Below are 72,089 nucleotides of genomic sequence, written 5' to 3'. Positions count from 1 at the left end.
TAATGGTAATATACCCCCGATAAAGCTAAAAAAAATATGTTTTTATATTACCTAGGAGGTTATTTTTCTAAAGAAAAACGTACACGCTATAGGTCCACTTTAAGAACTGCAGGCCCCCAAACTGTTTTAATTTCTCGGAGCCTTGACGTGAATCTTGGCAAGCAATGGATATAAGAACATGTGGCCAGTGGACTGGTGGAGTTTGGATGCATTTTTGAAAATCCTGTCCTGGTTTGTCATTTTCCAAAGTAAGAGTTTTCTTGAACCAGTGTTATTCCTTATTTCATTCTTTAATATATGAATGCTTTATTGTACTCGGAAATGGAATTCAATAAATCCCTAGAAACAACTTAGCTGGAACAAATACAAAGATCTTTCTTGTATAAAATGTGGAAAAACAATAATCCATGTATTATGTTCCCCATAAACATTTACTGTACCAAGTGAGGTCCGTTGGCATGGACCATAGAGTCAGTACATGGACTGAAACTGGCTACAAGGACGAGTTCAAAGGGTAGTGATAAATGGGGAGTACTTGGAATGGTCAGGGGTGGGTAGTGGGGTCCCCCAGGGTTCTGTGCTGGGACCAATACTATTTAATTTGTTCATAAACGACCTGGAGGATGGGATAAACAGTTCACTCTCTGTATTTGCTGACTATACTAAGCTAAGCAGGGCAATAAGTTCTCCGCAGAATGTGGAAACCTTGCAAGTAGATCTGAACAAATTAATGGGGTGGGCAACTACATGGCAAATTAGGTTTAATGTGGAAAAATGTAAAATAATGCATTTGCGTGGCAAAAATATGAATGCAATCTACTCACTGGGGTGGGAACCTCTGGGGGAATCTAGGATGGAAATTGACCTGGGGGTCCTAGTAGATGATAGGCTCAGCAATGGCATGCAATGCCAAGCTGCTGCTAACAAAGCAAACAGCATATTGGCATGTATTAAAAAGGGAATTAACTCAAGAGATAAAGCGATAATTCTCCCACTCTACAAGACTCTGGTCCGGCCTCACCTCACCTGGAGTATGCTGTCCAGTTTTGGGCACCAGTCCTCAAGAAGGATGTTCTGGAAATGGAGAAAGTACAGAGCAGCAAAATGAAAAAAGGGACTGGAGGGCGTTAGTTATGAGGAAAGGTTGCAAGCACTGAACTTATTCTCTCTGAAGAAGAGACGCTTGAAAGGGGATATGATTTTAATGTACAAATACCATACTGGTGACCCCACAATAGGGATAAAACTTTTCCACAAAAGGGAATTTAATAAGACACGCGCCCATTCACTAAAATTTGAAGAAAAGCGGTTTAACCTTAAACTGCATAGAGGGTTCTTTACTGTAAGAGCGGCAAGGATGTGGAATTCCCTTCCACAGGCGGTGGGCGGTGGTTTCAGTATCAATAGTCTCAAAAAAGTATTAGATAAGCACCTGAAGACCACAACATACAGGGTTATACAATGTAATACTGACATAAAAATCACACATATAGGTTGGGCTTGATGGACTTGTGTCTTTTTTTTTAACCTCACCTACCTACTATGTAACTATGTTTTTACAATATATGCAAACAGTTTTCACACCTCCCAACCTTAAGAGATAGGGAAAGTGATACCAAATGTGTAGCATAGGGCCCCCCCCCCCCCCCCCCAGTTTTTTTAAAATCAGCTTTTGTTAAAGAATAAAGAGTCACATTGTACAGCCAATGCACGTATGATTACAAATCAGGACCATTCTGATAAACTGTAAATGTAGAAAGCATTAATACAACATTGTGGTTCTACATATCACACTTTGATTCAAAGCACAGTTCAAGGATTACATTTTTTTCCCATTACATTTGCTACTATTTAAAATAAGAAATGCAATAAATTATATATTGAATGAAAGGTTGCAGCAGTACCACACTTTTGATAGTGTATAGCTTAACCACTTCAGCCCCGGAAGGATTTACCTCCTTCCTGACCAGAGCACTTTTTACTATTCGGCACTGCGTAGCTTTAACTGACAATTGTGCGATGTGGCTCCCAAACAAAATTGACATCCTTTTTTTCCCATAAATAGAGCGTTCTTTTGGGGGTATTTTATCACCCCTGCGGTTATTTTTTGCGCTATAAACAAAAAAGCGCCAATTTTGAAAAAAACTCAAGTTTAGGCCGATCCAAAATTGGCCCTAGTATATGAATGTGCATTGGGGACCTTGGATTGTGGGGACCAATGAGAGTGTGTGTGGTGTGCTGGGTAAATTGACTGTTGTGCAGGGTTAGTGGACACGCACCCACACTCACTCAGGATGGACTGGTGTCTTTATTCAACCTTACTAACTATGTAACTGACAATTGCACGGTCATGCAACGTGGCTCCCAAACAAAATTGACACCTTTTTTTCCCCACAAATAAAGCTTTCTTTTGGTTGTATTTGATCACCCCTGCGGTTTTTATTTTTTGTGCTATAATCAAAAAAAGAGTGACAATTTTGAAAAAAAACGCATTATTTTTTACATTTTGCTATAATAAATATCCCCCAAAAAATATACAGTTTAGTCCGATACGTATTCTTCTACATATTTTTGGTAAAAAAAAAATCACAATAAGCGTTTATTGATTGGTTTGCGCAAAAGTTATAGAAAAATAGGGGATAGTTTATGGCATTTTTATTAATATTTTTTTTTTACTAGTAATGGCGGCGATCAGCAATTTTTATCATGACTGCGACATTATGGCGGACACATCGGACAATTTTGACACATTTTTGGGACCGTTGACATTAATACAGCGATCAATGCTATAAAATTGCATTGATTACTGTAAAAATGTCACTGGCAGTGAAGGGGTTAACCACTAGGGGGCGGGAAGAGGTTAAGTGTGTCCTGGGGAGTGATTCTAACTGTCGGGGATGGGCTGTGTGTGACGTGACACTGATCGCTGCTCCCTATGACAGGGAGCAGACGATCAGTGTCCTGTCATTAGGCAGAACCGGAGATGCTGTTTACATTGGCATCTCCCCGTTCTTGAGCTCCGTGACACAATCGCAGGTATCCCTGCGGGTCTTTCGGGCATGGTCACAGAGCTCACGGCAGGCACGTGCATGGCGGGAAATTCAAAGTAACGTATGGGTACGTTACTTTGCTCATCTGTGCCATTCTGCCGACGTATATATGCCGACAGTGGTCAGCAAGTGGTTAATACTGGTTAATAAAGAGGATCTTCGCCCTAGAAAGGAAAAATTAAAAGTTGGCAGCTACAAATATTGTAGCTGCTGACTTTAAATAAAAGGGCACTTACCTGTTCAAGGATCCAGTGCCATCCTCCTTTGCAGGTCTTCACTTCCCCGGCATCGGAATGTTTAGTGCAGGAAAGCCCGCTGTGACTCCTTGCAGCTTCCCGTGACTCTGCGACTTTGAGAATGGTTCCGCAGTCTCCTGGGACATATGACGTTTCCTATAAGGCTGCGGGCAAAGAGAGGGGGGCCAAACTTCCACTCAGATCACCTAGGTCAGTGATGGCGAACCTTGGCACCCCAGATGTTTTGGAACTACATTTCCCATGATGCTCCACCACACTACAGAGTGCCTGAGCATCATGGAAAATGTAGTTCCAAAACATCTGGGATGCCAAGGTTCGCCATCACTGACCTAGGTTATCCAAGAAGAAGTTGGAATGGCTACCTATGAAAACTAGGTACTCGCTCCTATCCCCCTCCAAAAAAAAGAGGACATATAGCAGAACTTTCCCTTTTGGGTAACATCCTTCTTCTTTTGACATTGCCCTTAAAATTATATTAAAGGCTGTATTTTTTTTAAAATAACAAATATGTTATACTTTACATTTATCGACTTTAAACCTCAATTTGATTCGCTATTTTTTTTTTTTTTACATCAAAAAAGATTTTATTTACAAAATAAAACAGGAAATATAACAGTAATGTAGGCACAGAATTTCCAAGACAGCTTCCACAATTACCATGAATATCTACAAATTACATCATACAGGTCATGTACATAAATCAATAATGTATTTATATAAAGCCAAGAAGAACAATGTCTCTGTTGTCACCTTAAAAGCAATCGAAACACACGCAGTTTGGCTTAAACAGTAACAGTTATACATCTAAAAGCATCAGATAGGTGAATTAGCCTTGGCCTATTAGTAATCTATCCAACACCAACTCCAACCGGCTCAAACTTGGTGTGTCCAGCCATTGGCCCCATAAGTTATCAAATTGTTGGGGTCTGCCCCTGTGCTGGTAGATATACTTTTCCAATCTGAGAGTTTCTCTCATACACTGTAGCCATTCTTTATGGGAAGGGGGGTTAGTGGACTGCCAGTTTCTAAGCAAAACCCTACGGGCTTGAAAAAGAGCTCTAGCAACTGCTTCTTGTTTCGCTATTTACCATTCACGTGTTTTCTTTTTTCAAATCTTCTGCAGAGTTTTGCAGCCTCTCTGGTGACCCAAAGGACCCATAAGATTAAAGAAGAAACGGTAGCAGCTGAAGAAAAAACATCCCTCCCTCTCCTTTATTGTGTGGCTTCGTCCCACAGTTGGTTTTAATGGTTTACTATTTTGTTAGGTTTGAGCTTTAATGGCTGAACCATTTGTATGTATAAGCATGTACTCATTTGGTGGTCTAGTTAAGAGTAACTATAAGTAGTGTCATAAAGACATGTGCATTAGTTTTTGTCCAAATGCATTTTCGTCCGAATTTCGGGTATTTTTGTTATCGTTTTAACAAACGATAACGAACGTGCAGAATCCGAAAACCGAAAGATTTGACTAAACAAATGCTTTATTTTCGTTTTCGTTGTGACAACAGTTCGATATAGATAGGAGATTCGACATGACGCTGGCAATAGCAATCTGTGTCCATCGAACCTGTGGTCGAATGTGCCTAACTTTAGCTCTATTAGTCCAAGATTATTCTACATAGAGAGAAAAGATTCGACATAGAGAGAAAAGATTCGACATAGAGAGAAAAGATTCAACATTATAGAGACAATAGCAAAAAAGGTTGAATGTGCCTAAACTAACTCTATTAGTCCAAGATTAAACGACATGGAGAGAAAAGATTTGACATGAAGATTCGATGAAGCAGTCGCTGCGATTGGACATTTATGGTCAAATGCTCCACCCATAGGCTATAAAGAATTCTAATGTTGGTTGACTAGTAATAATAATTAATAAATATAATTATTACTAGTGTCATACAACATTAGAATTCTACTATAGCTTGTAGGCAGAACATTTGACCGGAAATGTACGATTGCGGCGTCGTACAGTTTAGCTGCTCCGTCGAATCTTCTTAGAACATTCGACAGACACCATAAGGCTTCAATGACAGGTTCGACCTTAATAATTTCGGATTTTCGGACGAATGCATTTTTTAACAAAACAAAACAAATAAAAACGAATTTCGGAAGTAACTAAATACATTTATTTTTTGGACGAAAATTAAATTCTGAAACAAAATATTTCAGTGTGCAAATGTCTAGTGTCATAAATAAATAAATAAATAAATATTATTGGTAAATTGTATTTATTATATCAATAATAAAGGGCTGCAGCTATTCATACCAGGCCATCGGGTCTAGTAGTCTTTATTTTTTAGCAGTAGTATTTGAGTTTAGTCTCTAGCCCCATAATCTGTGCGAATGGATGTGAGGGGGTAGGAATCGGATTGTGTGTACCCCAATATGGACTTTAAGCAAAAAAAAGACAACTAGTATAGAAATAGGCACTTGATTGCAAAAAAGGGCCGGTTCCTCCATGTGAGGAACAGTTGGGAGCAATGTATTTTTCTTTATGTGGCTGTTAGTAAAGAAAGTGTTAAAACTCAGCTTTGGCAAAAAGAAGGTAAAGTCCAGGTGGATGGAGCATTGTGGTTGCATGAATAAATAAAACTACTGAGTACTTCAAAAGGAATGGCATCAGGAAAGTGTACACTTTTTATTAAAGGCAATTACGTTTAACATGTTTTTATTGGGAGTAGTTCTCTTTTATTTTGGCATCTGTAACTGAACAATAGGTTGTGGCCAGCGCTGGAGGATCTCTCCACAACCATGAAAGCAGACAAGTCCAGGCAAGCAGAGCTGGGCCAGTTCGTGTGACCAGAGTGCAGCATGTAACTCCTTCACACCCAGGACAGAGCGTCCCTGCCGTCACAATGACTGTAGAGGAATTCAGCATACAGGTTGGCTTTATCATAATAACGTTATGACCTGCCAAACAAATACCTAGGGCTCATGTTACCTGTGGTTGACTACTAGTGCTCAAGCTTAAAGGGACTCTGCCATAAAACAAAAGACCTGTATGGCTGTGAAGGAATCAGCTGTTCTCTTACTCATGTGCTGCTGAGGGAATTTAAATGCATTCACTGTCTGAAAACAAGCAGGGGACACTTGTAACATGTAATTTGCCCTAACAAGGAAAAGCAACAAGTTTGCTTCAGCCCCCATTTACATTGACACATGCGACAATGCAGGGCAAAAGGATCATCATCACCATTATTTTCCAAGGGGCTCGTTCACACCTGTGCATTTCTCTTCTGTGTGCCTTGGAAAAAAGTACTCCTTTGGTGGGAAAATGCACATTTTTGGTCCCGTAGACTTCATAGGAAGGATGAGGAACACATGAAAAATGCATGGAAATGCAGATGCACCAAGTGTGAACCTGACCTTAAAGCCTAACGCCGACCATACACAATTCGAATCTTGGATGGTTCAGCAGGAACCGGCCGAGATTTGAACCGTTAATGGGCAGGCTGAATGTACCAAGTTGATTGATCGATCAACTTGGGTACAACCAGCCTGCTGGATTCTCTTGCAATTATCGTAGCGGCTGCCATAGCTGCTATCTATAATCACTGTCTTCTCCTGGTAGGGATGGCTTCCTCCGTCGAGAGAAGACAATTGCTGATTCACCTGTCAACACTGTCTGCGTTAGTTTAGGCAAAACATTTTTTTTTTAAATCAGCACAGTGGACAGTAATTACAATACTGCAATAAAAAAACGATCTGTGAATGGAGGAGGACCTTCATTCATCCGCCAATCCTCCATTCATGGAGCCCTATTCATTGATGCAAGCTATAGTACAGCTTCTATGAAAACCCCAGCAGCCCAGGGGAAGGGGGTTCAGAGGATGGAAGATTTCAACTAAAACAGCACCCATCAGCACAAGGGACACTGTTCTTCAACTGATTATGTTTCATAGATGCTGTGTGGCTGGGTGAGGAAAGAAAGACCAGTGAGAGTATTGGGCCTGAAAATCTGAGACTGAAAGAGGGGGATAGGAACCAGATTGCTGCCCATACAGTTTCCTATTCAGCTGCCCATTCCTATTTCTGCAGAACATTTCTCCTGAAAAAGAAAGAAAGGTTCTACTCCTGATTAGGTTGCCGGAGAAATTAAAGTGGCTTTAAACCAATACATTTATATTGCAATTCCATTTCTTAAACGTGATGATTGCATCAGTTTTCTTTTTTTAGGCCTTCTTTCTTCTAGTTTCATCTGGTGATCTGGCTAATAATAAGCCTGTTGTTTTTCAAAAGAATAAGCTCTCCAGCAGAATGTATCAGTTACAGAGATGAGACAATCCAGTTAACACTGGGGTGCCCACAACAATCAGCTTTTATTTATGTAAAACCTTTATCCCTAAGGGAAAAACAGTTTGCTGTAACTGCTTAAAAAGTATTGGCTTGAGTTTGTTAGTATATTTAAATCTGCTACTGACAATGCTGCTGTAGCTGGGCAGCCGATGCCCCCTCAACCCCTCTTATCTGCCCCCCCTGCAGCAGATGTGTGTGCAGACTCTCTTCCCTCTGCTGGGCTGCTGTTAGAGAGAGAGAGAGAGATGTAGCCGGTTCTGTGATCCTTTGCCCTATCACTGTCTGTACACTGTGTAAAAAGAGCAGCTCTACATGTCTGTGTGTAGGTTCAATCTCTCGCACTTGCCCCTGCTGTGTGTGTAGGCTCTGTGATCATTCCCTGCATGCTGTCTTCTGCCCCCCCCCCCCCCCTTGCAGTCGGATCAGATCCAAACAACAAGGGAGGATACTGTAAAGGACACTGGGACATGTAGTTTGTCAGAGGGAAGCACAATACAAGTGAATGGAAGACAGATGGCTGCCAAACTACTACAGGAGAAATAATTCCCTGTCCTGAGAGGAAGAGAGCCAGGACTGTTTTTCCAGGTGAAATTGAGATGCTGTGGGTCTTTCAGACAGGAGAAGCCATGCTGAGAGGATCAGCTGCTGCATGTACCACCGCTGAGCGAAAGACACAGAGACGTCTTGCTGCTGGCGACTTTCTGCCTACATCAGAGGGAGACCAGACCTGCTGCTGAGGCTGCCAGAGACTGCACATGTGTATCTAGCATTGAAGGACTGAGCCTCTGGGACCTGATGGCTGGACTCACTAACTGCAAAGCGCGTGAAACGGGACAGGTCGTGGTAAAGTTGAATCCACATTTAATCTGTTGCCACACCCAGCTCCACATAGACTGCTCTTTTCTTAGTACCCCTGCAGCTATACATCGCTTACTCTTAAAGAGTTCCTTGTGCACCACTGACAGAAGGGCCCACTGCAATCCATCCAACATTAACCTTGAGGCATCAGGGATTTGCTTCCACTATATAGGGATACCCCACTCAGGAGCACTTACGGATTCCCTGGCTCTGGGTTATCTCTACAGAGTGCACTCAAGAACATTATTATTAAGTTGCTTTGGGTCTGACTTTGCTCAAAAATAGTTATCTCAGTTTGGACTATTATTCATGGAAGCTAGGTATTTTCTAATTTGTTAGGCCAGCATTCACTTTATTAGTTCTTCAACTTTGAATAGTTTATTGCTTCATGCTTCAAGTTTTGAACTTCTTTTACCTGCTTTGATGTAATTTACTTACTTAACATATTTTCTGGTAGTCTTTGGCCTAATTTTTGTCTAATATTATACATCTGGGACTTACTAACCCTTACGTTATCTAGATAAGAGTGGTCCTCCACCTCTAACTGGTTGTGTCAGTGGGGAACACACGGTTTTAAGACTCGTGGCAGAACAGAGGACCCATCATCATCAGTGGCTCTTGTGGAAGTTAGTGCTACACTGCTGTCCAAACAGGCTCCCTTTGCTACTTCATCCAGAGAGGAGTCATTCTATTACAAGAGGTGCATTACTGGCCAGATCATCAGGTAAAAAAAGCCTAAGAAAACTAATGCAACCACCACATCCAAGGATTGGTAACCTGCAATATATTAAATTTTAGTTTTTTTGAGAACCTGGGAGATGTATCAATATCAATAAGATCAAGTTTTCCTTTCAGTATTTCACTCTTTCTCCAGCCTTCCCTTCTCTTGAAGTCTATTTCTTACACGTTCACTATGACCAGCTCCATCAAACTCTGACCTGTCACTCCTAATCATCTCTTAGTACGCAAAGTTCTCTATCAATAGCTTCTCATTTCTTGTAAACAGCAGTCTTGGAACACACTTAACAAGAGAAGAAGGAAAAGCTCTCTCCGAAATACCTCCCTTGGTTTCCAAGCTTTGTAATCTACTCTCCCCCTCCCACACTATGAGGATACACTCCTGTTACAAATAGTCTGGCACATAAGCTAGCTCTGCAAAAAAAATAAAAAATAATAATAGAACATGTTAACTCCTCCGATATGCTATGGAACAATTTTGCCATGAGGAAACTAAAAGGAAATCATATTGTTTCCTATGCATGTTGAATGTAACCACCCTGGATAACATGTTGTATACATGCACAGAGCAGTGTGAGAGGAAGGGGGAAGCCAGCCTGTGTTCCAAGTCCCATTTATTGGCACCTTGGAACGTCGTTAATCATTTACTTTCACATCTTTTATCTTCCTTATGCAAAGGAAGAGTTTTTTGTTTGTGTTTGGGCCTTAGCAGTAAATGTGACTCATGCTGGAGGTTGTAGATTTATTACAAACTAGCATAGCTTTTGTGAAAGCCAGACCACTGCTCAATGACTACAGCCCCTTCTAAACATGAACGTTGAATTCAACAGATAACCCAAAGTTTATCTCCAATTAAAAAAGGAAATCACTGCTTTGCATATTAGAACTCAATTCAAAAAAACCTTAACACAAGGATATTTATTTTCAGCCATGTGACTGCAACTTTAAAAAAATAATTGGACTCAATTAAAAGTGATTTCTTCGGTCCAGTACAGTGATGTTATCGGTCCTCTTCACGCTCTTCTTCCACTTCTCCTCTTCTTCCTGGAGAAAGGGGCAGTGTCAAGAAGGATGTGAGTATTGCAACCAGAGCTGCTGTTTTTTAAAATAAATGTATGTCATTTGGTCAAAAGAAATGTTTTAATTATTTTCCCAATCTAAGCTTCAGGCAGATATAACAATACAATTTAATACATTAGGGAGGGGGTGCACCAGATCTTCTGTATATACTTGTGCTGACAGAGAACATGCAGATAGGAGAAGAGAGCAGCATGAGAAAAGGTGATGACTTACCAGTGTGTTTCCGCTCTTTCATTGTCTCAACAGCAGTCTGCAGTAAGGGAGGTGCCACTACTGTATTCCAATTTTTCTTTAAAAGTGACCAGCCATAAAATATCCAAGTAACTCAAATACCAAAAAAATGGATCTGTCACTTTTACACTCTTGAAATATGAGTTTTATGGTTTTAATATGTTTGAATACACTGTATCTGTGGTGACAAGTGAGCATTACATCTGTGATGACAAGTGAGTATTGCATCTGTGATGATAAGTGGTGCTACATCTATGGTGACAAGTCAGCTCTGCATCTGTGGTGACAAGGGAGCACTGCATCTGTGATGACAAGTGAGCATTGCATCTGTGATGATAAGTGGTGCTACATCTATGGTGACAAGTCAGCGCTGCATCTGTGGTGACAAGGGAGCGCTGTATCTGTGATGACAAGTGAGCACTGCATCTGTGATGACAATTGCACTGCATCTGTGATGACATGTGGTGCTACATCTATGGTGACAAGTGAGCACTGCATCTGTGGTGACAAGGGAGCACTGTATCTGTGGTGACAGGTGAGCGTTACATCTGTGGTGACAAGTGCGCTGCATCTGTGATGATAAGTGGTGCTACATCTATGGTGACAAGTGAGCGCTGCATCTGTGGTGACAAGGGAGCACTGCATCTGTGATAGACAAGTGAGCACTGCATCTGTGATGATAAGTGGTGCTGCATCTGTGATAGACAAGTGAGCACTGCATCTGTGATGATAAGTGGTGCTACATCTGTGGTGACAAGTGAGCACTGCATCTGTGATGATAAGTGGTGCTACATCTGTGGTGACAAGTGAGCACTGCATCTGTGATGATAAGTGAGCACTGCATCTGTGGTGATAAGTGAGCACTGCATCTGTGGTGACAAGTGAGCACTGCATCTGTGATGACAAGTGCACTGCATCTGTGATAAGTGGTGCTACAGCTATGGTGACAAGTGAGCGCTGCATCTGTGATGACAAGTGAGCACTGCATCTGTGGTGACAAGTGAGCACTGCATCTGTGATGACAAGTGCACTGCATCTGTGGTGACAAGTGAGCACTGCATCTGTGGTGACAAGTGAGCACTGCATCTGTGATGACAAGTGCACTGCATCTGTGATAAGTGGTGCTACAGCTATGGTGACAAGTGGGCGCTGCATCTGTGATGACAAGTGCACTGCATCTGTGGTGACAAGTGAGCACTGCATCTGTGGTGACAAGGGAGCACTGCATCTGTGATGACAAGTAAGCACTGCATCTGTGATGACAAGCGCACTGCATCTGTGGTGACAAGTGAGCACTGCAACTGTGATGACAAGTGCACTGCATCTGTGGTGAAAAGTGAGCACTGCATCTGTGATGACAAGTGCACTGCATCTGTGATGACAAGTGGTGCTACATCTATGGTGACAAGTGAGCATTGCATCTGTGGTGACAAGGGAGCACTGCATCTGTTGTGACAAGTGAGCACTGCATCTGTGATGACAAGTGCACTGCATCTGTGGTGACAAGTGACACAAACTGCATCTTGTGACAAGTAAGCCAAGCTGCATCTGGTAGCAGGCAACATGGCAAGGGACACGTTGCATCTGGTGGCAGGCAACGGTGGGAAGTGACAAACTCAGGGCTCCCACTGATTCTGCATTATGGATAGTTGAAATATTTCATTTTATATTACAATGTAATATAAGAAATAATGCGCTTCAATCATCCGGACACCATAACAACCATGATGCTGTGGCGATTGAAAAGCCAACACCAGGTGTTTGAAGTATCTTTATTTGCTGATTGTTAAACTTTCGGGAATACACATGCTTCTATTGTGGTGTAGGATCTGGGCCTGCTGTCCCTCAATTTCCTTCTTTCTTTACTTCCTTCTCTCTCCTTCTTCCCTCCCTTTCCCTTTCTTTCTCTCTCCCTTTCTTTCTTCCTCCATCCTCTCTTTCTTCTCCCCAAGTCCCTCTTTCATCTCAGACTCTAACCACACCTCATTTAAGCCACGCCCAATATTTAATATTTAGCTTAGACCATTTAGACCATTTAGCTTAGCCATATTTTTCCACCCCCCACTACACCACACCTACAAATAAATGCCACACCCCTAATTATAATAAGACTCCACCCACAGACAAAAAAGTGTCCCTATACATTTTTTGAGAATGTTGGCAACTATGTAAGTAGTAATGTTTTTTGAAAAAAGTATACTAATGCAGTATATTGTGACAGTAATTTATTCTTGTAGCCTTGTACAATTTTTGGGATGTCCACTTAAGTTAATAAAGCGCATTTTTCATAATGCAGCTGGAAAGAAATGTATGCTTCCCTCTTTTTAAAATGTCTGCTTGCAGCATGTTCAGGTCTCTAATACACAGCATTTACAGCAATTAGATGCCCAATCTAAAGACTGAACATTGCCCGGTATAACATTAACATTTTTCAGCTGACTCATATGACATTTATTGTTGCTTCCTAGCAGCCCTGATAATAAATCTTCCTCTCAAAGACAAAAAACAATGGAGTTAGCAGTTTGGAACGTGACACTAAGCAGTGATTCTGGAATACAGATTTTCTGTAATTCTCCTTCTCTCCAAAAACAATACTAAACACAAAGCACGCTGCTGCATTTGTTAGCTGATGAAATGGTGAGACGCAATAAAAATGAATTGTAGAATGAACTGTTATTTTTGAGTTTCCTTATTTGAATGCTAAATGTAGTGCTATAGCGTCCATCCCTTTTTCCTCTGATCTTTTATAAAAAGGGTTTTTGCTTGGAGAAATATCAAATGTTAAAGTGGAACTTAACTGTTTCTGAGCACCACAGGCCAAAAAACATTATTTAATACATTTTCAATATTCAACGCAAACTCACTCATCAATCTATAATTTTTTTTTAAATTTTGTTGAGAAATCACTTTGAAAAACACCCCCTATCATTTTATCTGTGACCATCTTGAGTAAGGGCAAGGGTAAGATAATTCATGTAGCTGTTTCACGATGGAATATGTCTGCCCCTAGCTTATATATGAAGGCAGGAAGGTTTACTTAGCAGGAATCCATCTGCCCCAAGCTCTTGAATGTAGGCAGGAGGGTGTTCTTAGCAGAGAAAACCCCTCCTCCTCAACTCAAAATGAAAAAATATATCCCTTTAATACTCCTGGGATGCATGACATAATTTTGGCCTAGGCCAAAATCCAGAAAGCAACTGAAGAAATGTAAAAAAAAAAAACCTGGTTACACTTACCGGTAACCATATTTACAAGAAAGAGATTAAAAAGCCCCTCCCTCCCCTTCATCCTCAATTGTTGTAAGGAAATAACCTCCACCAATGTACAGTACATGTAGGGAATTTTTAGGTGAAACTGTAATAATTCCAAACACCAAGACTTTAAACCAAAAATGGTGAAAATATGGATGCTGTCCTGGAAGATTCTTAGAAATACCATTAACGGTAAGTATACCCATGATTTTCCCAAATTATCTTTCAGGACAGCTACTAAAGAGGATAGATAAGTAAAGATACAGATACCTTAGTGTGTGTGTGTGTGTGTGTGTGGGGGGGGGGTAATGCCTGCAACACCTTCCCTCTGAATGGCAAGTCGTGGCTGGACAATATTTCTATACAGTACAACTTCCTAAAAGCATGGCTTGAGGACCAGGACTGTACCACAGTCTTGGAGATTTCTTCCAATGGAGGCTCTGTCCTCATTGATGCAGGAGTGAGCTCTAATTCTAACAAGCAGAAACTGACCAGAAGGGATAAATCCTGAAATAATAGTATCTTTAATCTATTAGGCCACGGTACTTTAGGAGGCACTGTGCCCAAAAGGGACCACTATATAAGACTAAAAAGAAGTTAAATAGATCTTTGTCAATCTAATTTCCAGAATACCTAAAATGGCCACCACCTATACCTTAGGGTTGAGTTCACATATGAGCACACAGCAGCTCACTGCAAGAGTTTGGTGCATCCTCGGTCACCATTTCAGGTCTGATTTCAGCCTGAATTTTGGGCTAAATTCGGACCTGAAAAGGACCAAAAGACGCTCCTGTGCAAATCGCACCGGAGCCGCTGCTGAGATATGTGAACCGGCTCCATAGAGAGCCAGTCACAATCTCCTGCTGTGCGAATTGGAATGTGGAATCCACATCCAATTTGCACTATTGTGAACCCAGCCTAAGGCAGGGCTGGACTGGGACAGAAATTCGGCCCTGGACTTCAACCAGACATCACACTTTTCTTGGCAAGCCATAGATGATGCAATTTTCTTTGGTTGGAGGATGGATATACTTGGATACAATCAGCCTGGACAAAGATGGTTCAAATCTCGGCTGGTCCCTGCTAAACCAGCTAAGATTTGAACCATCTATTACTGGCTTAAATTGTAATTAGAGGAGATTAGATTAGGTGCAGGTGAAAGCAATTAAAATAGTTTACCATGCTGTTTTGTTTCATAAAACATTTGTGACATAAAGAGAAATGGCAAGGCATGCATGACCTAAAAAAAGTTCCCGCTGGTGAAATAGGAACAATTTAGGTAGGTATGTTGATAAATGTTGAATTGTGGATGGGGCTGGAGTGACACTGTGCATGGTAGTTTTTGGGAAAGAAAACTAGGTTGGTGGCTACATGGATGTACATAGGGGGGTCAATCAGCCATGACACTACAAACTCTAGCCATCACAAATGAATCCACCACACATATACATCATAAAAACCCTTATGCAAACTTCAGATTCTAATCCTGTTATAAACAGGATACATTTCTCATACAAAGCTTGCTATATAGATCAGAAAGCCTAAATTTACAACCTCTGCATTCCTAAAAGGCTAGACCAGCCTTTTTAAACCAGTGTGCCTTCAAGTTTCTTCAGGGATACCTTGTGAAATTGCCTAAACATTTCCCCAAACTGTATGTAAGCAAGTGGGTAGATCAAGCCTGTCTTTTAGTTACACAAAATCACAGATTTTCATTGTGTACAATTACAACCTTCTAGCAGGCGTGCACACAACCAATGACATCATCACTTGATAAGGAGGACGTTGGGCACATTCACAGCATCCTTATTTGCCCCTCCCCTGCCCCTCGCTGTCAGCACTGGAGTCACATTAGCTGAGTGAAAGAGAGTAATTGAGGGACAAGAGAAAATTTGGAGTACTAGTCAGTAATCGTGTGCAAAGGTATGTTTGCTATGTAAGAATAAATCACCTCTAACATTGAGTGCCCCATGTGCGTAGAAGTTTTTTTACATTTTAGAATGGGGTGCATTATTTTAAAGGGTGCCTTGACTGAAAGAAGGTTGATAAACACTGGGCTAGACTACCTAGAAAAATATAATGAGTAACTTGCTAAAAGCCCAGTAACCTAAATCAATAATCACAAGGTACTTTGTATGGGCATTTCTTAGAAAGTGCAGCTCTGAAAGTAGACCCCAATCTTTCCTGCCCAGGAGGCTTAGTTTCTCCTTAATGGCTCCCCACCTTGCTCCATACAGGGGGGATTTAATAAGCTTACCAGCTTAACACAGGCTAGGTCCTGCAGCAATATGTTCTCCACTGCTGTAGACTGTAGTATTCACTGACCCAATGCCACCCTGATGTCAGCCTCCTTTGGCAATTGGCCAGGGGGAAGTGCACATCCTGCGCATTGGGAAGTGTGTCATCATCCAGTGCTGGAACGGAGCCAGCACTAACTTGGTCTTTTCTCAGCCTACCTTACAGGGGTCTTGCTATACTGCTGGAAAAATGTGGGGCCAGTGACCACCAGCACCACTACTGAAGGAACAGGCCAAAAAAGCACAGGACTGCTGGAGTTGCCTGTATCAGTCAGGTGGAAAGGTCTAGCACATGTCTTAAGGGTAGAAACCCTCTGCCAAGAAACTTGACCAGGAACACGGGCCCACCAGGACTTAGTCACCTGAGGGGAGCCCAACAATCACAATTAGGAAAGCCAGGGGAAACAAAACAAACATGATGAGGTGCACTCTAGAATACTCAAAAAATAAATAAATCTGAGGATGGGGTGGGGCTCTAAATCTCCTTCTGGTTTATGTTTCCTGTTGATGGCAGAGCCAATCATCTCTCAAGTAGCTGTCCTGAAAGATTATTTGGGAAAAAGGTTTAAAACAAGTACTGTAAATATAATATACCTTCCAACTATTTACTAATGCTAGTAACATAAGGATTAAAAATAATTAATGTTCTGCTTTAGGGCGGCTGTAGAAGCATTGATTATTGTAATATCAGAGATCTAAAGCAGCCTCATGTAATGTGTCTCCAGTCTCTGACCATCTCCTGTCATTTTTCTGCAGTCTCTGACATATTTGCTTAGCCCTACATTCACTAGTTACTATATGCGGTCCTTTGGCAATGTTAGGGTCCACCTATCAACTAAGTTCACTGGTCTATAGGGTGGAGAAGACTGCAGAGGAAAACATACATGGCCTTCTGTGATGATGCTTCACTGTCTGATTGGTAAATCTTTGTTAGAAGACTCTTTGTCATGGTTCTGGGATTAGGCGCAGAGGCCAGTGGCTGTAGTAGTAAAGAGGTTCATGTGGTAGTCAGCTGAATGAATACACAAGCAGATCCCCCTAGCGAATGATGCAAGCTCATCCAAGTACTAGTCAATCTTCACCAGAGCTCTTGATAGTTACATAGTTAGTAAGGTTGAATAAAGACACCAGTCCATCCTGAGTGAGTGCCTACAATTGTCCCTAACCCTGTACATTGCACACTCACATCTATCCCTACCCTCAAGGAGCCCACAATTCAAGGTCCCCATTCATATACTAGGGCCAATTTTGGACAGAAGCCAATTAACCTACCTGCATGTCTTTGGAGTGTCGGAGGAAACCAGAGTACCCGGAGGAAACCCACACAGGCACAGGGAGAACATGCAAACTCCAGGCAAGTAGTGGTTGGGACTCGAACCAGCAACCCTTCTTACTGCTATGTGAGAGTGCTAACCACTACACCACTGTGCTGCCCAATTGTGAAGGCGGGTTTTGCTGTTTCCTAATGTCAGGTTGCGTCCAGCAGGAAGAGAGCAAGCAGGGGTCAGGTAGCAGAGAAAGCAGATAAGAAGTAAGCAGAATTGTAGTTGATGAACAAGCCAAAGGATTAGTAAAGAGTAGTAACTGGATGGGATTAGGCAGATGTGTAGTCAATGAACAAGTCAAGGGTTGATAGCGATGTTAGCAAAGATAGGGACAGCAGCAGGTATGCAAAGGAGCACAATATCAGCTGGAGGGAGCATAATAGTCTGGCAAACAGCCAGTACAGAGACATTGCCTAAATAGGAAGTTCATAGGAGGAGTAAATAGCTCAAGGTTCACCAGAAAAAAGATGGCACAGCATGAAGGGCCACAGCCAGACACTGCAGAGGTCCCAGGTTCAGATCTGGATCCTGACACTCTTGTTCTCCCTGTCAGTGCCAAGATGAACTGACCATAGACACAAGACAGCAGATGAATGTTAGGTAACAGTTTTGCTGAAAAAAAATGTTTCTACCCTAACAGATTTAGAAGAGAGATAGTGCTGTGATTACTGCCTGACACTTTAGTATTTAGAATATATTCCAATACATCCAAAAACTTCCTTATGTTTATCACCACTTTAGGATTGTCAGTTGCTGAAGATCAAATAGGTTTGATCCTTTGACATGGAATGAGAAAGCTTGATCATTAAATGAAAGTATTTTCAATTCGAGGGTGGAGAAATACTTACAAAATATCCTACGTTAACTGAAAATTAGGAAATGAAGAGTTCTCCGTTAAAAAAAGTCCCACTGAGAGCAACAAGGTTCCCACGTTAATAAGCAGGTTCAATACACATAAGGTTGACCAAAGGCCTCTCATCACATAGATGCCTGTCAGGTGTCCACTTGACAGTAGTTTGTGGTCTACAAAATCACCTCAGCAGGCTAGAGGGAGATGGATGCAGCACACACCGCTATATCCTCAAGGTGGATATCAATGACTAAAAGATAAACCATTTTATTCTTAGATGCCTCGTATTGTTGGCAAGTCTTCCAGTGGTTAGAAGAAAGGTAGCTCAGTACACTGGGGCCCCCTTCTCTAGAACATCTTCCTTTCAGGCATCCCTGTGTATTATTATTATTATTATTATTATACAGGATTTATATAGCACTGGCAGTTTGCACAGCGCTTTACAACATTAGGGCGGACAGTACAATTACAATACAGTTTGACACAGGAGGAATCAGAGGGCCCTGCTCATTAAAATCTTGGAGAGAGGGTCAAGTGATATGAAAGGGTAATACCTATGGGGGATGAGCTAATGAAGAAAATATGAGTGCAGTTGTTAGGTGGAAGCAGGGTAGACTGCTCAGAAGAGAAAAGTTTTCAGGGATCGCCTAAAAGTAGGTAGAATTGGAGGTAGTCTGACAGATTGGGGTATGGTATTCCAGAGAATGGGAGAGGCTCGGGAGAAGTCCTGAAGGTGAATATGGGAGGAGGTGATGAGGGAGCTAGAGAGCAGGAGGTCTTGGGAGGAATGAAGAGGACAATTAGGTTGATAGTTTGAGACTAGGCTAGTGATGTAGCTAGAGGCAGAGTTTTGGATTGCTTTGTAACTTATTGTTAGTATTTTGAATTTAATTTCTTGGGCAAGTGGCAGCCAATGGAGGGATTGGCAGAGAGGGGTAGCATACGCTGAGCGGCTTGTAAGGTGGATGAGTCTGGCAGCAGCATTTATGATGGACTGAAGGGGGGATAGTCTATTTAAAGGTAAGCCAATGAGGAGGGAGTTGCAGTAGTTGAGGCGAGAGATAACCAGGGAGTGAATCAGGAGCTTTGTGGTTTCATTGGTTAGGAAGAGACTTAGTGTCAGAAACCATGAAATCAGGCTGAGGCAGAAGTATAGTTAAATCACACTTGTTTAATAATAAAAGTAAAAAGAACAAACGTAGTCAAAACATCCAAAGCCAACAGCCAAAGTTAAGTACCCGGAACGGATAGTCAGCCAAGCCAGAAGTCAGAGATCAATGTAGTGGAACAGCAAGCAGGATCTGGAGCCATAGGTGATGTCAGCCATGCAAGTCTTGAACAAGATCGCAAGAGATAGTTACTGTGATGTTGACCAAGGCGAAGGCAGAGAAACTCTGAACTAGACAGCTTAAAGTGATACGGTTTGGTTTAAAAACAATAAAAATAACAAACATGTCATACTTACCTGCACTGTGCAGCTCACAAAGTGGCCCCAAATCTGGTCTTCTGGGGTCCCTCGGCTGCTCTCTTGGCTCCTCCCCACATCTGATAACCCCCTGGGAGAAGCTCTGTCCCGGGAGGTTACCATGTGGGTGCACTCCCGTGTCCAGCATTCGGCGTCCATAGAGGCCAAATGGAGGACTCGCTCGACCCCCCAGCGCCCGCATCATTGGATTTGATTGTGTCTCCGACGCGAAGAAAACTTGAGTTACCAATAACAATAGAGGAGGTATCTACAGCAATGAAGATGATGAGGCCAGATGGATTCTTTCTGCAATACTTTAAACGTTTCTTCCCATTACTAGCTCCATATATGGTCAAGACATTTATTGCATTAGGACAAGTTGCTTTACTCCCCGCAGAAGCATTGAGAGCACATATTGTATTGATCACAAAGGAAGGAAAAGATCCGTCAGTTTGTAGTAGTTATCGTCCAATATCATTATTGAACACGGATTACAAAATATTCACAAAGATACTCGCAGCTCGCCTAGAACCATTTATGACGCAGCTGGTTCATTGGGACCAAGGGGGATTTGTCCCCACACGGGAAGCTAGAGATAGCACTATTAAAGTTTTGAACCTAGTCCAATACATAAATCAGAGGAAGTTGCTGAGTATCTTTGTGAATACAGATGCAGAGAAGGCCTTCGATAGGGTTAGTTGGCCCTTTATGTTAGGAGTACTAAAACAGATCGGCCTGGGGGATCGAATGTTGGACTGGATAGCAGGAATATATTTAATGCCACAAGCCTTGGTGAAGGCTAATGGAATAAATTCAGAAAATTTTTCAATATCCAATGGGACGCGCCAGGGCTGCCCTTTGTCTCCATTTCTGTTTGCGCTGACATTGGAGCCTTTATTAAATAGAATTCGACAGAACCCAGATATGTGGATGATTTTTTATTTTCACTTTCTAGTCCACAAATATGCTTCCTAACTTACTAAGGGAGGTGGAGCGTTATGGTGCTCTGTCGAATTTTAAAATAAATTACAGCAAGTCGGAAGGCAATGGGGGTATTCCTGGAGCGTTCCACCCAAAGGAACTTGGAGAATAACAACGACGGCTTTGAACTATTTAGGGTTACAGATTCCACCCAACTTAATAGAATAAAATTTTCCACCTTTACTAAGGGAAGTTAGCATATTGCTAGATGAATGGAGCAAAGCTTCACATTCCTGGTTCGGGAGATGTAACATCTTGAAAATGAATATAGTGCCAAAATTCCTTTATTTGTTCCAGGCGTTACCTATCTCGATTCCACCCACCTTCCTTACTAGAACTCGAATAGTGCTTACAAAATTTATATGGGCTAGTGCCGCCATAGAGATAGTAAAAGATGGACTGCCTTGGAACAACATATCAGCTGTATCCCCTTGGGTAGAGCTATATGGTGCCATGCAGCGCTACCCTCTATATTAAAAGTACATCCTTTAATAGGACCTACCCTTCGTATGGGTGCTAAGTTTACTTGGATCCCCAGATTTTCATTACCAGATTCCCTTCTGTTTCCTATTCTGGGGAATCCAAATTTCCCTCCCGGTTTGGAATCAGGAATATTTGTGAAATTAAAAAAGAAAGGATGTTTCCAGGCCTCACACTTTCTGAGGTTTGGTAAGTGGCCATCAATAGAAATGCTAACACGACTAGGAGGACAATATGAAATACCCTTCTGGCAGGCACTACCAGTTAAACATTTTCTTGAAACATTGTCGACCACTCACTAAGTTTGAGAAGTACTGTGGGGGGCAACATATTTATACTTATTTATTTAATTTGGGATTCCCCTGGGTTTTTTTTTTTCTCTTCCTCTCTCTCTCTCTCTCCTTAGTTCTATAAGTCCCTCGCGGGATCTAGGGCTTTGGCGCAGAGGGTTGTTGAGGGGAATTGTTATTGTAATATTGTTAGTTGCTTATAAAAAAAAAAATATTTGGCAGGAATGTACCGTGCATCATTGGTTAAAATAATACGTTTTTGTTTTGAAAATTGATTTGATAAGTTGTTCTATGTAATTATTTTTAATGATTTATGTCATGTATTCCTGCAGAAAAATTAAGTATTTAAAAAAAAAAGGATTTGATTGGCAGAAGCCGGAGCCAATGGCTGCTCTGCTATAAATTTATCCAATCAAGAGCCGAAAACCCCCGGCCGGTGACGGAGCGTCCCTGTGGGACAAGTTCAGCGGTTCAGGTAAGTAAAATGGGGGTACTGGGGGGCTGGGGGGCCGGCCACTGCCAGGTGTTTTTTCACCTTAATGCATAGGATGCATTAAGGTGAAAAAACACGAACATTTACAACCCCTTTAAGTAGGCAGGACTGACAAGCAGGATATCAGTAACAGCTGAGTAACTGTGTAGAGATAGGAGGTGGTAATTAGCTGAGCGGCCAGCTCAGAGGAAGGAAGGGCTAAGCCCAGCCCTGACACTTTTATTCATAGTATTTCAAACCTGTTATGCTCATATTAATAATATATATATATATATATATCTATATATATATAGATATATATATATATCTATATATACAGTGGTGTGAAAAAGTGTTTGCCCCCTTCCTCATTTCCTGTTCCTTTGCATGTTTGTCACACTTAAGTGTTTCGGAACATCAAACCAATTTAAACAATAGTCAAGGACAACACAAGTAAACACAAAATGCAATTTGTAAATGAAGGTGTTTATTATTAAAGGTGAAAAAAAATCCAAACCATCATGGCCCTGTGTGAAAAAGTGATTGCCCCCTAAACCTAATAACTGGTTGGGCCACCCTTAGCAGCAACAACTGCAACCAAGCGTTTGCGATAACGTGCAATGAGGCTTTTACAGCGTCCTGGAGGAATTTTGGCCCACTCATCTTTGCAGAATTGTCCTAATTCAGTTACATTAGAGGGTTTTCGAGCATTAACGGCCTTTTTAAGGTCATACCACAACATCTCAATAGGATTCAGGTCAGGACTTTGGCTAGGCCACTCCAAAGTCTTCATTTTGTTTTTCTTCAGCCATTCGGTGGTGGACTTGCTGGTGTGTTTAGGATCATTGTCCTGCTGCAGAACCCAAGTCCGTTTCAGCTTGAGTACACGAACAGATGGTCGGACATTCTCCTTCAGGATCTCTTGGTAGACAGCAGAATTCATAGTTCCTTTTATCACGGCAAGTCTTCCAGGTCCTGAAGCAGCAAAACAGCCCCAGACCATCACACTACCACCACCATATTTTACTGTTGGTATAATGTTCTTTTTATGAAATGCAGTGTTCCTTCTACGCCAGATATACTTGGACACACACCTTCCAAAGAGTTCCACTTTTGTCTCATCGGTCCACAGAATGTTGTCCCAAAAGTCTTGGGGATCATCAAGATGTGTTGTGGAGAAATTGAGACGAGCTTTGATGTTCTTTTTGCTCAGCAGTGGTTTTCTCCTTGGAACTCTGCCATGCAGGCCATTTTTGCCCAGTCTTTTCCTGATGGTGGAGGCATGAACGCTGACCTTAACTGAGGCAAGTGAGGCCTGCAGTTCCTTGGACGTTGTTGTGGGGTCTTTTGTGACCTCTTGGATGAGTCGTCGCTGCGCTCTTGGGGTAATTTTGGGCGGCCGGCCACTCCTGGGAAGGTTCACCACTGTTCCATGTCTTCGCCATTTGTGGATAATGGCTCTCACTGTGGTTCGCTGGATTCCCAAAGCTTTGGAAATGGCTTTATAACCCTTTCCAGACTGATAGATCTCAACTACTTTCTTTCTCAATTGTTCCTGAATTTCTTTGGGTCTCGGCATGATGTGTAGCTTTTAAGGATCTTCTGGTGGACCTTACTGTGTCAAGCAGCTCCTATTTAAGTGATGCCTTGATTGTGAACAGGTGTGGCAATAATCAGGCCTGGGTGTGGCTAGAGAAATTGAACTCAGGTGTGGACAACCACAGTTATAGTATGTTTTAACAAGGGGGGCAATCACTTTTTCACACAGGGCCATGATGGTTTGGATTTTTTTTCACCTTTAATAATAAACACCTTCATTTACAAATTGCATTTTGTGTTTACTTGTGTTGTCCTTGACTATTGTTTAAATTGGTTTGATGTTCCGAAACACTTAAGTGTGACAAACATGCAAAGGAACAGGAAATGAGGAAGGGGGCAAACACTTTTTCACACCACTGTATATATATCTATATATATATCTATATATATATATATATATATATATATATATATATATATATATATATATATATATATATATATATATATATATATACATATATATATATATATACTAATATATTTCAATGAGTACAATCAATATAATGAATATATGCTGAATGTTATAAAAATACACAAACCAAAATATGTGAGATTATTCAATTAGGAAGGCATATAATTGCCCCATACAATGTCATAATACAATTGAAATTATTGCTAATATAATTACTTGCTATTAATAATACTTGTTCATAAGGCAACTTTTAAATAAGCCCCTCTTTCTTTTTAGTAATGAGGGAAAAAAAATTCAAGTCTCTATTCATTGTTCAGTTGAGCCCTGACAGTTCCCCTCCTCAATGACCCCTCCCCTCGTAGGACCACCAGGCTTGAGGGGAAAACGTCTATGGTAATCCCGGAGGAGCACAGGGCCATGTATGTCTGAGGATGAGACCCAAGAGCGTTCCTCCAGACCATATCCTTTCCAATGCACCAGGTACTGTATGCGCCCACAAAACCTACGGGAGTCAACAATGGACTATACTTTATACTCCTCATGGTTCTCAACCTGTGCAAGGTAAGGACGTGGCACCAAGGTGGTAAAGTGGTTGCAGACCGAAGGTTTTAATAAGAAGGAAGGTCTAATGCATAAGCCACTGGTTTAACTAGATGCCGACCGCCGGCTGTCAAATGACGGCCAGGCGGCGCGCCTATTGTGGCGGGAGGACGTCATATGACGGCCTCCCGTTTAAACAGGGAATGCGCGCGATCGTGCGCGTGCATCCCTGTTTCTTCGGTGGCGGCGTGTCATGGAGACACCGCTCGCCACCGAAGGGGATGAACAGCCATTCGCTATGGCTGTTTACCACGTGATCGGGCGTGATGAAGTCACGGCCGATCACAGATGGTCACACCCCGAACGTGCACGGCGCAAGCGCGCTGCGCGTGCACGTCGGTGGCGGCGTGTTCCCCGGGAACACTGCTCGTCACCGACGCTGGTAAACAGCCATTGGCCGGCTGTTTACCCACGTGATCGGCTGTGATCCTTTCACAGCCGATCACTAATATGTAAACAAACCGCTGTAACGGGATGTTACCGGGTTCTCCTCCTCACACACCGATCGTGTGTGAGGAGGAGATTGCGGTAACATCTCGTTACCGCCTAGTGTACACCAATCACACTGATTGCCCCCCCCCAATAAAGAGGACCTGTCACCACCCCTCATAGTACCTGTCAATCACAGTCCATCAGAGTACCTGTCACAGTCCATCAGAGTATTTGAGTACCTGTCCCAGCCCATCAGAGTACCCGAGTACCTGTCCCAGCCCATCAGAGTACCCGAGTACCTGTCACAGCCCATCAGAGTACCAGAGTACCTGTCCCAGCCCATCTGAGTACCCGAGTACCTGTCACAGTCCATCAGGGTACCCGAGTACCTGTCACAGTCCATTAGAGTACCGAGTACCTGTCACAGTCCATTCGAGTACCGAGTACCTGTCACAGTCCATCAGGGTACCCGAGTACCTGTCACAGTCCATTAGAGTACCGAGTACCTGTCACAGTCCATTAGAGTACCTGTCACAGTCCATCAGGGTACCCGAGTACCTGTCACAGCCCATCTGAGTACCTGTTCCAGTCCATCTGTGTACCAGAGTACCTGTCACAGTCCATCTGAGTACCCGAGTACCTGTCACAGTTCATCTGAGTACCCGAGTACCTGTCACAGTCCATATGAGTACCTGTCACCGCCCTTCAGAGTACCCAAATACCAGTCACCAAACCATCAGAGTACCTGTCACCAGGCCATCAGAGTACCTGAGTACTTGTCACCAGGCCATCAGAGTACCTGAGTACTTGTCACCAGGCCATCAGAGTACCCAAGTACCTGTCACCAGGCCATCAGAGTACTCGAGTACCTGTCACCAGACCATCAGAGTACCCGAGTACCTGTCACCAGGCCATCAGAGTACCCGAGTACCTGTCACCAGGCCATCAGAATACCCGAGTACCTATCTCCAGTCCATCAGAGTACCCGAGTACCTATTTGCAGCCCATGTCTCATAGAATATACGTTGGGGTGTTTGCTTTCCAAAATGGGGTCATTTTGTGGGTAATTTCACTGTCCTGGTGGTCCAGGACCTTCAAAAGTGTGATGGGTAGGAATGAAATGAGATGTGTCATTTATGCTCCTAGAACGCCTGAACAAACTACTTCAATGTTCGGCCTCTCTATGTGGCCAGGCTGTGTAAAAGTCCTACACATGTGGTATCGCCATACTCGGGAGGAGTAGCAGAATGTATTTTGGGGTGTAATTTTTGCTATATACATGCTATGTGTTAGAAATTTCTTATAAATTGACAATTTTGTGTAAAAAAAAAATGCGTTTTAATTTTTTTCCACATATTCCAAAAACTTCTGGAAAAAAATTAACCATTCAAAAGACTCATTATGCCTCACAGATTATACGTTGGAGTGTTTGCTTTCCAAAATGGGGTCATTTTATGGGAAATTCCATTGTCCTGGTACTCCAGGGACTTCAAAAGTGTAATAGGTGGTTGAGAAATGAGATGCGTCATTTTTGCTCGTAGAACGTCTGAAGGTACTACATCAATGTTGGTGCTCTGTATGTGGCCAGGCTGTGTAAAAGTCTCACCCATGTGGTATCGCCGTACTCGGGAAGAGTAGCAGAATGTATTTTGGGATGTCATTTGTTGTATGCATATGCTGTGTGTGAGAAATAACCTGATAATATGACAATTTAGTAAAAAAAAAAAAAAATCTTCATTTTGCAAAGAATTGTGGGAAAAAATTACAACTTAAAAAAACTCACCATGCTACTTACTTAATACCTTGGGATGTCTAATTTGTAAAAAGGGGTCATTTGGGGGGTATTTGTACTTTCCTGACTTGTTAGTGTCTCAAGAAATGAGGTACACCTGATGTACTGAAGGCCTGATCAGAAGTGATCAATTTTCAGTGATTGGCACCATAGTTTGTAGACTCTATAACTTTCACAAAGACCAAATAATATATACTAATGTGGGTTATTTTTACCAAAGATATGTAGCAGTATAAATTTTGGCCAAAATTTATGAAGATAAATTACTAATTAGCAAAAATTTATGACAGAAACAAAGAAAAAGGCATTTTTTTCACAAAATTTACGTTTTATTTTATTTATAGCACAAAAAATAAAAAACCCACTAGTGATTAAATACCACTAAAAGAAAGCTCTATTTGTGTGGAAAAAAGGACGCAAGTTTCATATGGATACAGTGTTGGATGACTGAGTAATTGTCATTCAAACTGTGAGAGCGCTGAAAGCTGAAAATTGGTCTGGTCAGGAAGGGGGTGTAACTGCACTGTATTGAGGTGGTTAATCCTGGGAAGAAGATGGAAAGGCCCAAGAAACCAAGGTGCGAACTTCAGTGAGGGAACACGAAGTCGGAGGTTGCGAGATGACAGCCAGATCCTGTCCCCAACCTGGTAGGAAGGCGCATGCAGGCTTTTGCGGTCAGCATGGAGTCTGTATCTATCATTAGCATCCTGTAAAGCCTCCTGGACTTGTGCCCAATAATTCGCCATAAACGGGGACAATCAGGAAGCAGAATTCAAGGCACTATTGTGAGCAAACTCTGCCCATGGTAATAGGTCTGACCAGTTGTTATGATTGTCAGAAATATAGCAACGTAGGAATTGCTCCATGGTCTGATTGGCTCGTTCTGCGGTCCCATTAGACTATGGGTGATGTGCAAAGGAGAAAGAAAGCTGAATTTCCAGCCGCGCAAGAACCGGGACACAAACTGACCACCACTCTCTGAGACAACTACCTTGGGTAGAGCATGTAAAAAAAGATCTCCAAAAGATCTCCTGAACAAAAATGGAAGGCAGTTCCTTAGAAGTGGGCAACTTCTTAAGTGGAATACAATGACACATCTTTGAGAACCGGTCAACCACCATAAGGATAACTGTGTTGCCCTGGAAGTAGGGTAACTCCACAATGGTATCCATAGACAAGTGGGTCTAGGGCCTCTCTCCATTGAGTAGGGGATTATGTTGAGTATTAGGAGGCCCACTGGAAGGTGTCGTGATCACGCACGGAACAGGCAGCTACGAAGACAGTTACATCAACACGTAGACTAGGCCACCAGAATTGTTGGAAAATGGCCCAAAAGAGTTGAGCACGGTAGTACGGACACTCTCTGGGACAAAGCAGCAGTCACAAGGTTTCTCAGGAGGAGCATGGACCCGAGCAGCAAGAATTTTGACACCCAAAGGAGAAGGGAGACTGGTGTGAACCATAGCCAGAATATGATCAGGAGGAATCACAGGAACCGGAACTGACTCCAACTTGGAAGTGGAGGAAAATTGTCATAACAAAGCATCAGCCCTTACATTCTTAGTACCAGGTAAGAATGAGACAATGTAATTGAAACTTGAGAAGAAAAGAGCCCATCGCTCCCTTCTGGGAGAGAGGCATTTAGCCTCAGACAAGAATGTGAGATTCTTATGGTCAATAAGAATGAGAACTGGCACAGTGGTACCTTCAAGGAGATGTCTCCATTATTTCAGAGCTAAAATGATGGCCAACAGCTCTCTGTCACCAATCTCTTAATTGCACTCCGCAGGTGACAATTTCATGGAAAAGTAGCCACAAGGATGCATAGCGCTCTCAGAGGTAGGACGTTGAGACAGAAGGGCGCCAACACCAGTCTCAGAAGCATCAACCTCAAGGATAAAAGGTAATGTAGGATCAGGCTGTGCCAACACAGGAGCGGACACAAAGGCAGCCTTGAGACTCTCAAAGGCCTTAATGGACTCTGGAGACCAACTCTGTGGGTTACCGTCCTTTCTGGTCATATCAGACAGGGGCTTGATCAGAGACGAGAAGTTACAAATAAACTTCCGATAATAGTTGGAAAGCCCAGGAAACGCTGCAGAGGACATAAACCCACGGGTCAGGGCCACTGTAGAACTGCCAAAAGTTTCTCTGAGTCCACCAAAAACCATCCGGGTAAGTGACATAACCCAGGAATTTAACCTGTTCACAATGGAACTCGCACTTCTCCAGTTTACAATAGAGATTGTTCTCTCTTAGTTTCTGAAGCACATAACAGACATCTGTGTGGTGGCTCTCCAGGGACTTGGAAGATATGAGGATATCATCGAGATAAACCACCACATATAACTGCAAAAAATCTCAGAGGACATCGTTAATAAATTCCTGGAAAACTGCAGGAGCGTTACAAAGGCCAAAAGGCATTACGAGGTATTCATAATGGCCTGTTCTGGTATTAAATGCAGTTTTCCACTCGTCACCCTCCTTAATCCACTCAGAGGAAATTTTGCAAAAAAAGGTGTTTTAAAAAATATTTTCTGCTGCACCCTTATTTTAGTTCATAGACAGTCTAAAAAATCATCAGGCATAGGGAATTTCTCATGTGATTATAGAGATTATTCAATGTAAACATGTCATGATGATGTAATTATGAGCTGAGCCATCTATTGCCATATACACATATTTCAAGCAAAAAAAATTGTAGCATACTGTTGGGTTTTTGTTTTTTTTAATTGGAATGTCTGATCATTTACTTGAACCTGGCATAGCTTATAAGCACTCCGATTACTTCATTGAACTTAGCACTGCCATTTCAGATAAAACGTTGCCATTCATCTGATAATGCCCTATGTGGCTAATGTGCTTTTAGTAATAAGATCTGCAGATCTTATGTCAACCCCCTATAGACTCACTTTGTGTGGATTTGACAATAAATATCATAATGCTGCCACTGTGAAAATATGAAAGAATGACGTACACATCACTTATGTTTAATTAAACCTATACTTGTACTTATGCATTATAAAATCTATAAGGCATAACATATTGATTGCTGTTCCCGGGTCTTTTGGTTTGATAGTTTTATGTCTACCTTTGTTGTTTCATGTCATAAATGGATCTCTCAGTGTTCTTATGACCTTTGTATATGGGCATCAAAGTCAGTTATGGCTTCTTTTACCTCACTGACCTCCAGCCCTCATCTCCTCTGAGGTCAGGCAGACTACGATTCTTAGTGCCTTTGCTCTGTGGTGGGATTTAAATCCCAGTTTTAAACTGATTTCCCACATTTCTTTGGCAACTGTCTGTGTGAATGAACTCACTCTTTGCCCCCATTTAACACCACCACATTGAACCTAGCAATCTGTTACGAGCCAGTGAGCTCAGAGCAGCATATAGACCATGATATAAAGAGTAAACCGCGCTATTCAAACAAGATGAAAAAATATTATAAATAAATTCCCTACAAGCAGCAACCCTAATCGTAATACTCCGATAACAGACTAAATATGTGAAAAAAGTGAGCTGCGCTAAAAAAAACTCTAAACAGAAAAAATGAATCTAATCACAAAGATTCATCAATAATCACAAGAAAAAAATATTAGTGACAAAAAGGGATACACATAATTGAATTATATCAGTGAATAATATCTTTTCACCATATAAGTGACAAAAAAATTGTTTTTAAATCAGTGCCCATAATATGATTAACATAAATTGCATACCCCTTATATATAAATCACATAAATAATCATTATTAAAGAAAATAAACCAACACACCCTCAAATTAGTTGTAATGAATGAACAGAAAAAACAAGCTGGGCGTAGAACGCGGAGACGTCAGAACGCCTACCTCCCTACGCGCGTTTCGTCACGAACGGACATGTTCACGGGATGCGGGACGGCATACCGGTATGGAGCTCAGACCGAGGCTGTTTGTTTGTGATTTGGTATATAGGCGGTGCGTCAGAACGCCGTCCCGCATCCCGTGAACATGTCCGTTCGTGACGAAACGCGCGTAGGGAGGTAGGCGTTCTGACGTCTCCGCGTTCTACGCCCAGCTAGGAAGTGCGGGCGGCATACGAGTCCAGGCCGGCTCGTTTTTCTTATTATACGATCGTATTCTTCTGTGTACATGTGAGTGCAATACTGTTTATTTTTTAATTCCATTAAACTAAGAGGTTTTACGCTATGCGAGTGCCTTTCTGATTTTTTATATGATCCACGATACCCTCGTTCCTTGTCTGGAGGCTTCGTATCAGAGATAAAGGCTGTGTGGCTCCTGTGACGGTCATCCAGAACTTCTGTGCTTTTGCCCTGTTGATCTCATTGACACTGAGATCTATAATTTTGGTAAGCGGCCCTTCTTCTCACTGGTGGAGGATTGTTTGGATTTTCTTTAACACAGAACATTGTGGGTGTTAACTCCATATTTTCACTTTGGAAGAATCAACACTGCTCTTTGGACATTTTTTCTGGGATTTTTTTCTTTTTTTCTTTAACTCAATACTCTTTTTTGTTGTTTTTTTCTGTTCATTCATTACAACTAATTTGGGGGTGTGTTGGTTTATTTTCTTTAATACTGATTATTTATGTGATTTATATATAAGGGGTATGCAATTTATGTTAATCATATTATGGGCACTGATTTAAAAACAATTTTTTTGTCACTTATATGGTGAAAAGATATTATTCACTGATATAATTCAATTATGTGTATCCCTTTTTGTCACTAATATTTTTTTCTTGTGATTATTGATGAATCTTTGTGATTATATTATTTTTTCTGTTTAGAGTTTTTTTTAGCGCAGCTCACTTTTTTCACATATATAGACCATGCTCTACAAGAAACGTATTGAGGCCAGAAACCCAAAGACAAAAGTTTTATTTAGGCATAATTATTGAGAAGCCATTGAGAAACCTTGTAAGATGCTCAGAAATAACTTTCATGATGGCTGTATGTTTCTCTAAATATTACCACATATGCATCAATCATATTTAATCTTATACAAACAAGATTAAGATTTGGTGTACCCACTATTGAAGGATAACTGAATCCAAAAACAAAAAATGTTATACATTGCAGTTTATAGTCCTAAGACGTGATGGCTGCATTCTTTTTTTTTTTTCAGGCTAAGAACATACATACAGCAGTGGCCAAAAGTTTTGGGAATGACACAAATATTAATTTTCAGAAAGTTTGTTGCCTCAGTTTTTATTATGGCAATTTGCATATACTCCAGAATGTTATGAAGAGTGATCAGATGAATTGCAATTAATTGCAAAGTCCCCCTATGCCATAAAAAAACCTATATCTCATAAAAAAGATTGTCACTGAATTTCGGAAGAAGGCTTCCGGATGCCCAAGAAAGTCCAGCAAGCACCAGGACCATCTCCTACAGTTGATTCAGCTGCTGGATCAGGGCTCCACCAGTGCAGAGCAGGAACAGCAGCAGGCAGGTGTGAGTGTATCTACAAGCATAGTGAGGTGAAGACTTTTGGAGCCTGGTGTCAAGAAGGACAGCAAAGAAGCCACTTTTCTCCAGGAAAAAAAACATCAGGAACAGACTGCAATTCTGCAAAATGTACAAGGATTGGACTGCTTAGAACTGGGATAAAGTAATTTTCTCTGATGAATCCCCTTTCCGCTTGTTTGGGGCATCTGGAAAAAACCTTGTCCGGAGAAGAAAAGGTGAGTGCTACCATCAGTCCTATGTCATGCCAACGGTAAAGCATCCTGAGAACCATTCATCTGTGGGGTTGCTTCTCAGCCAAGGGAGTGGGCTCACTCACAATTTTTCCTAAGAACATAGCCATGAATAAAGAATGGTACAAAAACATCCTCTGATAGAAACTTCTCCCAACCATCCAAGAACAGTTTGGTGACGAACAATGCCTTTTTTCCAGTATGATGGAGCACCTTACCTTGCCATAAGCAAAAGTGATAACTAAGTGGCTTAGGGAACAAAACATCAAAATTTTGGATCCATGACTAGGAAACTCCCCAGACCTTAATCCCATTGAGAACTTGAGGTCAATCCTCAAGAGCCGGGTAAACAAAAAACCCCCACAAACTGACAAACTCCAAGTTGCAAGATTATGCAAGAATGGGGAGCCATTAGTTAGAATGTGGCCCAGAAGTTGATTGACAGCATGTCAGGGTGAATTGCAGAGGTCTTGAAAAAGAATGGACAACACTGCAAATATTGACTCTGCCTAAACGTAATGTAATTGTGAATAAAAGCCTTTGACACTTATCAAATGCTTGTAATTATGCTTCAGCATACCATAGTAACATCTGACAAGAAGATCTAAAAACACTGAAGCAGCAGACTTTGTGAAAATTAATATTTGTATAATTTTCAATACTTTTAGCCACAGCTATACTGTGCCTACACTTGCTGAACATTGTCCCACAAGTGCAGAAAATAGCTGTTGATCCTCCCAGAAATTCCATGTCCTTCTCTGGTGAGTTGCACTGATAAATGTCTTCTTTACTAGCTTTTGTAGACTGCCAATTTCCCTGCCCAGGGTTGGGACCAGGGTTGGGCAGGAGGGGCAGCCGCCCTGAGTCCAGCAGTAAGGGGGACTGCTTGCACACTTCAAATGAGTGTCTAGCAACCAGTCTAGCAACCAGCAGGTCATGGCTTCAAGTCTGCTCTGACAGCTGCTGCTGATACAACATGCCCACTCTCCATTTCATTTGATAACAGCTAACACAAAAAAAAAAACACCATGCTTGTGTAACTACCTTCTATCTGCTAGAAAGCAAGCTATTGGCCATACATTGGCAGTGCACACTCCATGCTAACCTTGGGCGCTGGAGCAAGGGGGCAGAGAATAGGCTCGGGGCAGTACACCCATTCTGTGGCATGCATTGGATCAGGGGAGCGGGCTGATTTCCGCATCCTTGCCCTAGGGCACTGGATGAAACTGGATGAACTTGGATGAACCTCGGTACTTGCCCTACCCCCCATGTAATAGAGATGAAAAGATATTCGAATGTTTGTAGTTCAAATCAGGAGAGCAGACTAGGGTGACAGCCATGGCTTCCTTTACATATAAAGTGGAGGATTGGTGTAGCCATCCAGGGACAGAAAGTGTGTTGGATTACCAAGAGAAAATAAAGCAAACATTTTGAAAACAAGAAAAGGATTGCAGCTGCCACACCAATGACTAGTAAACTGCAATATAATACATGTTTAGTTTTGGGTTTAGCTACATTTTAACTACAAGCTGTTGAATTCTGCCAGAAATACAAGACACTTTAGGAATACTAGAAATAAAGAAATACAGTGGAACTTCAGATTGCGAGTAACAAGCGTTTCGCAACACAAGCTATTATTTTTTTTAAGTCCTGACTCAGTTTGCGAGTGTTGTCTCACAATACGAGCAGGATTCAAGCCTCTGCAGTGTGCAGTACCGCATTTGGCCAGAGATGCGTTCCCTAGTGTTTCTGAGCCTTTCCAAGGGCTTCCGAGTGCAGTCGAGTGGTCTCCGGATATTTCCGAGTCTCTCCAGCTCCCCCACCTCTGGCCACATGTGGTATTGCATGCAATAGAAGTCAACGTGGAACAAATTATCTTAGCTTCCATTGACTTCTATGGGGAAACTTGCTTTGATATGCGAGTGCTTTTGATTACAAGTATTCTCCTGGAATGAATTAGGCTCGTAATCCAAGGTTCCACTGTACTAGAAATCTCAGTATTATCAGCCTTCCCAATTTTCTCTCTTATTTACATAACACCTTCACCCTATGTTATGGAGAAGAGTATAGGTAGAGGTGTTCTGTAGTCCAAATCAAGAGTGCAGCCTAGGGTGACACGTTTCTTACAAGTTTAGACTAAAGGTTTTTTGTTTTTACCTCATACAGGTGAATTTTAAGCTAATCTGAAAAAAAAATTTTTTTTTTGTCCCACTGGTTAACCATTTCAGCCGTAGAAGGATTTGCCCCCTTAACGACCAGGCCATTTTTTGCGATACAGCACTGCCCCACTTTAACTGACAATTGCGCGGTCATGCGATGTACCCCAAAAAAAATGACGTCCTTTTTTCCCACAAATAGAGCTTTCTTTTGGTGGTGTTTGATCACCTCTGCGGTTTTTATTTTTTGCGCTATAAACACACAAAGAGCAACCATTTTGAAAAAAACAATTTTTTTTTCTTTTTGCTATAATACATATCCCAAAAAATATGTAAAAAAAACACATTTATTCATCAGTTTAGGCTGATATATATTCTCTACATATTTTTGGTAAAAAAAAAAAAAATTGCAATGGGCATATATAGATTGGTTTGCACAAAACTTATCGCGTCTACAAACTATGGGTTAGATTTAGGGACTATTTTTTATTATTGTTTTTACTAGTACTGGCGGCGATATGTGATTTTTAGCGGGACCACCACATTGCGGCGGACAAATCTGATCCCAAATTACACTTTTTGGGGACCAGTGACATTATTATGTTGATCACAGCTATAAAAATGCAGTGATCAATGTAAAAATGACACTGGCAGGGAAGGGGTTAACACTAGGGGCAATCAAGGGGTTAACTGTGTTCCCTCAGCGTGTTCTAATTATAGGGGGGTGGGCTACCAGGGACATAACAGAGATCACCGTTCCTGATCACTGGGAACAGTAGATCTCTGACATGTCCCCTGTCAGAACAGGGAGCCTCTTATTTACATAGGCAGATCCCCGTTCTACCTCAGTCGTAAGCGAGCGCGAGCCACCGTGCAGCTACGGTGATTTGTGCAGGAGAGCCGACCTGCCGCCATATAACCACGGCGGCTGGTGGGCAAGTCGTTAAACAAGAAAATATCAGATTTCACCACTGACACTAACAACATGAACAGAGGAATCTCCACCGCCAGCTATGGTGTGCTTCGGCTGCCTAAATACCCAAATAGTGATTGCATCTGATAGGACACAGTCCTTGGCCGATAATTTTCCACATGGCTTAGTCGATTTTTAAATCAACTTATGTGGAGCTGGGTGGTACTGAGAGGGTCACCCGCAGCTTGAATTTTGGGCCCTGTATGGCCTGCTGTAGCTAATATTTGGTCTAAAATTGCCCAATCTAATGGCGTTTTTTTGTGAAAGCCTCTGATTTAAAATGTTACTAAACCCACAACAGTAAAATCAGTCTGTATATGCAGTAAAGCATGTTTGGTATACTCACTGTGGAACCTAAGGGTTAATCCTCCACATTGTGTAAAAAGGCTGTTTGATCCTGTTTTTCCTATTCTCCCCTTCTTTCACTGTCCCTAGTCAATATCCTGATAGTACAAAGCTTTGGGGGCACTCTGCACATGCTCAGTTTGGTGTGTATTGCTAGAGAGTTTATTTTTTTATTTTTGGGAAGGTGCATATGATTGGCACAGGCCAACCAGCACAATCTAGACAGAGGGTCATGGTCCCTGTAACCTTATAGGACAGTCAGAGGAGAATGAAAACTCCTCCTACAAGCTTTAACCAGACACTGATAGAAGTCACAAGACTGTTATCTACTGCTGATGAGAAAATATATTAAGCCTTTATATTAACTAAAATAATTGCATTTCCATGTTCTGTGTACTGTGGGAAACCATATATAGTGAATGCATGGTCCTGGGTTTAGTAACACTTTAATTAACCATCTGCTGATAGGCTTAGCCATTTACTATTTGACTATTAATGAGAATAGCCAAAAAAGAACTGATTACTATGATCTCAAACCAAAATTGTGGACTGTAACTGTGATTTCTGATTGCTGCAAAAGGAAATAAATGGGCCATCTAGCCCAGGATTGTTTAAAACATCACAATCAACATTCAGCGGGAGTCAGGAATAGAGGCTGTTCACATGCAAAGTGAATGTTAATAAACAAGGTGAACCTGTGTTCACTTTAAATACCCGATCCTGTGCAATAGAATAAAAAAAAGAGAGGGGAAAAAGTTTTCAAGCATATGGTTAGCGGATTTGAAATGAACATAGCTTCATCATATTTACTAAAGCTCAGTTAACATAGTTTACAATTGTTCACATTTTCTTATTTTTTTATGGATAGCACAAAATCTGAACCATGGACAACATTTTAAGAAAGAGCACGGCCAAGAAAATGTTGATATGAGGCATTGGACTTAGGTCTCCTGCCCATCAGTCAGGTAGCATTAGCTAGGCTTGATGATTAATCCTTGGCAGCTGTACCATACAGTGGCGCCTTCCCAAAAATAGGCAATTGAGTCCACTGTGCAATCCAAGAGAAATAGCCCAAAAAAGCACCAACTGGTCATCTTAACCCTTTAAAGTCCACATTTTTCAATGAGTTAGCGTGACTCAAAATGTGCGCTACCAAACGGTGGAGCAGAACTTTAAAGGATTAAGAAACCAGATGGTTTTCTTGAGAGAGGACTCTTAAGATGGCTGTCTGTTGTTCTTTTTATCACTTTCTTTAATATTAGAAATAATAATAACAGTTTATCAGTCCTTAGATGTAGTGGCTGCATTTAGTCTTTTCACCTGGTGATCTTGCCAATAGCACATTTCCTGTCCTAGGGTGACAACGCTCACTCACTGTACTGTATCTATTGGGAAGCAGCGTTGTTTCCCTAGGCTGCTTTTCTGATTTGGACAACAAACACCTCCCTCTCTCTTCATATTCATTACATAGAGGGACATTGATTTGTAATTCACAGAAGATAGTGGAGAAAGCTGATAACATTGTTATGTCTTGTATACGCGGTTGGACATTCCGACAACAAAATCCATCGGATTTTGTCTGACGGGTTATGTGCCAAACTTGATTTGCATACACACGGTCGGACAAAGTTGTCAGAAAATCCGATCGTTCTTAACGCGGTGACGTACAACACGTACGTCGGGACTATAAACGGGCCAATAGCTGTGGTCTCTTAATTTATTGTGAGCATGCGTGGCACTTTGTCCATCGGAATTGTCTAAACACGATCGGAATTTAAATGATCAGATTTTGTTGTCAGAAAATTTTAGATCCTGCTCTCAAACTTTGTGTGTCGGAAATTCAGACGGAAAAAGTACAAATGGAGCCCACACATGATTAGATTTTCCGACAACACGATCCGATCACACATTTTCCGTTGGAAAGTCCGACCGTGTGTACAGGGCATTAGAGATATCAGTTCAGTGCACAGTAAGTTACAGGGAGGCCAGATTTTGGGCAAGATAAACATTTATTTTCCTGTAATTGCAAAAGATCTATTTGGCTTGGAAAAAAAAAGAATGCAGCCAGCACATTTAGTGAATGGTAAGTTGCGTTATTTTACATTTTTGTTCTTAAAGCGGGATTCCACCCTAAAGTGGAACCTCCGCTGATCGGAACCCCCCCCCCCTCCGGTGTCACAATTGACACCTTTCAGGGGGGAGGGGGGTGGAGATACCTGTCAAAGACAGGTATTTTCACCCACTTCCGGGCATAGACTCCCACGGGAGTCTACGCCATTTCCTGCCCTGCCGCGCTGTCTGCTGGGACACACACGGGTCCCAGTGACAGCGCGGAGATCTCCTATTGCACGGCGCAGCTCGCGCATGCGCAGTAGGGAACCGGGAAGTGAAGCCGATTTGCTTTACTTCCTGATTCCCTCACCTCGAATGGCGGCGGCAGCAGCCGAGGCCCGAGCGGTCGATCGGCCTCGGCTGCCGGCATCGCTGGAACCCGGGACAGGTGAGTGTTTATTTATAGCTGCTGGCTTTTAATATTTTTTTTTTGGGCGGAATCCCTCTTTAAATGCAGTTCATATTTTGAAATGGATAGTGGATGTATAATTCACCCAATGTGTGTGTTTTGCATCACCAAGTTTATTACTATTTTCCTGAGTTATTATGGTTCTAGAGTCTATCACTGTAATCCAGCATTCGACTGAAACTACCCAGATGTAGAAGATGACACTTGGAATCTTGGAGTTTGGAATCCACAATAAACTGTCAGACCACCCAACAAACAAAAGAAAACACAAAAAATGCATTTATTTCTTTCTGAGATTTATTTATTTCTACAGAACAGTAGAAACTGCAAAGAAACTCAATGCACCTTCAAAGCCCATACAAGTGTGCTGTTGTTTCTTATGTATTCACATCTTCCCAGCATTCAGCCCTAATTTCCACCCCAGTTGAAATTGCATAACAATGTTTAAGTCATTCAAACAAGCGTTGAACAGTCATAAACTCCTTATTGTTCACTGATGCCAATTCTGTTCACAGACGCACACATACGGCACACAAACCTATTTGTTCCTCTTCCACGTATTGGAATTCAAGGAAGGCCACCTACTTAACTCTTAACACCAGAAGAGCGGGAAAAACATTATGGACTCTGGCAGCAAAGGCTTTACATTTTTGTATATATCAAACTGATTCCAAAAAAACTTGTATCTTTTAAGAATTCTTTAAAATTGCTAGCAGCAACCGTTTATAATTTATCCCAACATCCTACCTGCCACCACATCACATTCTCATTAGCTCAACAAAAAAAAAAGGGTTTGCAAGGCAATCTGCCATGAAAAAGAAATATACGTGTAAAATGTTTTGATTTTTTTTTTTTTTTTTTAAACAAACTGAATCTAACATAAAAAAATATATTAAACAGGCAAAATTAACAAAATATACATTATCAGTGAAACAAAAAAATAGCCCTTTATTCTGCCATGGGCACACAAAGTCCATAGTGCCCAAGGTTAGCAATATACTGGAAATCAGACTGTGCTGAGTTACAAAAACTGAAGAAGAAAAATAGGATTAGTGCCCATATCAACCAATCATGTATCAGCTTTCACATTCTAACATGTGCTATGAAAACTGTACTCAAAAGAAGATTTGTCGCATTAGTACAAACCTTTTCATTTCATTGCTTCAGTTTTTTTTTATAAATCAGAATTGTTCATGCAACTTTTTGTGTGATCACTTATTATACTTGGGCCCTCCATAAAAGACTATACATTTAAGAAAAAAACATATAACATTAAGCAAACCTTTTTTTGCTTTAGTATGTAGAAAAATAAGTACAAAAGTTTTTTTTTTTTGTGTTTTTTTTTTTTAACCAAGCACTGTTCCTGCATCAGGACAAGAGGAAACATATGTGGCATTTTGAAGTCCAGAGTTAACAGTTTTGAACAATTGCTGTAAGGCAGAATGATATTGTGTAGCGAGTGCTGGATTTTCCTTTTACCAGCCATGTAAACTTTGAATTAAACTCCTGCTCCATAGTTGAGCTAAAGTTTTGTTTTTACAAATTCTTTTTAAGATAAACTTATATATATATATATATATATTTATATATGAACTATAATACAAACACCTATGTGTCTCTAAGAGTTCTAGATGGCACCATTATTGTTATAAATAGGAGCCAATGGAAGCCCAGTCGTTGAGTCCTGGAGGGAATTCCTCATTGAGGTCAAAGAGTTGATCTAGATTGGCAGAGTTAGATAGGAAATCGTTTCGGGTTTCATCCCAAGGGTGCTGGAGGAACGAAGTGGCCAAGAATGTCTCATCAAAATCCAAATTGTTTTGGATTGCTGCTTGCTCTGGCCTCATGGGGTACCACTGTTGAGGACAACCTATGTGCTTCCCTTGGACTGTCAGGTCAACAGAGCTGGTGACTGGACTTAATGGAGGTGTTCCTTCTAGATCCTCTAAGGAAGCAAAGTTGGCTTCATTAATGGTGGAATCAAAGATGACTTCCCAGTCAAAATCACCCTTCAGGGATCCTAGCTCAGCCTGTTCATCTTGTGATAACAATGGGGAGCTGGATAGACGGGGTATCTTGTACATCCTTTTTGGTAATGGCTGTTTGCGCTTGTGACCTTTGACATCTGCCACATTCCAAGCATTCCAGCTTTGTTCACCTGTGGCCTGTTCAAACTCCTTTAGCAGTTGATGAGACTCTGAGTTGACACTCAATGGCCAACCAGAGCCTATATTGCCATCTGAGCAAGGATTAGAGTGCGCACCAGCAAAAGCTGGGTGAATCTGGACAGGGGGCAGCCGTCGCTTCTTAATGGCGCCATTCATGAGGCGGTCAGCATATTGTGGGTCAATCTTCCAGAATCCACCTTTTCCTGGCTCATCTTTCTCTCGAGGGACTTTTATGAAGCATTTGTTTAGAGAAAGGTTGTGCCTTATTGAATTCTAAAAAGTAAAATAGATAAGGGTTAGCACAATTTAGCAGAAACATGTACAGTATATATCTATTTAGTGAAAATCATATGTAAAAAATATATTTTATACATGAATTAATCATAATGAAATTTTCCAAAATATCAAATACTATTACAGGCGAAAGTTTTACAAGCTATAATCTATATAGAGGCTTACTTGTGAGTCAGTGCTACCTACGGGACCTATTAAAATCTTTTTTTTTTTTTTAAAGTTGAATCTGACCATTTCCTTAGTATGACTGAAAATTCCCCTGCCCGCTATTTTTTTATATCTGTATATTTTTTAGCGATATAGTGAGTATAGTAATGGGCATGGTGTTGATGTAGCCCAATAAAAATGCAAATCAGCTTCCCATTATTCTGCTAAGAACAGAAGAGGCCACTAACCCTTTCAAAGTCTACCTTACAGAAGCAAGATAAAAACCGGTATAAATAATAGGCCAATGTGTGTAGGAGACTTGGAAAGAGCCCAACAACATTTTGACTGGCACAGTCTTAGTTCACCCCTTTCCTTCTTAAGAGGAGGGCAAGAAGTACATTCTGAAATACTTTGCAAGTCAGACAGAAATAGTTTTTTTTTTTTACCCCAGCAACCCCCTCCTCTTTTTCCCCCGAGCCACAGGATTCCCGGATCTTACTGATCCGCTATTTACTGTTTAATGAAATTTAACAAGGGGGAGAGCAAACTACACAGCCCCCACCTCCCTTTTCTATTCATCGCTTTCCCTGCTTGTACTCGGGATGCTTATTGCTTGGCCAGTTAAACATATTTATCATTCTTGCCTCAGCAGTCTCCATCCATGCCACCTGTGTGTTTTCAGGATCTCCCCCCCTACCATCAATGTTTAATTAAACCAGTAAAGTCCAAGTCTAGTAGGGGGAGGATTTTTTTCATTTCCTACCACTAGAAAAGTGTTGTGTGGGTAAACCCACCTTTATGCACACACATACAAAGATGATCACCCAGAGATATATTAAAAGATACACAGAAATTGGACGCCTTGTTTGCTTCCTTTTCTGGTAGTATTACCCCCAACCCAGATGACGGTACAAGATTTCCCCTATAAACTATGCTCGTCTGGTCCCTCCCAAGGACCATCCATTACTTTTAGACAATGGCATGTCAGGGCCACACAGAGTCTACAGAACAGGGGGTGGGAGGGGGTTTGACATTCAAAGTCTAATAGTACACTGATATATGGCAGTGTAGTTACTGACCCTGTATAAGAACCTGCAGTGACCTACCACTGTTATGCATGCATTAACCCTTGTGCTGTAATTTGTTTCTGAATAGTTACACGACTACATGCCTAAAGCATTTGTGGGTTAATGTAACAATAGTGATGCTCTGGGATGCAGGATGTACAAAATAGTAACTCAGGAGTCAAGGAACCTGAGAGTAATTACACACAAGGGACAAAAGGGAGAAGCAAAGCAATACCGACTGCATGCCATGTTGCTTTACCACTGCAAGTGCAGCATCAATGGCAGTTTTGGGAATGCAATATAATATAAGATTGTATATAATTTTTTTATCGCAGGTTTTTGTTGGTTAGACTAGGATGATGTCTACCTTACCTGCCAGGTAGGATCGGCATGCCTGAAGTAGCAAAAATTATCGGTGATCCACTTGTAGATTGCAGAGAGTGTGATCTTGGTCTTCTTGCTTGCTTGCATTGCCATGCATATGAGGGTGGCATAGGAATAAGGGGGCTTAACATGCGGGTTGGTCTTATAGTCAATCTCCTCCATGGGCTGAAGTCCCTGAAGGGCTGCCCTCGAGGTAGATGAAGACGTGGGTTTGCCTGGAGTGTGTGGCATTCCTAAGCAGGCTGGATCAGCAGCTAAGGGAGAGCAGGGAGCAGCTGAGCCCGGCAACTGTCGATAGCCATGAGGATCTCCGGATGATGATGGGGTCTTTCCCTCATTGGCATTGATGATTGAGAATTCTTGCAGCCACTGAAGACTGGTTAAACTGTCATCTAAGTTGATTGACCCAGAAATGTCCTCGTTACTCATTTCCCCCTCTGTCTGGTAGGTCAGCCAGTTGTCTGCCATGTCTCTGGGGGCTGCAGTTGGCAGATCAAACATTCAAGAAACCTCAGGGGTCTATAGACTTTTCCTAAAACACAAAAAAAGCAGGTTTTATTTCAAATGTCCCATTTGACAGGATGTACTTTGTAATACTTAAAAAAGGATTGTAAAAACTTAACGGGAATGGATTACACTAGATGGCACAAAATAGATTTTGAAACAAAGGCACACAATTTACTCTGCCATTAAAAAATATTAATAGTGATTGAATTCCCTATGCTCCATAGTAAAACATTACTCTTGTAATCCCTGGTCCATTAAATATTGAAAATGTCAACCACTCTTTAGCAAAAAAAACATGGAAAAGACTGTTATCTTCATGGCAAATGAACCAACAGGACATGCTGAATAGTGTTGAGAAGAGATGGTAGGATTATTTGCTCCCCTTTTAAGGCCTCCCAGGGAGCAAGTCTCACACCCACTAGATGGCAATGGCACAAACACTCAGCTATGATGACAGGCAATGCAGTGGTAATAAAATTCCTCTAGAATTATCCATTGAAACTTTGGAAAACCAATTGGGAGTCACAATGTAACGCACTAACATTCTTGCACTATGGGTATGCATAAATGCATTATTGGCCTAGCAAAGACTAAGAACCTAAAAATACTTCCTTCTAATGTATTCAATATACCTTGTTCTAATAAATGTTCCAAATTCACTATATATAAGGTCTGGTCCAACCATAAAAATATATACTGCATCACAAACGAAAGTCTTGGCGAAAAAATACAGGACGATTGTTTGCCAAATTGTAAAGTCTGTTAACTCTTCAACTAAATTGATTTTAATCTTTTCGATTGTGCTTCTAAATTTATAAATGTATAGCTTTATATAGTATCCAAACTGCAATGGTGGAGTCTGTAGGGGTTGATTGACTTAAGTGAGCTTGTGTTCACTTTAAACGTCCAATCCAGTGCAGCAGGACAGGAAATCTAGAAACTTCTGCTCATAATTTGCTTCACTTCACTTGATAAATCACTGACTGAACTCCATTAATTAAGGAAATAACAGCGGGCTTAAAGTGGGAGTCCGCCGAGACTCCGCATTTTTTTTTTTTTAAAAAGCCAGCAGCTACAAATACTGCAGCTGCTGACTTTTAAAATAGTGACACTTACCTGTCCAGCGCGCCCGCGATGTCGGCACCCGAAGCCGATCTCTAGATCGGTACTCGGGTGCTGCCGCCGCCATCTTGGGTATGGGAATCAGGAAATGGAGCCTTTCGGCTTCATTTCCCGGTTCCCTACTGCGCATGCGCGAGTAGCGCTGCGCAATAAGGACGGTCCCCGCTGCCTCTGGGATCTGTGTGTTTCCCAGTAGGCAGCGGGGCACTTGCGGAAGGGGGCGGGCACTTGCGGAAAGAGGCGTAATCTACGCCCCTTTCCGCAGAGAGCTATCCCGGAAGTGGGTGCAGTTACCTGGATTATCCAGGTAACTGCACCCCCCTCCCCCCTGAAAGGTGCCAATTGTGGCGCCGGAGGGGGGGAGGATTCAAATGAGCGGAAGGTCCATTTTAGGGTGGACCTCCGCTTTAACAAATATCCAAGATGTTCAGTCTGCAATATTCTTAGAACACAACAACTAGAGCATATACTGTTACTATTTGATTGTTCTATACAGCTACAACTTCAATACACATCATATGACCACCATTATGCCAATATGCCCTGACATTTCCCAGTGGCCTGAATTCTATGTCATCTTATCTTGCCAGATTCCCTATTTATTTATACAATATAGGAATAAGGACAATGCCATGAGCTATCCAATGAAGATAGCAACAGGTGACAGACTCATGTGAGATTTGTGAGAAATATGTGAGATTTTCAGTCTCAGTGGGGTGTTGATTGACACCCCAAACACATCATACACCTTGACATTTCTTAGTGGTCTGCACTCTGTACCCTCATCTTACTGAATTCTATTTCTGTTTTTTTCTAATTTAAAATAGAAATCAAGAGAATGACATGGGCTGTCCCATGGTGATATCAACAGAAGACACGTTCAGGAAATAAGTGAGATTTTCAGTCCTGGTGGGGTGCCTATGAATACTATACAAGGTGAATGCTAATAACAGGGTGCGAGTGATCCAGGACAGATACAGGAGGTGGAAGGGAGAGTCACAATATTACATTCAAATTAATGCACCCCAACATTTCTCAGTGCCAATGTACCCTCATCTTTCCAAATTCTGTTGCTCCTTTTCCTTAATACAAAATAAGAATCAAAAGAATACCACTGGCTACCCATAGATATCAACAGATGAGACTTGTTCAGGATTTTCTGTGTCAGTGGGGTGTGGAATGACTATAACAGGTCAATGCTGACAAACAAGGTACAAGTGATCCACGACAGACCCAGGGGGTGGAAGGGGAAGTCACAGAACCACGTGCACCCCAACATTTATCAGTGACCTGCACTTTAATCCTTGCTTTGCCAAATTCTATTATTTATATTTCTTAATAAAAAATAAGAACCAAGGGAACGCCACTCCTTCAGAAAAAAGGGAGGACACTGTCAACAGGGTGCAAGAGGATCCAGGACACATTCAGGCAGAGGAAGGGAATGCCTGGCAATGCCAGTCAGAGCTCCAGTTCAACAACTTGGGCCAACTAATGTATAGTGCATGGATCATCCATATCCAGTAGTCACCCCTTTATAGTGAGTAGGAAGGCAGACCAGGCTCTGGATGCTCCTGATTCATATTATCTGCACATAGGTCTGTGCAGGACCCTCCAACACAGCCAATCCCTCATCACTCACATACTGACACCACACAGACTATACAATCTGGTTGTACAATCTCCTAGAGAGTTACCATCCATTCTATACAGAGAGGGCACACCTACACAATCCATTCAAACTGTATCCAATAAGGCACTACAAAGATAATGGGAGATCCAAAGCAGATCGTATGGTGTATGAGCACCCTAAGTCCTGTCACATCAGAAACCTATTTCCTACCTACAACCAAACAAAGTCCCCACTAGAAGAGGAGGAAGGTGGAATCACAGGGGAGATGGGAGATAAAGAGCTTCTCTTTACCTGGACGATGGTGATCGTTGGGTGCAGAGGAGAACCTTCCAGAATCAGTCAGCTCAGATCCTGGGAGCCCCGGATGAGTTATAGCCCTGCCAGCTTTTTTTTTTCTCCTATCTCCGCTGCCAGGCATTAAGTACCAGCGGCTCTGAAAGGCTTCTCGGGGCACCATGGTAACGCTCCGCCCTAGTAAACAGCTTTTGGAGCTCCGATTGGTGGATGGGTTCCCATGGAGAGCTCAGTCATTCGACCACGCCTCCTGTGGCTGGCGCAGGTTGCAGTATGGTGATCAGAACCGCAATAATCAGCGCTGTGCCTGAACTCTGGTACAGTCCCACACATGTGTACAATAAGAACCCGATCTCTGATCACACATGTGTACAATAATAAGAACCCGATCTCTGATCACACATGTGTACAATAATAAGAACCCGATCTCTGATCACACATGTGTACAATAATAAGAACCCGATCTCTGATCACACATGTGTGTAATACAATATTCTGATCTCTGATCACACACTTGTGTAATAAAATATTCTGCGCTTTGATCACATGCATGTGTATAATACAATATTCTGATCACAAAATATGTGTATAATAATGTAACCTGCACTCTGATCACACACATATGCATAATACAATGCTCTGCACTCTGATCACACGTGTGTATATTATAATATCCTGCACTCTGATCATACATCATCAAGATATTGTATTGTACACATGTGTGTGATCAGAGTGCAGAATATTTTATTACATAAGTGTGTGATCAGAGATCAGGATATTTTATTGACATGTGTGTGATCAGAGTGCAGGATATTGTATTATATACACATATGTGTTATCAGATCAGTATTCATTATTATACACATGTGTGTTATCAGAGATCAGTATTCATTGTTATACACATGTGTGATCAGAGATAAGGATATTATATTGTACACATGCGCGTGATCAGCGTGCAGCGTGTATAATAAAATATCCTGATCTCTGATCCGTATTATATTATATCCTGAGCTCTGATTACACATGCGTATATTAAAATATCATGATCTCTGATCACACACGTGTGTATAATAAAATGTCATGTACTCTGATCACACACTTGTGTATAATATATCCTGAGCTCTGTTCACACACACACACACACACACATATAATTAAATATCCTGATCTCTGATTACACACATACACGTGTATATTAAAATGTCATGTACTATCATCACACACTTGTGTATAATATTATATCCTGAGCTCTGATCACACACGTGTATAACAAAATATCACGTGTGTATTTGGTGAACATGTATGATCCATGTTGAGGATGCTTGGTCCATGGTGTAGGATTCAGGGCGTGTTCACACCAGTACACTGTAAAGCTGGATACACACTATACAATTTTCTGTAGATTTTTTCCTTTAGATTTAACAAAACCATATAATATGAAGTCAAATCTTAAGAGTTTCAATTTGTATGCAATCAAGCAGGCCCTTGTACTACATGGTTTTGGTAAATCTAAAGGAAATCAGACAACAAAAGTTGTATAGTGTGTATGGGGTCTAACTGTGCCAAGAGGCATGAATGCACCACCCCTAATCTATGAAGCTGTTTTTTTAAGCGGCAGGCACCTGGGCACTCAGGTGTGAACAGGCGCAGTTTACAACAACCTTTCCCAACTTTTTTTTTAGAGGAAACCGTAAAATAATTTTCAGGTCTCAGGGAATCTTGCTAAAACCAATTCATCCAGGGTGTTTGGTGCAATGGGTAATATGCCCCTTATATTGAGGGTCAGTGGGAAGAACGCCCTTCTTACAGTGGTGGCCAGAATGTCACCCTTACAGATAACCAAAAATATCATTGTTGTCACTCCGCGACTTTGCCAAGCGATGTTGGCCCCGGAACTATGTAGGTGCCATCAAATGGGAAGTCAATCAGCCGCACCCCAAGGACCCCTAGACACCTTTGAAGGAACCCTAGAGTTCCAAAGAACCTTGATTGAGAATGTCTGATTTAGAACAATAGGATTTGTAATGTGGAGAATTTTGTAGCTCAGAGCTTCACTCAGGTATGAATGGGACTTTAACGCGCGTCAGTAAAATGTAATACAACACAAGCTGGTTTTTGCGTGTCTTTTACATGCATTCGTTTCCTGCGGGTACATGGGAAATATGTATACATGTAACTTGAAAAACACAAAATTAAAATTAACATTGTGTTTTTAGCGTGTTCTCCCAGCTTTGCCACTGACTGTAATGCAATGCACGCTTTTTTGGTTTAAAGCAGGCCTTGAAGTTTCTTTTATTTGCAGGAGCAGGGGAGAGGTCTTCAATGGTTTCATCTGTGTTTCTCAGATGACCAGGCCTGGATTTAACATCAGGCACAGTGGGCACATGCCTAAACAGCAGGGGCAAAGAGGTAGCTTTCTCCTCTAAAATTATTGGCCACACATATTTTTTTCATCATCTATAGGAATAGTCATCTTAAATATTTTTATATCAGGGTAGAACCAGGAGAACAAGGTGCTGTAATGTGTGGAACATACAGAGGGGTGTTACTTAGAGCTACTTTGGTACTTAGGGTAATAAAATGTGTGTACATACAGGCTACAGTACAAACCATCTGACCCTGGTGTTGACAGGTGTTCTTTATGTAGTATGTTCATAGATAGCAAGATGTTGTCAAAAGGATAACCCTGTTTAATTCCAAATGCAGACATACATAGAGAAAGTATGTTCTGTTAGTATGGCCAATACAGAATGGGCAGCTGTCTAGGGCTCCAGACCACTTGTGGGTCCATGGGAATAATAAAAAATTCTGCACTTCAGTTCCCTTTGGAACTATACTCTCCTATCCTTTACAGCAAAGGAAGCTGCCAACATAGCCTCGTTTTGATCTGCAGTGCTCATGGTTCTGCACATGTGGTCAGTTATGACACCAGCCATTCGATGGCTTGACAGTTCAATTGAGAGCACAAGCAAGTTTGACAGTTATCACTCCTGTCATGCGTTGAATGTAATTGTTTTGGAAAACGAGTAAATCAATGGGTTTAGTTACCCTTTAAATAACTTTCAGAATCACTGACCTAAAACAAGTATACATTTTAGGAAAGTCAGGGTACACCTACAAGGCTTTTTGCAAATATTCCCTGATGTACGGAAACCAATATGTTAAATCCAAACAAAGCCATGCTCCATGTGCAATGGCCGTCACCAAACAGCCATGCACAGGGGTACTTACCGAATCCCTGACCGCATTCATAGGATTGGTCATATAGTGTTAATGTAAGGCCTTAGAGACATAGTTCACCTTTACAAAAAAAAAAAAAACTGCCAATGCAGATAAGGGGAGTCTGTAGCAACTTTGACTAAAGTTGAATTATGACTTTGCTTTTGGTGTAGGCCTTTTATGTAACTCATGAAGCCTGACTGGAAAGTTTCTAGTGCATTGCTAAGTGAAGCCTAGTGTTACTGCTTACCTTCACTATCACAGGAGTGAGCTCTTTTTTGATTCAAACACCTTCACGTGCACTCTCTCATCTGATGCAGTAGCTTCTGTAATGGCGAAGCTGAGCGGTACCATCAGGCTTCTTTTAGCAACGTCCTTAACGTCGTTTCCAGGAGAATGCTTGTAATCCAAAGCACTTGCATATCGAAGCACTTTTTCCCATAGAAGTCAATGGAAACAAAGATAATTCGTTCCGCATTGACTTCTATTGCATGCAATACCGCATGTGTCCAGAGGTGGGGGGGCACCGGAGAGCCTCGGAAATGCTCGGGGACAGCTCGGATGAACTCAGAAACCCTGAAAATGGCTTGGAAACACCCAGGAACGGAGTATTTCCAAGTGATTCCGAGTATATCTGAACGACTCCGGACAGCTCCAAACCATTCCGAGTGTCACCGGCGCCCCCGCACCTCTGGCTAAATGCGGTACTTCATTTGGCCAGAGGTGCGAGACAAAACTCGCAAACCGAGTCAGGATTTAAAAAAAAAAAGTTGCTTGTCTTTCAAATTTCTCTTTAACCGCGTTACTCGTAAATAAAGGTTCTACTGTAGATAATAATAAAATACCTAAGAAATAAGATTAAAAAAAACCTTCTGTGTGCAGCAGCCCCCTCAGCCCCCTAATACCTGTCTGAAATCCATGTAGATCCAGCGATGTTGCACTAGAGACTCAACTGTCCAGGACTCCCCTTCTCATTGGCTGAGACAGCAGCATTGTGCCATTGGCTTCAACTGCTGTCAATCAAATTCAGTGAGCCAATAATCAGAGGAAGGGGGCTGGTCGCGGCTCTGTGCCTGAATAGACATATGGAGCTGCAGCGGGGCTTGAGTGCCCCCCATAGCAAGCTGCTTGCTGTAGGGGCACTCAACAGGAGGGAGAGGCCAGGAGAGCCAAAGAGGGACCTGAGAAAAGGAGGATTTGGGCTTCTCTGTGCAAAACCACTGTGCAATGCAGTTAATTATAACATGTTTGTTATTTTTAATGGGGAAAAATAAACAAGACTTTAGTATCGCTTTAACACTTTCCTAGAAGTTTTTCACTTAGACCTTATGAGGTATGTAAATAGCCTACACCTATAGCAAGGGCATAATTCCATATTGGTCAAAGCTGTGCAATTTATTTTTATCTACAGACGCCCCTTACCCCTTTTTTGGTAAAGGTGAAGGAACGTTTCTGATCGATCTCTTTCAATAGGAATAATTGATCTATAGCTGACAATCTATTTGATTGATATACCGCACAGGGAAGTGGATCCACCATGTGATCTCATAACCTGATTGATCAAAATATGATTATATTCATAAACAAAGTATCACAGTACTGCCAATTGTTACAAAACGGTTGATAATATTCTGTCCTGGCCAATATAATCAGTTTGATCAAATCCAATCAAAATTGACTTTAAATCAATCTGTGGAAAAGTTATAGTTATTTGATTGTTTGCAGATTCAGATTCTTTGCAGATTGGAAAAAAAAATATTGAAGTGTGTATGGCCATTATAAGTTCTAATTAGAAACACATGTGATGGGGTTGATTTACTAAAGGCAACTAAGATGTTCACTCTACAAGGGACTATGCCTCAGAGCTCAGTGAATGTAATGACATTTCATTGTGCAAAGAATGTCCAATCACAGACAAAAGGGGGGGAAAAAAAACGTTTTTTGCTTGCACGTGATTGGATGATGGAAGTCAGCAGAGCTTTACCACATTCATTCAGTTCTGAGGAACATTCCTTTGCAAAGTGCAACTTCCCTTGCAAAGATAATGGTGTATTTGCCTGAAAGTTGTGCTCAGGAGATGTAGCCTAGCAATACTATGTAATATAGAGCTCATTTTTGGTAGATTGCTGCTTTCCTTGCTGTATCGAGGGAAGTGTAGGAATAGTACGATGGGAAGACACTGATCTTCATGCACAGGATGAAGGAAGAGTAAAGAGGGGGCAGAGATTGTGCCCCAGAAAACAATTGGGCTAATGCAGTCTTTGGCCTCTATTCTGCCTGGCAGGCGCAGTGCCCGCCTCCCCTCTTCTCTTAGTGACAGCCCTGTCCCCTCTGTACTGTGGAAGAGCAAGGGGCCCATTCATTGGGGTTTTTTCCCATAGACAAAATGTGGGACCTGAAAAGATCCCCCAAAATACTAGGGGAGGCGGAGGGTAGAGCTTGTTGGCTGGGTGCCAAAGACATGCCACCTATTAGCATAATAAGGAGCTGCGAGCAGTTTACCCATTCAGTCCCACCGACTTCACCAAAGGCTGGGCAGGGGTGTCAGGAAAACGGGTTAACATTCCTCTATGCATACAGAAATACGTGGTCACTGTATTCATTAATGAGGGATTTTCTTCCCCTTTTTGAGAAAATACTGAATTTAACATTGACCTTTCAGATTATTCCAGGCAGGGAAGAGACAGTTCCTTAGAAGGGTGGCTTGGCTCAAATTTGGCATTTTTTCCCTCTAAAAGTACACTTCAAAAGAACCCTGACCAAGTAGCCCCCAGCAAAGGCATTGTATAAAGGACAGACAGCCCGTTATCTCCCGCTATATCTGCTGCTGGTTCCCTCTCCTTCACTGGAACATTAACATAATGAATTCCCTTTTATATGTGTTAATATCCTCCTTTCCCCTGCTGCTGTGTGCTCAGTCTACCTGGGTTTCACATTCATTACCTGTGCAATGACAGGTGTGTACATCCTGACATCCTGAAGACTACCTGGGCCCTGCTACCATGACATGGTTTGCTAAAGCACTGTGTATCATAAACAATTGGCATGTTTTTTAATTTGGAAAATACTGTTTTATCCCTTTTTACTTTCTTAGTTGCATCTCAATGCTGCTGATTAGGGATGAGCTTCGTGTTCGAGTCGAACTTACGTTCGACTCGAACATCGGCTGTTCGCCCGCTCTGCGAATTCCAAACGTTATGGGCCGTTCGCACCAAATTCGCGTGGCGCTCACGGCCCACAATGCACTGCGATGGCGCAGTGCATTGCTGGCTCATGATTGGCCAAGCATGCACTGTGACCCCACATGCTTGGCCAATCACAGCACCGGCAGCGAGGAGAGCCATGATTGGCCACAGGCAGGATGCCTGTGGCCAATCATAGCTCAGGCTGTGTAGTACACGCCCCACACTATATAAGGCCGCCAGCGCAGCGGCCTTGTGTAGTTTGTTGGCATCTGTAGCAGTTAGTGGGTGTTCTGTGTACCTTCAACACAGTATACACCGATCGTTATCGGCCGATTTTTCTTTCTTGCTCTTCTGTAGTGGTTGTTGTCTGCGTGCCCTGACCGCAGTATACACCGCTATATTCACCTATATATCTGGCGATATATCTATCTTTTATAATAGAGCTTTCAGTCAGTGTTAGGAGATTGTGCGTGCTGTCTGCGTGCTCTGAACGCAGTATACACCGCTATATCCACCTATATAGCTAAATATCTTGCTCGTTTTAAATAGAGCTTTCAGTCAGTGTTAGGAGATTGTGCATGCTGTCTGCGTGCTCTGAACGCAGTATACACCGCTATATCCACCTATATAGCTAAATATCTTGCTAGTTTTAAATAGAGCTTTCAGTCAGTGTTAGGAGATTGTGCGTGCTGTCTGCGTGCTCTGAACGCAGTATACACCGCTATATCCACCTATATAGCTAACTATGTTGCTCGTTTTAAATAGAGCTTGCAGTCAGCGGTAGGAGATTGTGCATGCTGTCTGCATGCTCTGAAAAAGACGGACGGCAAAACAAATTATACAGGGGTGATAACCCTTCCCTATGTTTTCCAAAAAGCTTAAAAATCGTTTTTTTGACTGGAGCTACACTTTAAAAATGTACCGGTTGAAAATTACAAACAGATTCAACTTAACACAACAAACCTACACAGTCCCTGTCATGTTTGCACCGCCTGTATACTGCTGTTCTGAGTATATAGGGCCTGGGGGCCACACGCATTTCCTTTTTTTAATATGGGTACAGGGTTCCCCTTAATATGCGTACAAGACCCAAATAGGCTGGTAATGGGCAGGGAGGGCTACCCATGCCATTTTTCTCAATGATTTTCAACCATATTGCAGGAACCAGATATAACATTAAAACCGCAAGCAGCTTTAAATGACGTTATTTCCGTTAAATGTCATTTTGTGCAGGGACTGTTCTAAACACGGGAAACACGTGGCACTTCACAGGCATACTACAGACACCCCCCAGGCACGATATTTAAAGGAATATTTCACTTTTTTTTTTTCACTTTAATCGTCATTAAAATCAGTGCTCCCGCCAAAACGGCCGTTTTTAAAAGTTTTTTTTTGCATTGACCCATGTCCCCTGGGGCAGGAGCCAGGTCCCCAAACCCTTTTTAGGACAGTATCTTGCATATCAGCTGTTAAAATTAACACTTTTCATTTCGAACGTTCGAGTCCCATAGACTTCAATGGGGTTCTAACGTTCGTACGAATTTGGGGTCCGTTCGAAAGTTCTGGTGCGAACCGAACCGGGGGGTGTTCGGCTCATCCCTACTGCTGATCTTCTCCAGCCCTTATTAGCCACTTCCTTCATTCATAGCATCACACCTAGACAGTGGACAATGCTTGTGCAATGTTAAACTGGCTATGCACTGTAAACATTTTAGCTAGTTCCCATGGCCCCATCAGTTGAAAAATCGAAGGGGCCAGGTGGAAATTCTCGGGCCAAAAAGTGACTGTATCCAGTCAGATGCTCTGTTCATTGTATTTTGACGGTGGTTCCTGCTGTTAGAATACAATAGCCTTAGGGTCCTTTCACAAGTCTGGCAGACTCCGCTTTGCTCAGTGGGGAATCGCTCCGCTGATCCCCGCTGAACAGGCGGATGACAGGTCCGTCTCCACTAAGGCCCCTTTCACACGGGACGGATCAGTAATGATCCGCCCAGTGATGATCCGCTTGCTCAGCGGGGATCGCTCCGTTTGTCCCCGCTGAGCCAGCGGATGACAGGGCGGTCCCGGCACACTGTGCAGGGACCGCCCTGTCAGCTCTCCGTTCTCCTCTATGGGGGATCGGATGAACACGGACCGTCTGTCCATGTTCATCCAATCCGCTCTGCAGACGGATAGAAAAATAGGATTTTCCTCCGTCTGCAGAATCGGACAATAGCGGAGGCGGACGATATCGGGTGTCTGCGGATGTTCATCCGCAGACACCCGCTATCCCATAGGAATGCATGTATGTCCGTATTTCATCCGCAAACAGATGGATGAAATACGGACATACGGTCTGCATGTGTGAAAGGGGCCTTACTGTGCTGAGATGGACCTGTCAGAGCCCTGCTCTCCTCTATGGGGAGATCGCCTGTCCGTTTTCATCCAATCCCATCCTATCCAATCCACCAAACGGATGGAAATAAGGGTCACCATCCATCTGGATTTCATGGACAGGATCAGACTGGATAGCAGCAGGTGTCAACGCTGACATCCTCTGCTCCATAGGAGTGGATGGAGGGTCTGGTCAAGTCTGCCTGAAAAACTGACAGGTGGACCTGATCGGAAAGCCTGTGTGAAAGGGGCCTTAAAGTGTTACTGAACCCAGGACCCTGCATTCACTATATCTGGTCTCCCACAGTACACAGAACATGGAAGTGTAATTATTTTAGTAAATATAAAATGCTTAATACCATTTCTCATCAGTAGTATATCGCAGTCTTGTGACTTCTATCAGTGTCTGGTTAAAGCTTGGAGTTTTCATTCTACTCTGACTGTCCTATGAGGCTGCGGAACCCCTGACCCTCTGTGTGGGCAGTGCTGATTGGCCTTGTGCTGATCACATGCACTCATCCAAGAAAAGAAAAAACAAATCTCTAGCAATGCACCCCAAACTGAGCATGTGCAGCTTGTCCCCTAACCTGTGTTCTATAAGGAGATGGATTGGGGAAAGTAAAACATGGGGAGGATCAGAGAAGACAGGATCAAACAGCTTTTTTACACAATGCAGAGGATTAACCCCTTGGTTTCCACAGTGCGTATAACAAGCACACTTTACTACATTTATAGACTGATTTTACTGTTGATTTTACTGTTGTGGATTTAGTAACACTTTAACCACTTAAGCCCCGGACCATTTTGCAGGCCAAAGACCAGAGCATGTTTTGCGATTCAGCACAGTGGTGTAGTGGTTAGCACTCCCACCTAGCAGTAAAAAGGGTCGCTGGTTCAAGTCCCAACCATGACACTACCTGCCTGACGTTTACATGTTCTCCCTGTGCCTGTTTGGTTTTCCTCCGGGTACACCAGTTTCCTCCCACACTCAAAAGACATGCTGGTAGGTTAATTGGCTTCTGTACAAAATTGGCCCTAGTATATGAATGTGCATTGGGGACCTTGGATTGTGGGGACCAATGAGAGTGTGTGTGGTGTGCTGGGTAATTTGACTGTTGTGCAGGGTTCTGCACTCACTCAGGATGGACTGGTGTCTTTATTCAACCTTACTAACTATGTAACTGACAATTGCACAGTCATGCAATGTGGCTCCCAAACAAAATTGACACATGTTTTTCCCACAAATAAAGCTTTCTTTTGGTGGTATTTGATCACCCCTGCGGTTTTTATTTTTTGCGCTATAAACAAAAAAAGAGCGACAATTTTGAAAAAAAAACACATTATTTTTTACATTTTGCTATAATAAATATCTCCCAAAAATATACAGTTTAGTCCGATACCTATTCTTCTACATATTTTTGGTAAAAAAATCGCAACAAGCAATTATTGATTGGTTTGCGCAAAAGTTATAACGTTTACAAAATAGGGGGTAGTTTTATGGCATTTTTATTAATAATTTTTTTTTTACTAGTAATGGCAGCGATCAGCAATTTTTATCATGACTGCAACATTATGGCTGACACATCGGACATTTTTGACACATTTTTGGGACCACTGTAATTTATACAGCAATCAGTGCTATACAAATGCACTGATTCCTGTGTAAATGACACTGGCAGTGAAGGTGTTAACAATTAGGTGGCAGTGTAGGGGTTAAGTGAACCCTGGGGCATGTTTCTAACTGTAGGGGGAGGCGTGGCTGTGTATGACATGTCACTGATCTCTGCTCCGATCACAGGGAGCAGAGATCAGTGACATTGTCACTAGGCAGAACAGGGAGATGTTTGTTTCCATTATTATCTCCCTGTTCTTCCTCCCTGTGAGACCATTGCGGGTATCCCCATGGCGAGCGAGTCCACAGGACCTGCGATCGGACTCACAGAGGTCCCGACCGGCGCGCATGCGATGGCACGCAGCAAATTTAAAGGGACGTACCTGTACGCCCATTTGCCTGTCCATGCCATTCTACCGACGTATATCAGCATGTGATTGGAGCAGAGATCAGTGACGTGTCATACACAGCCACACCCCCCCCCCACAGTTAGAAACACTCCCCAGGGCTCACTTAACCCCTACACTGCCATCTAGTGGTTAACCCCTTCACTGCCAGTGTAATTTACACAGGAATCAGTGCATTTGTATAGCACTGATTGCTGTATAAATGACAATGGTCCCAAAAATTTGAAAAATGTCCGATGTGTCCACCATAATGTCGCAGGCATGATAAAAATCGCAGCCGTTACTAGTAAAAAAAAATTATTAATGAAAATGCCATAAAATTAGCCCTTATTTTGTAAACGCTATAACTTTTGTGCAAAGGGGTGATCAAATACCACCAAAAGAAAGCTCTATTTGTGGGAAAAAGGACATCAATTTTGTTTGGGAGCCACGTCACACGACCACGCAATTGTCAGTTAAAGCGACGCAGTGCCGAATCGCAAAAAGTGCTCTGGTCTTTGGCCTGCAAAATGGTCCAGGCCTTAAGTGGTTAAGGTAAATCACACTGATATTATGGGCAAGTTGGCAGAGCTCAAGCTGGACATAGCTATAATGCGCCAGGACATGCATAAGATACGGGACCGGGTCTCTGACACGGAACGCCGCATCAGTGATTTGGAGGGCACGCTAACCCTGTCCTTCCTGTTATAAAAACCTGTGGCACCAAAATCAAATCATTGGATGACAAGGTTGACGATTTGGAAAACCGTCTGCTCAGGAACAATCTGCGCTTGGCGGGCCTGCCGGAGCGCGTTGAGGGCTCTGATCCAGTATCTTTTCTGGAGAACTGGTTCACCCAGGAATTCGGTAAGGACAGTCTATCTCCCTGTTTTGTCCTGGAAAGGGCCCACAGAGTCCCTGGCAAACCACTCTCCACAGGTAACCCTCCCTGCACCATGATGATTCGTCTCAACTACCAGGACAGGGACTCCATTCTGCGCTCTTGTCAGAAACCATGAATCAGACCGAGACAGAAGTACAGTTAATCACACTTGTTTAATAATAATAAAAAGGTAAACAGAGTAAGCATAGTCAATACATAGCCAGAGTTCAGTAACCATATCGTGTAGTCAGCCAATGCCAATGTCAGAGAGCCAGAGATCAACGTAGTAGTACCAGTACAGCAAGCAGGATCAGGAGCCAGAAGGGACGTCAGCCAATTAAATCTTCAACAGGAACGCAGGAGAAAAGTCTCTGAGATGTGACTAAAGGCGAAGGCAGGGATGAAGTGAGCTGGACGGCTTTAAGTAGGCAGGACTGACGAGCTGATCAACAGCTGAGTCTGTGGAGAGAAAGGAGCTCGCAATTAGCCGACAGCTGAGCGGCCAGCTCAGAGAGGGAAGGGCTGAGCCCAGCCCTGACCGCTCTGCTCACCTGAAGGGGAGCCTAAAGATCAACAACGCAACAGTGTCCCTCTTTCCTGACTACCCCCCAGCTGTCCGCGCCTCGAGGGCCAAGTACCAACATGTCAAGCAAAAATTCTGGTAGAAAACCATTCAATATTCCATGTTATTTCTTGCCACATTGAGGGTTGTCTACCAAGACCAGGTGCATTTCTTTAAAACCCCTACAAGTGCTCTCTCATGGCTTCAATCCTTGCAACAGCCAGGTCGTTTGTCAGACTGGGCACCTGAAACCTGATCGGTGCTCTCCCTCTGGTATAATGTTTTGCTGGGGCAGGTATCTACAATTTTTTTGCCTTGTCAGGAGGATAAAGATCCCCATCTGGGAGACTATGCTGCTACTGCTAGTTTAATCTTTGATCGCTGATTGAGCCAATGTTTGCTCAATGACTAGGGCTGTATTGGCCATGTTCCCTGCATATGCTTGCTGTTCGGGGTCTAAGCCCGCTCCTTTTTTCTGGAGCAGGGCAGGGGTTAAATTTTGGTTGTGGTTTCTACTACAATCGTCTATTCTTAATATGACTTTAATGATGGTTGGTATGAATATTGTGTGTATGTGTTTGCTTGTTTTTCATGGTGCTTCCTCCTCCCCCTGGGTCTGCAGCCGTATGGGGTGCTATAGACAGCTCAAGAAGCTGATTGCCCATACCTTTCTTTTACTTGGTTTAACTTTCCATATTTTATATTTCAATGTTTTTATTGAGAAAAAAAAAGTAACCACATTCAGGATAGCCAAATATAGATATATTGGCGTTACGTTTTCAGAACATCATACAACACTTTAGGGAAATAAACAAAATGTCCGTAGTACTCATCTGTCAACTGGTAAAACAACAGAACATAACAACCGTGATATGTATTCAAAGTACTGGCAGGATATAGCAATAATTTCCCCACTATAACCAAAGTATCTCAGTATGAAAGAATGGTAGAGATCCAGAGTCCCGGGAGAGCCCGGTTGTAACCTTCGGGATAATCCCAGGACTCATGGTCACATAAAGCCTCATGTGGTATCATTTGTGTTGTGTATGAATATTCTAAAGAATAAAAAATAAAAAGAAGAAGAGAGGAGAGAAGAAAGGGGGAAACGGGAAAAAGGAGAATAGGAGAGAGAGGGTCATCCTGGAGTTCCCTACGGAGTTGAACTGTAGTCAATCCATGGGTCCCATATCTTATTACATTTCTTTGTTTTGTTATTAAGGATATGAGTGAGTTTATCATTGATCATAATCCAACTAAGTTTATTTTTAACCTGGTCAAGAGGAATTTTCGACTGTCTCCAGTGTAATTCTCGCCGCCAATAATATATAATTGATCAATTTTGTCGATTTTTTGGGTGTTTCGTCAGGTAGTTTGTGAAAGAGAGCGATTTCTGGAGGCCTGCGGATGTTTACTCCTGTCACTGAGTTGATTAAATTGAAATTTCGTATCCAAAATTTAATTACAAGTGGGCATTGCCACCAGATGTGATGCATTGTCCTCACCTGTCCGCATCAATTTGGTGAAGTAGAAGAATGCATTTTAGCTACTCTAGTGGGTACCAAGTACCAGCGTAGGAGTGTTTTGTAATTGGCCTCTATAAGAGTGGTGTTAATGGAAATTTTGGATAACTGATAGGCAATATCTTGCCATTTGGTCAGATCAAAGGTGAGGTTTAGAACTCTTTGCCACTGGTCCATATAAGCAAGCTTTGTGTCTGGTTCAGTAATGGAGGTATATATCACTTATATCCGACCCCTCTGTAAGCCTCTGGTTTGACATGTCAGTTCAAATGTTGTAAGCATAAGGGGGCCCATCACTTGTTTAAGTTTGGATTTGACAAACTATGAGATTTGGTTGTATCGAAATATCTCAGTGGGAGGCATTAAAAATTTGTCTTTGAAGTATTGTGCAGTGTATAGTTGGTTCCCATTGAGAAAGTCTCCGATTCTCAGCAGCCCTTAATTGAGCCACCATTGGAACAACTGTGGGGTAAGACCAGGTGAAAACTCTGGGTTGCAGAGAATGGGAGCTAGTGGTGTGTGGGGGATGATAGAGGCCTGTGGTTGCGTGTTTTATCCCATATTGCTAAGGAGTTGATAGAGTAAGGCATAATGTAGGCGGGCGTAGGCGGTTGGGAAGCCACATTAAGGACCCTATTGCAAATGGGTGACAGGCAAGTGCTTCTATATAGACCCAAAGGAGGACTGAACTTTTAGCTGTGGTGTAAGCTAGCTGGGCTATGTGGGCTGATTGATAGTATGCCTGTAAATTGGGAAGACCAAGCCCCCCCCCCCCCATGGGTTTAGGTGTGTAAAGTGTTTGCTTTTGTATCCAAGGTCTTTTGTTACCCCATATGAAACGTAGGACTTCAGCTTGTAGATGTTGTATATCTCCTCTCGGGACCGCCATCGGTAAAGTCCATTTTTATTGAATTGATTCTGCCAAACCATGAATAGTGTGTCCAGCAACGAAGATCTTCTTTACCTTTTTTTAAATAATGGGGAGTAATTTGCCCTATATATGGTCTATAGAGGAGGTCAGCTGGACCCCTAAATATGGGAGAGAGTGTGGGGCCCACTTGAAATTATACGTGTTTTGAAGAATCTGCACTTCAGCGGGGGGTAGTGATATGTTACGTGCTACAGTTTTTTGAGAGTTTAGGGTCAGGCCGGAAAGTCGAGTGAAATCATCTAATAGGGACAGCAATTTAGGTAAAGATATTTGGGGTTTGGTGATATACATAAGAACATCATCGGCAAACAGTGCACATTTGTGTTCCTGTTGGCCACAACAGATACTGTGGATGTCAGGGTAAGAGCGAATCGCCATAGCTAGGGGTTGTATTGCCAATGCAAATAATAGAGGGGAGAGTGAGCATCCCTGTCTCATACCTCGCTGAACAGGAAATAGTAACCTCTAATGGAAACTTGGGCTATCTGGGAATTATATAGCGTTTTCAACATGGAAAGGAATATAGGGCCAAACCCTAAAGTCTCAAGGGTGACGAAAAGGTAATTCCAATTTAGGCTATCAAAGGCCTTATTAAGGTCCAGTGGGTAGAATATCCCAATTGGAGCACTCTGCTGAGATCAGGGTTATGGATCTACGAATTTGATCTAGGGTCTGACGCCCTGTAATAAATCCAGGTCTTTATGGATGTAATGTTCTAAAAAGGAATTAAGGCGAGACGCTAGAATTTTCGTCAGGATCTTTAAGTCACAGTTTATTAGTGAAATTGGGAGATAATTACGGTACGAACGTCTGTGGAGTCTCTGTTGGGTTTAGGGATAACACTGATGTAAACTTTATTTTCATCTAGGGACCGTCCCTCCATCCCGCAGGGAATTAAAATAAAGAGCCATATGTGGAACCAGTTGTCCAGAAATTTTTTTGTAGTAAATATTAGGAAGACCATCGGGGCCTGGAGATTTATGGAATGAGAGAAATTTTATAGCAACATGGATCTCCTCGCCCGTGAAAGGTTGGTACATAAGATCTTTATGTTCATCTGTGATGGACAAGAGTGGAAGATTCCCCAAGAATTCCCTAATGACCTTTCTATATTTTATCATGTCTCAAGTCACGTGTATCTCCTGGAATGTGTGGGGATTAAATTCCAAATTTAAAAGGGCTTTATCACTGGATGTGCTGAAAGCCTTTGATACCATTGTAGCGCCGGCTCCTGAAGAGCATGCGCTATGTGTTTTTCTCTATTTAAAAGTCCTAAAGCTACAGTTTGGTTTTTAGGGACAATTACACCAAATTATGGTTTCAATGCCAATCTATCTGGATTGCAGTTCTGCTTTGCCATAGGTGTCGTTGCCACTTCTGCCACTTCTGGCAAGTGAAGAACGCAGTTTGGCTGGGCGCATTGGGTGCCATTCTTTCTTGGAGCCAACCCAGTGGGAGTGTCATTCTGCTGTACATCCTGGGAGAGGGTAATTAAGGTACTGAGATCAAGTGTTTCTGGGTTCCGGTCCAGAAGATCTTTTCTGTCTGTTTGGTCCTGGTCCTCCTGACCAGCCCCCATGGCCCTCATGGCCTGGGGTGTGGATTGATCCAATTCCAAGTCTCGGGGCTGGCTAGCCCAAAGCAAAGTAACTGAAGGAGGATTCAAAGGTGGTCTGGTGTCGTCTCATCTGTGGAGAGGCCCAGCAACTGAGGAAGCAACCTGGGGAGGACTCTTCGGGAGAAGGCCACACGTAAGGCTGGCTTCTCAGAAGGAGCCTGGGGGCTTAGTTGAAAGATGCCAAGTGAGTCTACACTTGCACGGTATCGCCGGACCGGCTGCAAGATACTGGTACCGTATGAGGGCTCTCTAAGTCTGTCTACGTCCTTCGGTTACAATAAGTCTGTGGCAGAGACTTTATTCTCAAGTGTTCTACAAGTCTGTGGCAGAGACTTTAGTCTCAAGTGTTCTACAACAAGTCTGTGGCAGAGACTTTATTCTCAAGTGTTCTACAACAAGTCTGTGGCAGAGACTTTATTCTCAAGTGTTCTACAACAAGTCTGTGGCAGAGGCTTCGCTCTACTCAAGCATGCTATTGGCTGCTAGGCAGGGTCCTGCGGGAACGCGTGGGAATGGCGTCCCTGCACTATTTTGACAGCGGGAACGCCGTTCCCTTTGCAGGACTAGAGCCGCCCGAATGAGATGTATGCAGAGTAACGCAGGAAGCGTATAGCTGTAGTAAGTTCTCCCTCACTTCACACAGCACTGTTCGCTCCCCGGCGGCCCCTCCTCTCTTCTCGTCTATGGTCTAACCCAGATGATGTCACAAGCCAATGGGGATAGACGAGAAGAGAGGAGGGGCCGCCGGGGAGCGAACAGTGCTGTGTGAAGTGAGGGAGAACTTACTACAGCTATACGCTTCCTGCGCTACTCTGCATACTGGCTAGTAAGATGACAATGTGCCCCATGCCCAAATGTGCCCCCTGATGTCCTATGTGCCCCACTGTGCCCCATTATGTGCCCTGATGTGCCCCATGCCGTGATGTCCTATGTGCCCCATTATGTGCCCTGATGTGCCCCATGCCGTAATGTGCCCCCTGCCCTGATGTCCTATGTGCCCCACTGTGCCCCATGTGCCCTGATGTGCCCCATGCCCTGATGTGCCATGTGGCCTGATGTGCTCCATGCCCTGATGTTCCCCATGCCCTTATGTGCTATGTGCCCTGATGTGCTATGTGCCCCATAATGTGCCCTGATGTGCTATGTGCCACATAATGTGCCCTGATGTGCCCCGATGTGCCTCATGCCCTGATGTGCTATGTGCCCCATGCCCTGATGTGCCCCGTGCCCTGATGTGCCCCATAATGTGCCCTGATGTGCCATAATGTGCCCGTGCCCTGATGTGCCATGTGGCCTGATGTGTCCCATGCCCTGATATGCCCCGTGCCCTGATGTGCCCCGATGTCCTATTTTTTTCTTTTTTTTGTGCGGGAGTGGATCTTGGGGGGGAGTTCCCACACTTTTTTCCCCAGGACTTGACCCCTGCTGCTAGGCCTAGTGAGAGGAGGTCTATCCAGTGGTTGTGAGAATCCATTTGTGAGTGGTAATTCTCTGGATTTCTATGGTGAGACTTACTATCTTCAGCAGTTCCAAGAGTACCTGAACTTTCTACTTAACCCTCTATCCTTTGTTGAGAGACTGTGTTTTATCTACCCTTTTTTTTCAAATAAAGATCCCAAAAGTGTCAGTTTCTACAATTCTTTGGGCCATCTACCTCGGGAAACCCCTAGACGCATACGAGGTCAAGAAGGTAACGGTAAGCCCAAGAAAACCAGCCGCTCCTTTGGGGGTCAGTGCTACACCATTAACTGGTCCCTTCTATGCACCACATGGGCTTTAGCCTCCAGTACATTAAATGGGTCCACCTGCTCTACACTAACCCTAGGACTAGGGTATGTACTAACAAGGATATATCTGATGCTTTTTCCTTTCAGAGGGGAACAAGGCAGGGCTGCCCACTTTTGCCGCTCCTGTTTGCACTGGCAATAGAGCCCCTTGCTCTGGCGGTGTGACAGACAGCAGCGGCGGGTGGCATCTGTTATGGGAAGCTGTCTGAAAAGATCTCCCTCTTTGCGGATGATGCTCTAATATATTTAGATGGCTCAGAACAGTCCTTTAAGTCCCTGCTGGATATCGTGGAGGAGTTTGGGAGGGTCCCTGGGCTACATGTTGGCTGGGAGAAATCTGTGGCGTTTCCTATTGGCCCCAACCTAGATTATACCTATCTTTCTCAATCCAAACAGACCATCCAGTCCACATTTAAATATTTAGGGATTTATATAAATGCGGGCCTATCCACTTTTGAATTCCTTAATATAACCCCAATTATTACACACATGGAGACTAGGTTGCGCACCTGGACCTCCTTGCCTCTCAATCTGATTGGCCGTGTGAACGTTTTTAAAATGATATACTTATCAAATTTTTTATACACTTTCCGGGCATCCACAGTTTTTCTGTTTAAAAAGTTTAAAAAAAATAAACTCAGATTTTATCCACCTTCCTCTGGCAGGGGAAACACCCACGTATTGCTAGAGCATCTCTCCAAGCTGCCAAAGCTGATGGTGGATTGGCCTGCCCAAATTTAAGGCACTATTTTCTAGTGTCCCAACTTACCTATGTCCGTGACTGGCTCCTGGAGACCTCCCCGTCCTGCTCTGCTGACTGCACTATGTGGCTCTAGAGTCTTACTGGTAGATGCACTACACAGGTCTATGCCCCTGAAATCAGCCTACTGGGTGTGTTCAATGACTTTATACACAGGACCCATGCTCACACCCTTGTGCTTATATTATTATTCTATTCCAGGAAACAAATTTTATTGCAATGGAAGAATGCCTCTGGTCTGGATATCTAAACATTTTATCGCATGGTGCATTAAGTTGTACCCGTCTTCAAACTTATATAATGGCATATAAGGTCTGACACACCCTGGATTGATATTGCCGATTCCTTTTGGAGTGACAATCCGCTCTCCCAACAGTAATGGGTAACTGACTTCTGCTTAAGTTATTGTCTCCTTAGATCACCAGGCATCCTGTTGATGGCCCCATGACCCTTCAATCAGACTGGCAGGGAGGGGGTGGCGAGGACTGAGTAAAGTGGCACGTCGTAGTGTGTGTGTGTGTGTGTGTGTGTGTGTGTGTGTGTGTGTGTGTGTGTGTGTGTGTGTGTGTGTGTGTGTGTGTGTGTGAATGGAGAATGGATGCCTTATACCGTTGGTAGCAATTTAACATACTGGTTTTGTGCTCGTGGTCCTCATACTGTAACTTTGGTAAACCATTGTATCAAGTTTCCCTCTGTTGGGGAAACTGGGGTTAAGATTACTGCTGGGTTATACGTTGGCCATGTTCGGCTACTGGTTATGTAATGCTTATTGCATACAAGATATGTCAGTGGCGGCGTGTCCCTGAGACACAGTGTGTCACCGACAGGGGTGAACAGCCATTGGGCATGGCTGTTTACCATGTGATCGTCCGAAATTACATCACGGCCAATCACAAATGGGTATTCCCCTCCTAAGACCGCGCATCGGGAATGCACAGCATGGTCATGTCGGTGGTAGCATATTCCCAGAAACACTGCTCGTCATGAGACGAGGGTAAACAACCAATGGCTGGCGGCTGTTTATCACGTGATCGGCTGTGATCCATTCACAGCTGATCACTAAATGTAATCATATACCGGTTACTATCTGTTACAGGCTCTTCTCTCTTCACACACCATTTCCAGTGTGAGGAAAGAAGACCCATTCGTGACCCTCATCTGTCACCTATCAGTCCCATAAAGTGCATCAGTCACCATCAGTGACTGCCATCAGTGACTGTCACCCATCACCTGTCACCCATCAGTGACCGTCACCCATCACCTGTCACCCATCAGTGACCGTCACCCGTCACCCATCAGTGACCGTCACCCATCACCTGTTGCCCATTAGTGACCCTCACCTGTCACCTATCACCTTTCATCTGTTTCCCATCGGTGACTGTCACCTGTTGCCTGTCGCACAGCCCATCAGCAGTGGGGAGTTCTCATCAGATTCAAATGCCGATTCCGATTGTGAATCAAATTCAGTATTTGAACTAATCGGTGGTAGTGGATTGGCAAATGAATCAGAGAAAGAATGGATCCTTCCTAACAGGGCATGGTACTCTGGAAACCAGGCAGCCACCAGCAATATACCCCAGGATCAAATTCCCAGGCGATTATATGAGATAATAATGCACTTTCTTTATTTCAGCGACAACAGTGGCCTCCCCGCAATCATACAAATTACGATTAGGTATATAAAATTTGCCCACTCATTAATTTATTTTCCCAACAATTTGCAGAACTCTATGTCCCGATCAGCATATATGTGTAGATGAGTCCCTGATACCCTTTTTAGGCCGGCTAGGAATAAAGCAATACATTCCTAGCAAAATGGCCAAATACAGAGTGAAATTTTATAAGCTTTGCGAGAGAGTCACGGGATATCTGTATGCGCTCCGCATATACGAAGGAAGAGATTCCCAGCTCCAGCCCCGAATGCCCAGCCTACATGGGCACAACTGGTAAAATTGTATGGGACCTGCCATACCCACTGCTGAAGAAAGGTTACCACATATACCTGGATAACTTCTACACCAGCCTGTCCCTTTTTAAATACCTATACCTCACAGAAACCCTGACATGTGGAACCTCCAGAAAGAATAAGAAGGGCTTCCCACAATCTATAGTGAATAAGAAATTGCGAATGAGAGAAAGAGAAACTTTGAGATGCAACAAAGTGCTGGCCTTGAGGTGGAAGGATACCAGTAATCTGTATATGATGTCCACCATTCACGATGACACTACAATTGAAGTTCCGAGAAAATGAGGTCCCATTGAAAAGCCAACATTTGTACAAGATTACAATCTCTACATGGGGGGAGGAGTGGATTTCAACGATCAAATGCTTCAGCCCTATATATCAATAAGGAGGTCCCGTTTCTGGTACAAGAAAGTAGCAATCTATTTAATTCATTTGGCTATTTATAATGCCTACATAATTCACACCAAATCCACAGAAAGCCCTGCCCACTTCCTAAAATTCATCGAAGAAGTTGTCACATCCCTCATCTACCATTAAAGACCCCCCCAGAAAACTTTCGCTCTGATGCTGTTACCAGACTTCATGAATGCCACTTCCTGGACAACATTCCACCATCTGAAGCAGGCCGAAGACGCCAAAAAAGATGTTGAGTATGCAGCAAAAGAAGATTTTGAAGAGATACCAGACTATATCAGACGTCTATAAAATATTAGCCCATATTTTTAACCATTTCCCCATTTTCATCATCTGTGCTGACCATTTCCCATGCTTCCTCAAATAACCATGCCACTGCCTACCACGTGAACTGACCCTGGCCTGTTTTTTGACTATGCCTCTGCCCACCGTTTGGACTGCTTCCACGTCAACTGCCCCTGGCCTGTTTTATCAACTACGCTTCTGCCTACTGCTTGGACTGCTTCCATGTGAACTGACCCTGGCCTATTTTATCAACTATGCTTCTGCCTACAACTTGGACTGCTTGCACATTACCCTGGCCTGTTTTATGGACTATGCTTTTGCCTACCGCTTGGACTGATCTGTTGCCCTGCTACTGTAGTACACAGGGGTCTCACATGTGAGGGGCTCCAGAAATAGTTTTTCCGGTTGGAGAAAACTATTTTTTTGTTGTCTCCGGGTCTTGTAATTTTTGGATTAGGGTCTGGAGTCCGGAGGCTTCATAGAGATTTGGGTGGGTAAAGCCTCTACCCCTGTGCCCCTGTACACAGGTCTTACCTGATTGCGGCCCTCAGCCTGCTGCTGACTTACTGCCATCATGCCTCTGCTTGCCCATAAACTGACCACGCCTCTGCCTGCTACCTTGACTATGGAAATAATTAGCTGTAGCAAGAGGCAGTATGTTTATGAAGGGCTGGAAAGCGGTACAATAATGAGTGCAGGCAGGTAACAGTGTAGCAGGACCAATATTATGGCTGTGCTGGCTGTCTCTGCCTGGACAATTTCTATGGAAAAATGCTTTGGCTGTGCTGATGATATCCTTGTGCTGACTATAGACAATATTCCTGCCTGCTGCCTGGACCAATTATTTTCTCTGGGAACCCTAGTAAAACCACAGGTAATGTTTTTTTTTACCCTTTCTTCAATAGAATTTATTTTGGAGTATAATTTTTGGTAAGTAAATGCTATGTGTTAGAAATATGAAGGGCTTTCAAAAATGATAGGTTGTCAGGAAATTAGATGTGTAATTTATGCTAGTAGAACGCCGAAGGTGCTACTTCAATGGTGGGCCTCTGTATGTGGCCAGGCTGTGTAAAAGTCTCACACATGTGGTATCGCCATTTTTGGGGTGTCATTTTTGCTATGTACATACTATGTGTTGGAAATATCTTAAAAATTGACAACTTTGTGTAAAAAAAACGCGGTTTAATTTTTTTTACACATATTCCAAAAACTTCTGGAAAAAAACGAACCATTCAAAAGACTCATTATGCCATATAGATTATACATGGGGTGTTTGCTTTCCAAAATGGGGTAATTTTGTGGGCATTTCCATTGTCCTAGTGCTCCAGGGCCTTCAAAAATGTAATAGATGGTTGAGAAATGAGATTTGGAGAGGAACTGATAGCGTTGCCGGGGGAACAGGTGGATCAGGGCCACTCTGTGCAAAACTAACTGCACAGTGGAGGTAAGTATTACATGTTTGTTATTAAAAAAAAACTAAAAAAATTAGGGTTTGCAACCCCTCTAAGGGAAATCTATGGGACACAGATGGTGAAAAAAATCTCACTGGGGTTATAACCCTCCCTTGCTGTATTCAAAATTTTTAAGTTTTGCCTATAGTTCTACTTTAAGTTTTTATTTGACCAGCACAGATAAGACATTTTTAATCCACTATATGAAAGATTATGTGTAAAGATTTCAGATATTTCTGCAGAACAGTGTATACAGTATATGCCTTTTATGCTTGTAGAACGCCTGAAACTGCTACTTCACTGTTGGGCCTCTGTATGTGGCCAGGCTGTGTAAAAGTCTCACACATGTGGTATTGTCATACTCAGGAGGAGTATCAAAATTTATTTTGGGTGTCATTTTTGCTATGTATATGCTATGTGTTGGAAATATCTTAAAAATTAACATCTTTGTGTAAAAACAAATGGATTTTAATTTTTTTTACACATTTTCCAAAAAACTTGAAATGAACCATTGAAATGAAAAAAAATGAACCATTCAAAAGACTCATTATGCCTCATAGATTATACGTTGGGGTGTTTGCTTTCCAAAATTGGCGTCATTTTATGGGCGATTCCATTGCCCTGGTGCTCCAGGGCCTTCAAATGTGTGATAGGTCCTCATGAAATCATATGTGTAATTTATGTCCCTAGAACACCTGACAGTGCTGTTGGCATGTTGGGCCTCTGTATGTGACCAGGCTGTGAAAAAGTCTCACACATGTGGTATCGCCATACTCAGGAGGAGTAGCAGAATGTGTTTTGGTGTGTAGTTGCAAGCATGCATATGCTGTGTGAGAGAAATAATCTGTTAATATGACAATTTTGAAAAAAAAAAAATACAAATCTTCAGGTTGCAAAGAATTGTGGGAAAAAATTACAGTTTAAAAAAACTCACCATGCGACTTACTAAATACCTTTGGATGTCTACTTTCCAAAAAGGGTCATTTTGGGGGCGTTTGTACTTTCCTGGCTTGTTAGTGTCTCAAGAAATTAGGTCTTCAGTACATCAAGTGTAATCAGGTGTGATCAATTTTCAATGATTGGCACCATAGCTTGTAGACTCTATAAGGCCTCTTTCACACTGACGTCCCGTTCAGGCCCGCCTGTCAGTTTTTCAGGCGGACCTGAACGGGTGCTCCATAGAGGTCTATGGAGCGTCGGATGTCAGCGGTGACATGTCCGCTGACATCCGACCTGCTCCGATCCGAAAAAGTGTGAAAAAGCTATTTTTCCATCCGTCTGCGGATCGGATCGGGTGACGACGGGCACTGCGGTCCGTCGTCATCCGATCTCCCATAGGGGAGAGCGGCGCTGTGACAGATCCGTCCCTGCGCAGTGTGCAGAGACGGACCGGTCATCTCCCTGCTCAGCGGGGATCGACGGAGTGATCCCCGCTGAGCAAACGGATATCCACGGGGCGGATCAGAACTGATCCGCCCCGTGTGAAAGGACACTAAGGCTACTTTCACACTGAGGCACTTTACAGGCGCTACAGCACTAAAAATAGCCCGAGGGCTTTCACACTTGCAGGATGGTCAAAAAAGTCCTGCAAGCCACATCTTTGCAGTGCTGTAGGAGCGGTGAATACACCCCTTCCCATTGAAAACAATGGGACAGAGCCACTAAACCGCTGGCATAGAGCCACTGAAGCAGCACTATGTGGGCGGTTTTAACCCTTTTTTGAATAGCGCTGCTAAAACAACGGTAAAGCGGCGCTAAAAATAGCGCCGCTTTACTGCCATCACCCGCCCCAGTGTGAAAGTAGACTTACTTTCACAAAGACCAAATAAGATACACTAATTAGGGTTATTTTTACCAAAGATATGTAGCCGTCTAAATTTTGGTCAAAATTTATGAAGAAAAATTACTAATTTGCAAAATTTTATGACAGAAACAAAGAAAAAGGCATTTTTTCACCAAATTTTCATTTTTTTTATTTATAGCACAAAAAATAAAAACCCCACTAGTGATCAAATGCCACCAAAAGAAAGCTCTATATTTGGGTACAGTGTTGCATGACTGAGTAATTGTCATTCAAAGTGTGAGAGCACTGAAAGCTGGTCGGGCCAGGAAGGGGGTGAAAGTGCCCTGTAGGCAAGTGGTTAAAGGGGTCAAATTGACATTCATTTTTAACTGCAGTGACAAGAAAATTCGAAGTACCAGGATGGAAATGTTTTTCCACAGTGTATGTGGTTTTTATTTGGGACAGCCCATTAATTTCAAAATCAAATGTTAAAAACAAATAGTTTTGAAATACTTTTGAATGACATTTGTTAAGTCATCAAATGTACTGAGAATTTTCAAAGGAAAGGTCAAGAATCTACTAGTGTATGTCCAGCTTTAATTAGCGATTCATCCATCTACACTATTTAGCATGGATATAGGAATGTATTTATTTATTTGTTGTTCAGCCTTCAGCCAAACAGCCAACCTGCTTAAAGGGTTACTGAACCCTGTTTTAAAAATAAATAAATAACAAACATGTCATACTTACCTCCTCTATGCAGTTGGTTTTGCACAGAGTGGGCATGATCCTCCGCTTTTGGGGTCCCTCTGCCGAGCTCGTGGATCCTCCTGTTCTCAAGTGCCCCGTCAGAGAAGCGCTCTACTTCGGGACATCCATGCAGGTGCACTCCCGTGTCCTCCTGCTGCGTCTATTGAAACACACAGCAGGACTCAGCCCCGTCCCCACGTCATTGGATTTGATTGACAGCAGCGGAAGCCAATGTCTGCTCTGCTATCGATCTATCCAATCAGGACACGAGACACCAGCTAGAGCTGTTGTGCATGCGAGCGAGAAAGAACAGGCTCAGGTAAGTAAAACTGGGGGTCTGTTGCATGACAGAAGATTTTATCACCTTAAAGCGGAGGTTCACCCACTGCTGCAAAAATGAAGTCAGCGGCTGCACATACTTACATGTCCTGTAGTCCAGCAGTGTCCATCAGCTGTCGGGTGCATGCCGTCTCCATTGCGAGTAAGGAAACCTGGCAGTGACAGTGGGGACATCGCTGGCTCCTGTGTCAGGT

The 72,089-nt window shown here is 42.6% G+C and overlaps 1 protein-coding gene across 1 annotated transcript; it reads right to left on the bottom strand.

Annotated features, from left to right (window-relative positions):
- Positions 1 to 38,737: 38,737 nt before the first annotated feature.
- Positions 38,738 to 46,205, bottom strand: FOXJ1 (forkhead box J1). The gene is made up of 3 exons (XM_077459344.1): positions 46,069 to 46,205; positions 42,507 to 43,050; positions 38,738 to 40,899 (listed from the first exon to the last, which is right to left on the bottom strand). The coding sequence occupies exons 2-3, from the start codon at positions 43,017 to 43,019 to the stop codon at positions 40,105 to 40,107; spliced, it is 1,308 nt and encodes a 435-aa protein (XP_077315470.1). The 5' UTR covers positions 43,020 to 43,050; positions 46,069 to 46,205; the 3' UTR covers positions 38,738 to 40,104.
- Positions 46,206 to 72,089: the final 25,884 nt, after the last annotated feature.

This window comes from Lithobates pipiens, unplaced genomic scaffold, assembly GCF_037356315.1.
Source record: "Lithobates pipiens isolate NorthernLeopardFrog02 unplaced genomic scaffold, aLitPip1_a1.2 Scaffold_28, whole genome shotgun sequence".
NCBI classification, from domain to species: Eukaryota; Metazoa; Chordata; class Amphibia; order Anura; family Ranidae; genus Lithobates; species Lithobates pipiens.
This window is presented reverse-complemented; position numbering and strand designations above follow the sequence as displayed.

What these genes read in the sequence shown, in the direction of transcription:
- FOXJ1 (XM_077459344.1), bottom strand. Translation starts at nt 43,019, where the DNA reads ATGTTTGATCTGCCAACTGCAGCCCCCAGAGACATGGCAGACAACTGG. An exon ending in ATGCCGATCCTACCTGGCAG is followed by an intron (nt 40,900 to 42,506) that starts GTAAGGTAGACA and finishes TTTACTTTTTAG; the next exon opens with AATTCAATAAGGCACAACCT.